Source organism: Pongo abelii, chromosome X (assembly GCF_028885655.2).
Source record: "Pongo abelii isolate AG06213 chromosome X, NHGRI_mPonAbe1-v2.0_pri, whole genome shotgun sequence".
Taxonomy (NCBI): Eukaryota; Metazoa; Chordata; class Mammalia; order Primates; family Hominidae; genus Pongo; species Pongo abelii.
In genome coordinates, this window is record NC_072008.2 from 74,325,933 (window position 1) to 74,397,522 (window position 71,590).

At 47.9% G+C, this 71,590-nt stretch overlaps 1 protein-coding gene and 1 pseudogene across 1 annotated transcript; one reads left to right on the forward strand and one right to left on the reverse strand.

Moving 5' to 3' along the window:
* LOC112130729 (cytochrome c-like) overlaps positions 1-9,306 on the reverse strand; it is a 15,436-nt pseudogene extending 6,130 nt beyond the window's left edge.
* A 4,075-nt stretch (positions 9,307-13,381) lies between these two features.
* Positions 13,382-42,611, forward strand: NALF2 (NALCN channel auxiliary factor 2). Its single transcript, XM_063721176.1, has 3 exons — positions 13,382-15,213; positions 38,061-38,232; positions 38,637-42,611. Exons 1-3 carry the CDS (start codon positions 14,353-14,355, stop codon positions 39,020-39,022), a joined length of 1,419 nt encoding a protein of 472 aa, XP_063577246.1. The 5' UTR covers positions 13,382-14,352; the 3' UTR covers positions 39,023-42,611.
* The last annotated feature ends 28,979 nt before the right edge of the window (positions 42,612-71,590 follow it).

Here is a 71,590-nt window from a genome sequence, read left to right on the forward strand (position 1 = left end):
ATCAAAAAGTCAGATATTAACAAGTGTTGGTGAGGATGTGGAGAAATCAGAACCTCATATGCTTCAGTTGGGAATCAAAATCCTGCTGCCACTTGGAAAAGAGTTTGGCAGTGTCTCAAGAAGTTAAACACAGAGTTACCACGTGACCCAACATTTCCACTCCTAGGTATATTTGCAAGAGAAATGAAAATATACGTCCATGCAAAGACTTGTACATGATTATTTATAGCAGCGTTATGCATATTAGTCAAAAGTGGAAACAAAATGTGGTATATCCATACAATGGCATAGTATTCACCATAAAAAGGAATGAAGTATTGATACATGCTACAACATGGATGAACCTTCAAAACATTATGCTAAGTGAAAGAAATCAACCACAAAATACCACATGTTATATGATTCCATTTATATGAAATGTCCATAATAGGCAAATCTACAGAGACAAAAAGTAGATTGATGGGTGGTTGCTTAGGGTTGGAGACGGGGGTTGTGGCTGGAGGGTGATGACTAAGGGGTATAGAGTTTCATTTTGGGATAATAAAAACTTTCTAAAATCAATTGTTGTGATGGTTATACAATTCTGTGAATATACTGTACTAGAAATCATTGAATTGTACACTTATATGGGTGAATTGTGTGGTATGTGAATTACATCTCAATGTAGCTGTTAGCAAAAAAGAGAATGAAGTATCTGATAAACAAACATGTAGAATATAAAAAATATTATAAAACCAGAAGAAGTAGGCCCCAAAGAGTATATACTGTGGTGTTTCATTTATATGAGATTCTAGAACAGGAAAACTAATACATAGCAACAGAAACCATATCCATCATTGCCTGTGTGGGCCAAGGACTAACCGAAAGTGAAAATGAGAAGACTTTCAAGTGTGATGGAAGTATTTTACATCTTGATTTTGAGTGGTAGAAATAGACAGCACACATTCATTAAAACTCATTGAGTTGTATGTACACTTAGGATATGTGCACTTCACTGTATGTAAATTTTACCTCAGTTAAGAGAGGATACAGGAGACAAGTGACTCGAGAAAGGAAGAGAGGAGAAATAGAAGAGAGGAAGAGGGGAGGGGAAGAGAGGGAGAAAGGAGGGAGCAGACTTAGGAGATATTTATGAAATAGAATCTATAGATTTGGCATCTGGTTGGATATAAAGGATCAGGGAGAGAAGGGACTGCAATAAAAAAGGTGGCAGAGTAATAGTCTGTAAGAATCCTGACTTTAAAGCCAGATAAATGTGTAAGAGACTCCTCCAAGAACTAGCTGTGGGATCCTGGGCAATCATCTCACCTCTCAGAGCCTTCCTTGGTTTATTCATCTGTAAAAATGATAACAATCCATCTTTCATGAATTTTTATAAAGATTAATGAAATAATACATGTAAAGACCTACAGGAATTCAATTATGACTCTCAGATTTCTGACTCAGCCCCTAGACAGGTCCTGCTCTGCCTCTGGGATGAGATAGTGGTCTCAGATACATGAAGGAGTTAAGAAGGGATATTCAGAGAAAACAGCCCAAAGTAAGGATGAGCAGCAGTTTCCCAGCATGCTGAGGGCTGGACTTGGGGCCCAGGACAGAAGTCACTAGATCTACTTTTAGGAGACATCTTCCCACCAGATTCTCAAGCTGGTAGGTGGGATGCTGGTAATAACCTCACTCTTCTAGTTCATAGTCTGAGAGGCATATACCCTCTAAACCTCTTTTCTTACCTCTACCTGGGCCATCAAGCTTGGCCTTGGACCCCATTTTTCTGGCTTGGTGGGTAGAGTGGTACTCTCTCTGAGAGCAATGGGACACTTCCCTGGACTCTGTGGGGGAAGCCTACATCTTTTGTATCTGATCAAAATCCTGCTTCCTTTTCCATCCATGCCTTAATGTCCAAAGGTGTGCAAGGCCCAGAGGGTGGAAAGTCTGGGCCACCTCTGACCAATCAGAGCTACCAGGCAAAGAGCAATAGAAGCTGAGTCATGGTTTCTGGATTAGCTTCGAGGAATAACTTGGGAAGGGTCGTGCTCCTCAGAATTTGACATGGTTGCTTGGGGATCTTAGGGGCTTCAGGCTGATGATTTTTGAGCCTGTAAGAGAAGTCATGCTATTTCCAGTGTTTTGAACCCCTTCCTTCTCCTATGACTTCCCACATCCCCAGATGAGCTGAAGTGAGCAGCGCCACCTCCCAGTCATGACCCTGAACCTCATCAGTCCCAGGATTTGACTGAGTTTCGTCCTGCCTGTCTCAAGAGAGAGCAACATTCCTGAAGCACTGAAGAGAGTGTGGGGGTGGCTATAAGGAGCTGGAGAAAGTGGCCAGAAATTTGGGATTCTGACAACCTTTCATCAGAAGTCACCTCAGGTGAGGAAAAATAACTTCAGTTACCATGTGGGGGCAGCAGAGGCCAGTTAAAAAACCTGGAGCCTGGACTAGGCGTTCCTGGGTTAAAAGGTTTGGATCTGTGCGGGGAGTCATGTCTGGAGTCTGCTGAGTCCCAGGCCAGCATTACCTCCCTGCAGGCCAGCGCAGACCTGGCCCAATGTGGGGAGGGGGTGTTCCAAAGTGCAGTCAGAGAAGTCCAAGAAGAGGAAAGGTTCCAGGACAGTAGGGCAGCCTTGAAGACCCAAAATGCCACAATAGACAAGTCCAAAGCATAGTAAGGGAAGAGAGCAGTTATTTACATATAATTTCGTTCAGTCCTTACTGTGAGTATGCACAGAAATCTCTCCCTCCCTAACTGATTCTCACATAGATACATTCTTCTCCACTTTTGATATTCTTGGCTAACCTCTCCTAGCCTAGAACTCCTGCTCAGAATAGCTACCTCAGCTTCAGCCCCAGATCACCCTAGCAATGACTTTTCCATGTCCATCATGCTGGCCTTTATTGCCTGGAAGAGCCACCCTTCTTACCTTTATAGTCCATGAATTTAGGGTATCCAGATATTGTAAGAATGCAACTCAGGGATTCAGGGAAGAGTGTCATCCTCCCCCTGGGTACACAAGAAGGGTGAGTCATCAGTGATTTCTTGGGGAAGAGGGTGAGGCTGGTAACCAGTGCTAGCTTGATTTGTTACAAAACTCAGAAAACAATGGCTATCTACATTCTACAAATGAGCCTGAAAGCCAGAAAAACTCCAGAAAGACAAGGCCTTACTGGGAGAGTCCAAAAGCAAGCTCAGACTTCAGAGAAGAAAGAGGAAGCCTGTTAACTGACGTGTTGGAGTCCGAGATGCCATCCACTCTGGAGACCACATACCTGATAGAATAAACAAACCCAGATATGAGTTTAGACCAACCAGTGAAGGTGCTGAGCATCCCTGAGGAATGTCCTGGAGAAGCCTCACTGTTTTTCCTCCCGCACTTCCATACCCATGTGTCAGGGTCAGACCAACTTCGAGTGGTTTCCTGGCTTCCTTCCTGCAGGCCTAGAGACTTCCATCCTGAAAGCTGCCATTAACACATTATCCCTTTGGGTGAGTCACATCTCTCCTTTGGACTGGGTCAAGAGTGAGAAAAAGTTGCCCTGGCCCTCCCCCAAAGATAATTCTAAAGATAACCCTCAGGTAAAGGGCTCTACTGGCCATCATGAAGGCAAAACAGGACAGAAGTAACAAAAGCAACATATTGCACATACTAGGTTTGGTGAATTGTTACAGTAGAATAAATGTAAAGTGACAAATGATCCGCCTTCCAAAGTTTCCAGATAATTGTAAGTTGGGCTCTATCTCCTGATCCCTTCTACGATGGCCACTGGAAGCTGCTGGCTTCTTTCCTCTGCACTCCTTGGAGGGAGATCATCTCCCTCTAATACCCCCACCCACATTTCACCCAACCCATCCCTGAAGCAAGGGCATGCAGGCCTCTTTTCTCTGCATGAAGAATCTGTATTTCAGAGGATGTTCACCCTGGGGAATGAGGAGGAGCACCCAACCCACAAGCCTTTGCTATACATAGAAATCTTCCCCTCTGTGAGTTTCCTCCCAGCAGATAACCAGACTTAATAACCTGCTGGTGAATGTGTCTCAGGCAGCAGAAAAGAATAGAAAGACACCATGAGAGAAGAAAAAGGGAGGGCTTATTCTCTCCAACAAAGTACAGTTCAGGGAGGACTGATATGTACTGAGGACCATATATAAGACACTTTAAGGTCATCATGACATTTTTTCTGCACAACAACCTTACGAAGTAACTGTTTCTCCCCGTTTTTTTAACTGATAGGAAAACTGGCTCTGATTCTTTGTGCTCAGAAGTGCTAGGCTGGGTTGTAAACCCAGGCCTGCCTGATTCCAAAGTTAATGCTGTTTTCAAATACCAAAGTGCTGCTTTATGAAGAGAGTGGGAGCTGATTGAGGCAACTGCGAGATCACTGGACCAGGACCCAAGCCACAGGAGGAGAACCGCAGACCCTCCAGGAGACAGGACAGCCACAAAGCTGAAGTGTTTTGGCTTTGTGGAGGGCATATGCCAGAGTATTGCCCTCCCTCCAACACAGAGGCAGTAGAGGAGCAGGTTGTTGGAGAAGCCCCCAAGTCAGGGAAATCCAGGTTTTCCTTGGGCCCAAAGTCCCAGGTCACACATGGATCAGTGTCCAAGGTGACTTGGACTCTAGTGCTCTGCCCAGATTTACTGCCTCAAGACCTCTACTCAGCTGCCTTCTGTACTTAGCTCTACTGATGACAGGAGATGAGTCTGACCGTGACTTCACACTGAGTTGTGGAGGATGGAGCTCCTTCCTTACGCCCTGGCCCTAACTTTTACCACTTTCAGGAGGCAGTTGCCTCCAATGTGATGAGGCAGAAAGCTACAGAGAGGGGCTTTCTGGCCTTGACAAGCAATCTGCCCCAGATCCAGGACCAGGAGCCTTTTGGCCAAGGCCTTGCCCTGCCTGGGAAGCAGACTCCAGAGAGGATCTGAAGAGCAGTGCTAGAGGGGTCCTATCTACCCATTACCAGATGGAAAATCTACTTCTATCTTGACAGGTAGGTCTCATGTTCACCCATTAAAAAGTACTCAGTGAAGAAAGAAGCTGCTTCCCTTGAAAGGAGAAACTCATAGCACTGAAGGGAGAATCTATGGAAGAAGCAGCTCTAGTTTTCCCCCAACTCTGGCCCTTTGAATTTCTCCTTTCCCCTTAGGGCCCTAGGTCTCCATCTGATCTCACCATCGTCACTTCCTTGGTAAAACAGAACCTGGGGGCTCCCAGGTTGAAGCAACAAATATCTTGGGGAGGAGGCATGCAGGAGAGAAGCCTCATTCCCAGTACCCCCACAGTGAACTCCATGGTAGGGCTTGGCCTCTTTCTTTTTGCCCCTGCTGTCACACACTACATGTCCCAGGGATGTGTCACTCTCTTTTTAAGACTCTGGCCTGAGAGAGGCACAAAGCCCATCTTTGGCTTTCCCTGGGCACAGTAGAGTGAGCAGGAAGCAACTGCACAAAGAACTTTCTGAAGCAGTCTGGGAGAAGGAGAGGGACATGTCAGAAACCCAAACAGTCCAGCTTTCACAGCACATGTCTCAGAGCCAACCACAGCCAAGTTTTCTGAGACTCACACATTCTGTCTGTACTATATTCAGGCTCCAAAGCAGCAGAAGGCTGGCTCTTTCCCTCTCCATTCCTGACCTGTGCTCACAGGGTAGGCACCTCTTACCTCCAACCTCAGGGAGCAAGTGTTTGAGGGCTGGGTTCCCTCCCTGGCCAGTACTACAGAAACCTGAGTCACAGTCTTCTTGGAGTCCTCCCCCTCAGCTCTGGTTCCCTCTCTGAAGAATGCATTTCTTTTGCAGGTGATCCTTAGGACTCAGTTGTTGATTGATAGCATTTATTAACTGACAGTTCAAGTGAGTGCCAACCCCCTACGTTGAGGGGTTTGGCTGTGACCTTTATAGGCCCCACAGTCTGACAACACTGTAGCCCTACGAGACCTTTAACATCCAAATATCAAGAGTTACCCACACATGTACAACAAGGGTCTGATTTCATCAGAGTTGGCATCTTAATTCTCTGTACTGTGAAGTGTGGGGACTTGCATTCAGCCCAAAACAATAACCTTTATTAAAAACTCTTTGGATATACCTGAACCACTGTACTTTCATCCTTGCAATGAGAGGCATAAGGAAATAGCTTTCAATTTAAGCAGGAAAAATGAAAATTGGAAACAAGATTTCCAGCGAATCTTGAAACTGAGAGAGCTTTGAAAATTAAAGACCCTCTACCTATGGCAATCTTTAACATAGGAAAAAATGGTCCCCCAAAGTATAAACTAGAAGAGAAGCTTCTGTGGGAAGGAAAGAAATGAATGAGGTAATCTCAATGTGACTAAAATCCTAAAGTGCTTTTCTCCATGGCTTTTCCATCCTAGAGGGTGTCTGAATTCCCTTTGCTCAAGCCACCCTCTCTATGCATCAAATCATAGAATCACAAAACCTTGGATGGCAAAAGCTTTAGAGATCATCTTGTGGCTATATCACCATAAGCAGTCATTCAACTTCTCCTTAGATATCTGCTTGAAGATACCTTCATTGAGAGGAATTCATTATCTCTGGAGGCAGACATGAGAGAATAACCTTCTGTTTCTACATGGTGTGGGTCATGTTTGGTATTAAAACACAGTCATGCTAGCAGATTCATTAAGGTAAAGCCATACTCCTCTAATGGAATTGGGATGGTCTCACTTTCTCACTTGAAATATTTATTAATTAATTAATTCTAAATACAGAGCATCTATGTGCTAGGCATTGTGTTTGCAGCTAGAGAAACAAGGAGGAACAAAAAGAGACATGGTTCCTGTTCTGATGGATTCTGGAGTGTAGTGGGAGAGACAGTGATTAACCAAGGAATCATGCAAATAAGGGTGTAAATGCATCTAAGATAAGTGCTATGAAGAAAGGAAGACAGTTCTACAAGGGATCTAACAAGGGAACCTGACCTAGCCTGCAGGAACTAGTCAAGGAAACCTTCCCTGAGGAAGTAATGCTGGAACTGGAATCTGAGTATTAAGTAGGATTAGCCAGGCAAAGTGGCTAGAGGTAGGGAGTAAAGAGAGTGTTTCAGGCAAAAGAAACAGCATGTGCAAAGCCCCTGTGGCCAAAAAGACATGGCATTTGGAACTCAAAGGTGGCCAGTGTGGGCCAGGCATGGTGGCTCACACCTGCAATTCCAGAACTTTGGGAGGCCTAGGCAGGAGGATCACATGAGGCCACTCTCAGGTATTCTGTTAGAGCAACACAAAACGGACTAAGACATAAGATTATTGGCTAAGAGTGAGAGGGTGGACACAGGGGTTGGAGGTTTAAGAAAAGAATGGAGAAGATTTGAAATAGTCATCCTGGAGAATGAAAAGTACTAAAGAAATTTAGTACCTGCTTGGATTGTGAAGCAATGCTGAAGGCTTGATTGAGATTGGTGATTTATAGTGGAGCAGGTCCTGTTTGTGACAATGGGGGTGGGTGGCTGAGGTAGAGTGGAAGAGATGGGGCAGTTTAGGAACCGGGAAGCCCAGGTGATGGCTGAATTTTAATTTGTGTACTGAAGTCCCCTAGGATGATGGCGGGCCTTGCAGTCAGGAGTGGGGAAGTCAGTGAGACAGAAACCAAATCCTTCATTTGGTTTCAGTAGCTGCAGGGTCTGTACACTCCAAGCTCTGAAGTAATGGTGAGCCTAGAGGTAGCCATCTAGGTACCTTTGTGGCCGAGAGTGGGATGGATCCTAGGGTGAGGCCACTCTGTCAACTTAGGGATAAGGTCGGACTCCTCATATTAGAAAGTAAAAGTGAAAGGGCCCAAGGTGGGTTAAAATGTGAACATTTACTTCTCTTGGTTTTGACTGAGAAGATATTAAAATATCTAGGAGGAATCTCCTGGGTTTAAGTCCATGTCCCTGGGTTTAAGTCCATCTATGCCAGCTCACCCACAGCTGCCAAACAATCAAGAAGTTGAAAATGTTATTTGATATTTGAATCTTGGCAATTACCCAGAATTACTAAGTTTATTCTGAGAAGAGATCAAGTAGTCATGAACTCCGGAACCAGACTCCATGTACTCAAATTCTGCCTTCGCCACTTGCCAACTGCATGACCTTAGACAAGTGACTTAACCTGTCTGTACCTCAGTTTCTAGAAAATAGAGACAATGGTAGATCTACCCCACATAATTGTTGTCATAGAGGGTTAAGTGGCTTAAAATATGTAAATGCTTAGAATAGTACCTGGTGCATGTTAAGCACTATGTAACTGTTCATTTTTATTGTTATTGACTCTCTCCCAATTCACTCAATCTCTCTCTCATTCACTCAATCACTTGATACTAGCCTGCTTGCTGGAATCTCCCTGGCTCTGAACCCTAACCTGAATAACTACTTTTGATCCTTCCCCTATGCAGGTTCTTTCCTGGGTCTGTTTACCTCTAGACCAAATAAGCTCGGGGCCTTCAAATGTTCCTCGTATGATGTGACCACTAGTGAACTAGCCCAGCGACTCACCTTTGGACATCTTGCATCTTGTCATTGTATCCTAGCTTAAATGGGTTGTCTAGAATGGAGCACAGTGCTCCAGGTAGGACATGACAAGTGTAGGGAAGGGCAGAACCATCTCTTCTCTTGTTCTGGTTCTCTACTTATATTAATGCAGCCTAAAATCTAATTACCTCTGTTGGCAGCACCATCACTCTGTTGGCTCACATTGACTTTTACAATCAAATCAAGGTCTTTTTCACATGTGCTGTTGTTAAACCAGGTAGGGCTCTTCTATCCTGTGCTAGAGGAATAAACCCAGCGGTAGTTGCTAGGAGAAAGTCAAGTCTAGTAGCCAAAAGCCCAGTGTCTTAGGGGTTTAGTTCAGGCAAGCAATTGGTGGTTAGGGTTCATGGCAGATGCTACTCATTGCCTGCCTAATAATGATTTTTCTCTTCTTCCTTACTTATAGAATCCCAATTTTGTTCAGGGCAGCGGTGTACCCAGCTAAAAGTACTGGATTTCCCAGCTTGCTTTGTAGCTAGGAATGTCCATATGACATGGTTCTAGTCAGAGATGTAGGTGGATGTCACTGGAGAGGGCGTTCCATTTGGAATAAAAATGTAAAGCCCCTCTAGAAGATCCTTTGTCCTTAGCCTTCTTGCCCCCTAGCTCTTTCCCTTCTTCTTCTCTAGAATGCAGACATGAGGATTAGAGCTGCAGCAGCCATGTTGTGACCATGAGGCAAAAAGCAAGTGGATGAAAGCCTACCTTAAGATGGTGGAGATGAAAAACCAGGCTCTTGATGGCATCGTTGAACTGCCACATCAGTCCTATCTGGGCCATCCATCAAGGAAATTTTTGTTGAATAAGACAAATAAACCTCTGTCTGTTTAAGCCACTATTGTAGAGTTGTCTGGTATTTGCAGCCAAAAATATTCCTAATTAACATAGTAACCCTACATAACAGAAAAACTGGGGTTCCAAATGGAGGGCAAACATGACTATAGGAATCCAGAAGGAGAAGATATGTAGAAATACAAGCGGGCAGTCGGGATTAGAAGAGTCTGTCAGTGGGCCACCAGACCTCTCAGCCACTGGGTTAGGGCTCAGGGTCAGGACTTCCTTCCCGGATGGTGAACTGAAAGAGCATGACTGGGTCTAGTCCTTGACAGAGCACTGGTAGAGGCAGGCAGGGTTTCTGACTGAAGGACTCAGATACAGGACATGAGACAGAAGGTTAGGGATCAGAAGTGGGGAATGAGGTAGAGACTCAATGGAAACTTGAGATCGGACTCAGATCAGTGGTGAAGGGACAACTTGATGCTGAGTTTCAGTGTGCATACCCAGGTTACTTCAGTCCTTCCTGTCTTAGGACAAGGATAGCCTGCAAATAGGAGAGAAATTACTCCAACTGTGAAGGGAGGATCCAGGCAGATCCTGACAAGCGTCAGCTCAAGCTGCGCTTTAGCCATCCTGACACTCTTCTTATAGATTCACCCTTAATTACATGCCCTTCTTTCCATCTTTTTTCCCCATGACCTTTTAAGATCTGAGCTTAGCAGAAAGCTCCTGATGCAACCACACTGGTCACTTTAAACAGCTCCCACTTTGTCTTCTTCCTAATTGTCAGCATTTCACTGCAAGAAACCTTCCCCTTCTCCCTCTCCCACAAGTTGTCTTCCCCTCTGCCTGGTTTGAGGGCACTCTATTGCTCTTCTTGTGCAGTCTGGGACCCCTCAGGAGTCACCCGCCTCCATCCCCTGGCTTTAGCCTCCACTAACCCGGCAGCAGGTGGAAAGAAAGGACTGAGAAGAAGGACTGGCCAGGGCCCACCAGCTCTGGGGGAGCAGCGGGCCACTCCAGTCCCCCTCCCCACCTTGGCTATTCTGCTCCAGGGGCCGATTAAGGCCAATGCCTTGCCTTCCCCCATCCCAATTTCTTGGGTCATCTGGAGTTAGAGAATGAGAGCCTCTTCTGACTGTTGGTTGCTAGCACTTCTTCTTTGTGTGCAGCGGGAACTGCGTGGATAAGTTATTGTTATATTGTGCTCCTGTGATAAATGGACCTTTGTGAGACACTTTTCACCCTGTGTGTGCTTGCGGAGAGGGAGGGAGTCTTGCCTGAGTGACTTCTCACAGAAAGCTCCAGAGGTGCTCAGAGCTGATAGCCTAGACCTGGCAGGCTGCTTTTTCATTGGCATTCAAGGGTGTCAATCACTGTGGCCCTGCCAATCAGCTCCGAACTAGGTATCTGTAAGCGATTAGCTTTCTTTGTTAGAACACTGAACCCTCCAAGGACTAAACAAAGAATGGCTCAGGAAAGACAGTTACTAGGTGGGCAGGGGCAGTCGTGCCAGTGTCACTAACTGGAACTCTTTGGTTTCATCCTCTTTCTGGCCCTGCCTCCTAGCTCCTTTCAATTCTACTTCTTGCATTTCCCTCCCAGGTGCATTTCTTTTCTCTGTCTCCACTGCTGCTGCCTTTGTTCAGCCCTCCACACCTCTCACCTGACTACTAACCAGTCTCCCAACTAGTCTCCCCGCCTGCCGTCTCACTCCCTCCAATCCAGTCTCCATGCTGCAGTCAAATCAATCTTCTAAAAATACAAGTCTGATCGTGTCACCTCCTGCTGAAACCCTTTCAGCCTCTTCCATGGCTCCTAGTGCCCTTGGGATAAAGTCCAAACTACTTAGCATGGCACCCAGGGCCCTTCATGATTTGGCTCCTGCCAAATCCTCAGCCTCATTTTGGCAGTGCTCCCACTTCACACCTAGTAATGATGAACTACTTTGCAGGTTTCTGAACCTACCATTCCTGGCGTTACTTCCGGTCCTTTACACATAACATTCCCACTGCCTGGGACATCCTTCACACACCACCTTCTTTGCTACCTGTCCAGCCGGTCCTTACTCATCCCTTAAGGTTTCAGCTAAACTCCTTCAGTTCAAGACACATATTTTACTCATGTCTGTATTGCTGATGCCTAATACAGCATCCAGAATGTAATAGATCCTCAATAGATGTTTGACAAAGGAACGAATCAATGAATGAATGACTCAACTCCAGCGGCTGTGTGCAGAATCATCTCTGAGGGAATCTGGCAAAGTTGACTGGTCCCTCCCTCTATGGGAGAGACACCTACCATCCTTATTGCACTAGGTTGCAATTTCTTCTTTAACATGTCTGCCTCTCTAATTCAACTGTGAGCACCTCAAGGGCAGGGCCGTCTGATTCGCCGCAGTATCCTACTTAGCCCCCAGCACAGTGCTTGAAACATAATTAATAAATAGGCCTCCCAAATGCCTGACAGTTTTGTCCCTTGTCTCATTTCCTGCTACTCCCTTCCTCACAAATTCTCACCATCAATATAGCCAAACTGCCACACTCGTGGCTTCACAAACATACAAAGCTGCTCCCTACCCCTGAAAATTTTCATCTGCATTCCTTTTATTTGGAATGCCCTTCTTAACCACCCACCCAAATCCTGCTACTTTAGAAACTAGCTCCAATTGTCCCTCTTCCAGAAACCTTTTATGTACCCACCCCAGCCCACCTCTGGGTAGTGCTAACGATGCCCACCCATTTCATTTGACCCTTGGCATCCCTTCGTGTTACTCAGGGGAAAACCAAGACTCAGAAAAGGAAAAGACTCTCAAGGGTACACAGCATTTCAGCAATTGAGTTATTTATCCAAGGCTCTGGTTCATGAATCCTCCCACTAGCCAATATACATGTCTTGTTTCCTTATATAGACTATAATTTCCTTTAAGGAAGGAATGCCTTGGCTCTTTCATCTTTCCAGGGCCTTACTGGAGTGTTAAGAGGATTCTAGAGTCAGACTGAGTTTCTTTTTTAGCTGCTCTGGTTACTTTAGGCAACAACCACACTAAAACTCAGCTTCTTTGTATGTAAATGAAGATAACAGTAGTACCTATCTCATAACACTGTTGTGAAGATTGGATGACGAATGCGTGCAAAATGTATAGAGCAGTACCTAGCACATAGTACGCGCTCAATTAAGGCTATTTTCTTTATTGTTATTTTTAACATTAACAAATGCTTGCCGGCAACGGTTGACAAAAAATTACAATGTGAGAGTTACTGGGAGTGAGGAAGGCAAGCAGACCACAGGGCCAGTGCAGTCCAAACAAGGTTAGTGGCGCGTCAGGATGTTTGTACGTCCGAGTTCCTAGTGCCATGTGACTCTGTGAGGGCCCAAGCACATGGTTCCATCCCGGCGGCGCAGCTTCCCTAACTCTCAGTCAGCTATTCTCAGCAGCCTGTAGGGGGAGCCAAAAAGCTAGGACGGGGGCTGGTGCTTGGGTGGGGGGCGGGCGGGTAGGGGGTGGAGGCTGCTGGAAATATTCCTAAGGGCAAACACCGACACCCCACCACTACTATCTTAGCCCACCGCCTTGCCCCCTCCAGAACGCTCTCCCAACTCAGTCTTCCTCAGCAGCTAAGCTGGGAGCTGTCCTTCAGCACCAAGGGCCGCCTTGTCCTCGGGCAGGACGGTGAGGGCGAAGGTGGAGTTAGGGACACTGGACTGGTCCGATCCGCAGCCGGCTCGAGCGTCTTCCAGTCACGGGGACGGCGGAGGCGATCCAGAGAGGCAGCAAGCAGCTACGAGATGCCTCCTGCCCCTTGCCTCCAAGAATCACCCTCAGAAGTCCCCTAGCCCTCGGGGGAGTGAGGGACGGCCATGGAGAGGAAGGCGGGCGCCCGGGTTAGTGGGGGAGGGGGAGCGCCGAGGCCTGGGACTCAGCGTGTGGCATGTGCACGCGGGCAGCGGGCGGATGAACGGAGGCGCTGAAGTGAATGGAGTTGGGGGTGGACTGGAAACATCCCCAAACAGCACCGGCTGCGGCCGGCGGGGGCTGGGGCGGGGTGGGGTTGGGGGGAGTCCTGAGGCGCAGGCGCAGTCGGGGCACCAGTCCCGCTCCCTCCTCCTCTCCGTGCCTCTTTCTCCGCCCTGCTCCCCGCCAAACACACTTGCACAGGGGCTCTCAAGGTGTTCTCCGCACAGCGGAAGATGGCGACAGACTGAGGGGGCATGGCCAGCGGGAGCCACGGGGCCGTGCCGCTGGGCTGCCGCCACAGCGGTGCGAACGAGAGGCGGAAGCGAGAGGCGCACTAAGTAAAGCCCAGTGTCTGCGTCCGGCGCCTGTGGCGCTGCCGGGAGCCAGGTGGCCCGCCCGAGCCGGAACTCCAGGAGCAGCGGGTGCGGAGCCGGAGCGGAGCCCGCCCCGGACTGGCCCCGGCGAACACCCGGAGCGCGAACGAAGCCCGAAGGGCCCGGCAGCGGACCGGCCGGCCGGCCTAGGAGGGCGCGAGCGAGGCAGGGAGCGGCGTGGAGCGGGCAGCGGGCGGACGGGCGGGAGCGGAGCGGCGCGGGGCGAGGGGAGCGGAGCGGAGCGCGGCGGCGGGGCCCGCACGGCGGCGCTGAGGGGCGCAGAGCTGCGCCGAACCGAGACGGCCAGTTTGGAGTGCGAGCCGGGCGGCCGCCGGCGCGGAGTGAAGTGGCACGGAGCCGAGGACAGCTGAGGGGCCCGACACTATGAGGAGTGCGGCGCCGCCGCCGCCGCAGCCGCCACCGCCCCATTGCCCCGCACCGCCCCCAGCCAGGACGCCGGGCAGCGCCTAGCGGGCCGGGCGGCGGCGCCCGGGCTGAGAGCGACGGAGCGCGGGAGCGGCGCGGAGACGGCACCAGAGCGCCCCGCGACTCCCGCCTGAGCGGGGCACCGGGCCGGCCGGCCTGCCTCACCATGCAGCCCCCGAGGTAGAGACTGGACGGCGCCGAGGAGCGCAGAGCGGCGCGCAGCCCGCCCGCCCGAGACGGCCGTCCGGCCTCGCGCCTGCCTGTTCCCTCCAGCCCGGACCCCCCTGAAATATGTTCAGGGGTGCTTGGATGTGGCCCGGGAAAGACGCCGCCGCGCTGACTATCTGCTGCTGCTGCTGCTGCTGGGCTCCCAGGCCGAGCGACAAACCTTGCGCCGACTCCGAGCGGGCGCAGCGATGGCGACTGTCCCTGGCGTCCCTGCTCTTCTTCACCGTGCTGCTCGCTGACCATCTGTGGCTGTGCGCGGGGGCCCGGCCCCGGGCCAGGGAGCTGAGCAGCGCCATGCGGCCGCCCTGGGGGGCCGGCCGGGAGCGGCAGCCGGTGCCTCCTCGCGCGGTGCTGCCGCTGCCGCCGCCGCCGCCCGGCAAGCCCAGCGCGCCCCCAGGCACCTGCGGCCCCAGATACGGCAACCTGACCAAAGCCGCCCCCGCCGCCGGCTCTCGGCCGGTCTGCGGCGGCGTCCCAGAACCCACGGGGCTGGACGCAGCTTGCACCAAATTGCAATCTTTGCAGAGACTTTTCGAACCGACTACCCCGGCGCCCCCTCTGCGGCCCCCTGACTCCCCTTCCCGTGCCCCGGCCGAGTTCCCCTCCGCCAAAAAAAACTTGCTCAAAGGCCACTTTCGGAACTTCACTCTCTCCTTTTGCGACACCTACACGGTCTGGGACTTGCTGCTGGGCATGGATCGCCCCGACAGCCTGGACTGTAGCCTGGACACCCTGCTGGGGGACCTGCTGGCCGTGGTGGCCAGCCCGGGCTCCGGCGCCTGGGAAGCGTGTAGCAACTGTATCGAGGCATACCAGCGGCTGGACCGACACGCTCAGGAAAAATATGACGAGTTCGACCTCGTGCTGCATAAATACTTACAGGCGGAAGAGTACTCAATCCGGTCCTGCACGAAAGGCTGTAAGGTAAGGACTGGCTTCCGCAGCCACAGCAGCCTCCCCGGGCAGCGGCAGCGGCGGCAGTGGGACCGGGAGAAAAAAGGAAGTCTCCTTTTCTACCCACCCCACCACTCCCACCGTGCCCAGTGCAGCACTACCAGTGCCACCCTGGGACCCTTCCTAGTGAAGGGGCCTCAGGGATTCAGGTCAGGTAACTACCTGGCTAACTTCTATTAATTCCGGGTTTGGGCACCTTAGGCCTGGGGCTTCCTGGCGCTCTGCCCCCTCATGAGTGGGGAGGGGCCATGGGGCTCTTGGCTGACAATGAGATGACAGGAGGGATTGTGCTCCCAGTCAGCCTCCATCCTCAGCCAGCCATGCCCCTCTCCTTTCAGAGGCTGGAATTGAACGTCCTGGGACTGGCTGGTGCAGGGGGAAGGCCAAAGATGGGAGGAAGAATATGTGGCAACCAAACCCTCACCCTTTGGCTTCTGCCAGTGGGTGAGAGGAGGAGCACTCCTGGTGGTGGGACACACCACACACTTGACCTTATGTGACCTGAGGTGACTGGCCAGAGCCGAGGCAGGTCGAGCCCAGGGACTGCCTGTCTTCTCCCAAGGAAGTCACCTGCAGGCTCTTCTCCCCTGACAAAGGAAGGAGCTGGGAACAGGGAACAGCGACTAGTGGGAAGGCCACTGAAGGTTAGTGCATTCTCATACAAAACTCCCAGTGCCTTCCCAGTACCCCATGGTGACAGTGGGGGGAACACTGGCTTTCTAGCTGCTGGGGATAGGTATCCAGAGGAGATGTGAGACAGCTGCAGACGGGCCCACCTAGGGAAGAGCTGAGTGTTAAGGAACTTCTTGACCCTCGTCGGGGTTGCTCTGGACAGTTAGGTGGGTGAGGGCTGCAAACATTTGGGACTTGATGCTACTGCCCTGCCCGCCCAGCCTGGCCAGGTGACCTGCCTTTGGGAGGAAAAAGAACAGCAAGGTCAAAGGGTCAAATGACAAGGAGACCGGGAGGGATGGTGGCCTCACACGTCCTGGAGCTGGGGCCAAGAGCTGGAGAGTGAGACAGTTGCTTTCTAACCTAGCTCGTGTCCCTCCAAGACTTTGGGGAGGGGCAGAAAGTGCCATTTTCCGTCCGGCATGGCCCTTGTGGACTTCTGCAGGGCTTCCATGCTTTTAGCGGGTTCCCTAGGGATTGGGGCAGAGGGTTGGGAAGGAAAAGGGTAGTTCCTCGCTCCTGACTTCACTTTCTCCTTCTCGTTTTTCCTGCTCTCGTAACCTAGCAGTCTCCCTCCCGCCTCCCTCAGCCTCAGCTGACTCACTGCCTCACTCACACTACCAAATGAGATATTCCACTTCTTAAAGGTGTACAGACAGATAGACACACACACACACTGCCATACACCATCACCACCACCCCGGGCAAAGTCACATAGGCATGCAGAGAGGTCGTCACACCCACAAACATTGTCATTAGAAGCAGATGCCGTGTCACACACACACACATCTCCCCATGGTATCAGAGACACGCAGGCAGAAGTACTGTCACATGAAGAAGGACACATTTTGTCTTACAGAGACACATACCCTCGATGTCAGCCACGGACACATACACTCAGTGGGAGCAGAGAGACAGGGTCCACAAGCAGATGGAATCAAGGATGTCTGTTTTTTCTGGCCCTCCCTTCAACCCCATGGCCCTGTTTTGTTTGTTTGTTTGTTTCGTTTTTTTCCTTAATCACCAGTATGAATGAGAGGCATGCCACAACTTCCCCATGGGGTTTTCTCCGTGTTGTAGTTGACTCCGATTTCTGTCTGGACCTGAACTAAATACAAATCTCTCATGTTGATTGTTTTTACCAAGCAGTGTGACGTAGGAGAAATACATCTGATCTCTCCAATTCAGGAGGCCTTATCATCTCTACTTCTTGTTAGTGGTATGACCTTGGGCAAGTCACTTCACTTCTGTAAGCTTTCATTTCCTCATCTGTAAAGCAGGGATCATCATCCTTGCTCTGCCCACATCCTGGGTCTTTTGTGGGAAGAAGGTGCCCATGTATTTTGTAATAAGAATATAACATCTGACATTAATGTAGTGCTTAAGGTTTTTCCGCCCCTCTCGTGTATGTTGTGAGATCAAGGAGGCTGGTGATACTAGCACCACTACTCCCATTTTACACATGAGGAAACTCAGGTGCAAGGGGATCAAACGGTTTGCCCTAAGGTCACTCAGCTAATGAGCAGGAGGGCCAGGACTCTAGCCCACGTGTTTTGGTGCCAAGTTCGTGCTTTTGCCATGGCCTCACATCAAGTTCCTGATGGCCCTCCCTCCTCTCCTTTGTCTTCTTGTCTGTCTCTCTCCAGCAAACCAGCGAACTCCTCCTGCTCTCTCGCTGCCTGCCGTGCCGGCAGAAGGGCAGTGCCAGCTCCACAGCGCTCTTCCGGCCTTTCCCACCCTTGTCCAATGCTCTCTCCCTCAACTGAGGCCAGACCCACCTGGCTCTCGAATCCAGCTGTATGATGGGCACTAAGGGAAAAGACAGCCCTGCTACCCTACTTGGACTGTAGGCTCGTCTCTCCTCAGCCCCTCACCCCACCTCCCTGGCAGGCCTTACTTGCCATTCCCAAACCCCGTTCCTGGGCTCCAAGCCCTCCTGTCTGGTCCCCACCCCAAATGGGATCCCTGGGAGATGATGCCCCACCCTCAGAGCTTCTCCTGAGTGGAGAGACCACAGCCCCAGGCCAAGATGAAGAGGCTTTCTTACTTCTAGAAACCAAGCTGGGAACCTCTGTTCCAGAGCCAGGTGACCCCCTGTCCCCAGGACCCTGTCCTGAGTGCATCAGTTAGCTCTTCCCTGGGTGGCCTCAGAAACCCTCTTCTCTGCCTTTGCAATATCTGCCCCCGTTTCAGGCCACACAGGGCCCCACGAATCATACCTGTCCTCGCTGCTGCCTGTGACACCTCCCAATTTAGTACCAGCTGCAACATTTCCTTAATGTGCGACTGACTTCCTCTCACAACAGCAGGGCAATGTTAACTTAGGCAGGCCAATGCCCTTCCCCGCCCTGGCCTCTCCCAACTCCCAGGGTCATGCCTCACCTCTCTCTTAGCTTCCTGTGCATCCCCACAAGCCCTATTTCCTCCAACCCCCACCCCACTCTCTTGGCCATAGCTAGGGTTACTGGACAACCACCTCACTCCCCCATGGCTCTCCGTCCTCCCAGTTCTGCCACACGCCTGCCTTTCTGATTGCCTCTTCCCCCACCTCGGTCTCTTTCCTACTCTCTCTTCAGAACATTCAGACTAGGGGGAGTGATGGAGATGGGGGCAAAATCCTGGCTTCTTCTCTCATAGCTGTTTATCTGAGAGGAAATAGAGGCCCAAGGGAGGGGCAGTTCTTAGCTTTCTCACCAGCCATAGGGTTGCATTAGTAAAGATGAGTGCCAGGGAAGGATGTGATAGTTCTGCTCTACTCCAGACTGACCCAAACCCGCCTGGAAGACAGTGTGTTTGATTTTAGGTCTCACACTGACTGGGCTGAGAAGGAGGCAGGAACCCACGTTCTTCTGGAGAGAGTTGAAGGAGGTGTTTCACCTGGAGAAGAGGCGACTCGGGCAGATATGCTGTCTGACTTCACACCTCAGAATAGTTGACATGGTATAAATGAAGAAGCACGACCTGCGTGGCCCCAAAGGGCTTTTGTAGTTAGAAAGTTCTAGGTTAAAACCTAGTTCTTTTATTTATTACCTGTGTAACCTTGAGCTAAGGACATCAACTCTCCGAGCCTCACTTTTCTCACCTGTAAAATGGGGCTAATTCATCATAACAGTCCTGTGAGGTCATTATTAATGAGAAGAGTCTTTACAGTACCTAGACCTGCCATATCAGAGTTGCTCAGTTTTTTCCTTTCAAAAAAGGAACAGACTGCCTTAGGAGGAAGTGAGCTCCTGCTCCCAGGAAGTGTCTGGCCCGATACAGGTGGACCCTTGGGGAAAATGCCGTGGAGGCAACTCTAACACCAGATTATGAGCAGAGTTGGACCAGGTGACCTTTGAGGTATATTTCAGCCTGGATTTTAGGCCTGTGAGCAAAGCTTGCTGCTTGAACAGCAGCACTGGATGGGGAGGGCTGGGGAAGGAGGTTGGTCCTAACGCCCACACAAAGAGAGGGGGTGGGGGGCTGCCAGAGCCAGCGCCTTGCCTTCTGCCCGTACCCACTGGGGCCCTGCTCTTCCTCCACTCCGGCTGGCAGCTGTTTCTGCCTCACTGCCTTCCTCTCTCCTCCCACCTGCCACAGCTTTCCTGCCAAGCAGGACTCCTTGCTAACACTGGGTATGAGGGGTGCTGAGAGCAGGGAGCTCAGGGCACTGGGTAAAGGACAAGAGCCCCAAGTTGGCCAGTGGTGTCTGTTATCATCACACAGGCTTGCAGTCAGGAAGCAGTGCCCACAGGCAGCCTCCCTGACCCGGGGCTCTTAGAGCCAGAGAGGTACCCTGGTCCCTGTTTGGGGGTAGAGGAAGGGGCAGGCTGTCAATAAACAGCCTCCTGGGAGCCATGGCAAAGCCTGCCCTTGGGGAGGGGCCTCCAGATCCACAGAAGCTCATCTCATCACCAAGGAGTGTGAGCATGGGGTTCTGGGAAGGAACCAGGAGCAGGCACAGAGAGGAGGCAATGTTTATAGCGAGGACAAGTGAGGACCCACCAACATCCTTTGTTCAGTGTCCCAGTCTCTTGTCCTTGGACCCAGTGACAATCACTGTTACCTTCCTGGAATAACACACAGTGAATTAAGACTGGAAGTGGGAAAGTGGTCACTCCCACCCTGACCTGCCCCCACTCCAACCCCCATGTTCTTCCCACATGTTAGCTCACACCCAACATGCCTATCCACTTTCCAATGACCCTACAACCTTCCCAATCTTCTACTTATCACCCTACACTCTTCCCAAGCCACACCCACACCTTACTCCCTCTACCTACAGTCCTTCAACCCCTGCCCCTCCTGACAGTTATCTCCACCCCCTTCCACCTCAACTCTGGACCTCACTCCCCACCTCTTTCCTCTCAACAGTCAGCCCCTCACATTCCACATTACTCCCCCTATTCCCATCTCACACCTGACACCCCTCCCAAATCTTTACTCCAAGATCCCACACCCTCTTCTGGCCTGCATGCCCCTTGGGCCTTGCATCACTCACACCCCACTCAAACTTTACCTCCCTTCTCCCCATCTTTTTTCTTGCTCTCTTTCATCTTCTGGTCCTCTTTTCCACCCTCTTTCCTCCTGCCTCCCCCTCTCGCTCTCTGCTCTCTTTCTCCCACTTCCCGTCTCTCCTTACCATTCAGAGTAGACATGTACATGTGTGCATGCACACAGAGACACACATTCATACAGACACACATCCCCTAGTCTTCTTCATGGCTACTTCCCATCCTTCCTGCAGGCTGGTGCCTGACTACTACAGTCACCATAGCAACGGGAACCTCCAGGAAGGATACACTGGTATCTCCTGAAGGTGGGGGTTGGGGAAGTTAGGTGGAGAAAGGGAGCCTAACAGCCTCCCACCCAATACCATGGTCTGGCAGGAAGAGTCTGCTGAACATGGTGAAGGTGGGAGTGAGGAAAGGGAAGACAGTGGGTGGAACCAAGATCAAAGGAGGATCAAGAATCTCCCAACACATCGTAAGCATGAGAGGGTGCTTCTAAGCCATGCGGATGCATGCTGGTCCCCTCTGGATATGTCAGTACCCTAAGGAAAGGGTATACCCACATTTTTACATGTGGGTAGGGACATAGGCTGAACCTCAGACTCAGGGGCGGGAGTGTGCCTTAGAAAAACTTCTCCTTTGGGGCAGTTTTTCTGTGCCCCCATCCTCTGAGGCTGTTTACCTTCTGTGTGCCCATACAGACTGGGCATCAAACCTGCCCTCCCCAGCTCATTTCTCAGCCACATGTGGATTCCAGCTACCAGTGTTAGCTGAAAGCCAGGGGTGGCCCCTGCTTCTGCGGGTCTGGACAAATCTGGACCCCCACAAGCACCATTCTCCAATGCTGGCCTGGTAGGTCTCTGGGGAATGGGTACGTTTGCATTTTGTGTGATTACAGGCACACAGACCAGAGTGTGTACAAGAGTCCAGGGATGCTGGACCAGCCTTTTCTTCCTGGGCATAAAAGTGGGCTCAGTAAAGCCTGAATTTTTGATACTGTTAGCCAGATAGGTGCTTAGAGGGGAGGGCAAGGGCACCAGGCGAGCTGCAGCTGGCTCTGGAGAGGGAAGGAGTTACTACGGAGTGACAGGGACTGCCAGGGCCAAAGCTCCTGCTCGTGGAGAAAGGAGCTGGAACCTGAGCCACAAGTCTATGCACCAGAAGATGAGGCCAACTGGCTGCAAAGACGAAAGGGCTAAGAAAGGGGAAGGAAAGAAGAAAATTGCGAGCCTTTGAGTGCCTAGGAGATGCCAGGGGCTTTATATATGTTCATGAACTCATTTAATCCTGGCAGTCATCCTAGCAGGCAGGCACTATCATGATTCCCATTTTACACATGAGACAACTGACGCTTAGTGAGGTGAAATGACCTACCCAGGCCACATAGCAAAAGGACTGGCATACAAACCTAGGTCTGTCTGTTCTTTCTCCAGTGCACAGATGCATGAAGAAAATGCTAATAATCTCCTCCAACTGTGAGAGGTAGTGCCCAGCTGGCTACTGAGAGGCTGGGCTGAGAAGCTGGGCCAACTGGAAGGGAGGCCCAACAGAGCCTATTGGTAGCTTAGAGGTCCTCTGGAGTGGTCCAGATCCAAAATGAGGGTCCACCAACATCCTCTTTGTTCAGTGTCCCAGTCTCTTGTCCTTGGACCCAGTGACAATCACTGTTACCTTCCTGGAATAGCAACAAGAGAATGGGTGCAAGGAAGGAACTGCAAAGGAGACGGGAGGACCTGGGCTCCTCTCGCCTGGAGGGAAGGTATCTCTGTTATATTCTCAGCCCCAATCTGCTGGAGGGTTCAAGCAGAGCAAGAGGGGAGAAGGTGCAGAACATTAACCTAAGTTAGTCCCTAAGCAGGCCTAATGCAGACCTGAGACCCTGGCCTCCACATCCACTACACCTCAACATGTACAGTTTCTCCATATCCTTGCACATGCTGGTAGAGCTGGAAGGGAAAACGACTGCAGTAAGACCTTGTTGCCCCAGAGTCCGCTGAGGCCTGGCCTGGGCTTTGGATGCCCAGTTCCCATGCAAGGGTTTCGGTGAGCCCCTAAACTTGAACACCTAGGCTTTCCTTGGGGATTGAAGGAAGTGCCAACCCACCAAGTTCTGCCAGAAGAGGGGCATTTGGTGGTGATGGGTGTTACCAATGTTCCCTGTCTTATTTGGTTTTAAGAAGATAGCATGGCTACCTGGCTGATTTGTGAAAGGTGAGCTTGTCTGTTTAGTGTTGAACTCATTAAAACTTCCAACCAAGTTAATCTCTTAGAATTATTATAGTCTCAGAATCTTATAATAATATCTTTTTTTCCAGTTAACCAAAAAGGTCTTTGAGAAATTTTGGAAAGTAGAAGTATAAAAGGAAAAAAGTCCCAGAGCACTTAGTCTTTTTTTTTTTCCCCGTGGTAAAATATAAATAACATAAAATAGAACATTTCAACCATTTTTAAGTGTACAATTCAGTGGAATTAAGCACATTTGCAGTATTGTACAATTATCACCACTATCCATTTCTAAAATGTTTTCATCCTCCCAAACAGAAACTCTGTGCCCATTAAACAAGAACTCCTAGCCGGGCACGGTGGCTCACACCTGTAATCCCAGCACTTTTGGAGGTCGAGCTGAGCAGATCACCTGAGGTCAGGAGTTCGAGACCAGCCTGGCCAACATGGCGAAACCCCAGCTCTATTAAAAATACAAAACTTAGCTGGGCATGGCGGTGCACACCTGTAATCCCAGCTACTCAGTGGGGTGAGACAGGAGAATCACTTGAACCCGGAAGGTGGAGGTTGCCGTGAGCTGAGATTGCATCACTGCACTCCAGCCTGGGTGACAGAGTGAGACTCTGTCTCAAAAAATAAAAAAATAAAAAATAATAATAACTCCCCATTCTTCCCTCCTTCCAGCCCCTGGTAAGCATTATTCTACTTTCTGTCTCTAGGAATTTGAGTAGGTACTTCATATAAGTGGAGTCATACACTATTTGTCCTTTTGTGTCCAGCTTATTTCATTTAGCATGAACATTTAGTGTTCAGGGTTCATCCGTGTTGCAGTATACATCAGTACTTTATTCCTTTTTATGGCTGAGTAATAGTCCATTGTATATCTATGCCACATTTTGTTTATCCATTCATTTGTTGGTGGGCGTTTGGATTATCTCCACTTTTTGGCTATTATAAATAATGCTGCTATGAACATTGGTGTACAGGTATCCTTTGAGTCCCTGCTTTCATTTCTTTTGGATTTATATTAATACCTAGGAGTAGAATTGCCAGATCATATGGCAATTCTATGTTTAACTTTTTGAGGAACTGCCATCCTGTTTTCCACAATGGCTGTACCATTTTACATTATATTACATTTTATGTTACACATTCTGCACCATTTTACATACATAACAGCAATACGCAAGAATTCCAGTTTCTCCACATCCTTGTCAACACTTGTTATTTTCTGAAGTGTTTTCGATAATAGCCATCTTGATATGTGTGACTATATGTTTTTACATAGTTGAAATCATACTGTTTTTTACCCTGCTCTTTTAAACTTGTTACACTATCTCTTCATGTAATTAAATATTCACAAACATCATTCTTGATGAGTGTACAATATTCCATCACGTGAATGTAATGTAATTTATTTAACTAGTCCCCTATTGACATTTATGTTACTTCCAACATTTTGCTATTATAAATAATACTGTGATGATATTCTTTGTTCATAAATCTGTTTCAGAACGGTTCTTTTTTACTAATAAATGCTTTCTCAGTCATTTTTTCTTATTTCTCTACTTTGCTGAGTTTTTAAAAATCACAAAATAATCCATGCTGTTTGTACCAAATCTAACAATACAGCGCTTTATAAAGAAAACATTAATGATCCTCCTATTAGCTCCCCTCCCAATCCCACTGCCTGAGGTCCCTGATGTTAACAATATGTAGTGTGTTCTCCTGCCCCTCTGTGCAGGCTTACATAAACGTCTACACACAAAATGACTTTTTCTTTCCTTTTGCATACAAATGGGAGCATAAACATTAATTCTGCAAGATGAAGTTTCAGAGCTAGATGTACAGAATCAAAGAGTATTAACCTTTTTGAGGCTCTTGACATACATTACCAACTTTCTTTCAAATTACTGGGTTATTCTAGTTTTACCCTCACCGAAAGTGTGAGACTAATGCAGCACACTTTTCCAGTATTGGCTATCACATCTTTAAAGCTTTACTAATTTGGTAGTTGAAAAATGATACAGCATTGGCTTTTCATTTTCATTCCTTAGGTCAGACATTTGTTTTTCTTGTTCATAGGCCATTTGTCTTGCCTGCTTTGTGAATTATCTTTTCATGTTTTGTGTTTTCCTTACTGACTTGTATGTGCTTTTTCGTATGTATTAATGATATTAACCTTTTTCTAATCACATTTGTGGCAGATTTTTTTTCATTTGTTATTTGCACCATAGAGCTGAAAGGAGGGAATGGAAAGGAAGAGAACTGTTCCACACAGTTCGTGTCCTTTATCTTACTTAATTCTTGCATCTGCCTTATGAAGTACATGATATTATTCCCATTTTACAGAGGAGAAGACTGGCTCAGAGAGGTTAAATGGCTAGCTTAAGGTCATCCAGCTAGTAAGAGTTGGAGCTGGGATTTGAACCCAGGTCAAATCCAGGTATTTGAATGGCAGCAGACAATGGTACCACCCAGTCTTTGCTGGTGTAATTATACTATCGGTAAAGCTTTGTGTGGTAAAGCTTTGTGCTAGTTGCTTAACAGGCATAATTTACAGAAAAGTAAGGGTAGGTACTTTTATTATCTCCATTTTACAGACGAGGAAAGCGTGGATCAGGAAAGTCCAGTAACTTGCCTGAGGTCTTATAACCAGTATGAGCAAACCTAGGGTTTGGACTGCATGACCGTTTGAGTTTAAAGATGTTTGACCCTGTCTTCCCACTGTATTTGATTACTCCCTAGGCATCAACTTCTTGGATCCAAATTGAGGTCCAGGAAGGAAAAGTGCCTTTCTCACAGTCACCAGAAAGTTAGTGGCTGAGTCCCTGTCTCCCTACAGGTGGTGACTTGTCCAGATTCACACAGTTGGTGGCAAAGCCAGAATCTGAAGCCAGCTCTAACTCTCTATCTAACTGGAGCAGGGGCTTCTCGATGAAGAGAATTTGTGGAATATGCTGGGGAGAAGGAGTTGGGGAGAAAGTGGAGTGCATAGATACCCTGAGACTTTTCTGAAGGAATGGACTCTGGCATTGGAGTCTTCCAGAGCAAGGCTACTCTAGAAGCCCCCAGATGGTAGGACCTGGGACAGGAGAACTCATGTTCTGAGGCAAGAAAGTCTTTCTTCTGGAGACATTTGCCTTCCCTTCACCAATTGCTAAAGATTAAAACAGGAATAGTGAGCCTTTGGCTCTGGGTAGGAAGCTGATGGGTGCAGAAGAAGCAAAGCAGTGTTTGCCTCTTTTTAACACCTCCATCTCTCAGGGTGTGTGTGTGTGCATTTGTGTGTGTGTTGAGGAGAGAGAGAAAGGAATACTTTGATTGTGGAATGGAAATGATCATTTGTAGCACCTAATATCCAAATGCTATTCCCCCACATCTACTTACAAAGAAAACTTTACTCATATGGAGAATGGACTACATAGACTGATTTTACAGAGTCACCCCTCCCATCCAGACATACAAATCTCTCCCTAATTTGATGTGAAATTATGTCAAAATGAGATTTGAGTCCACTGGCTTCAGTGGTTGTAGTGAATTGAAGGGACCATCCCAAGGGCAATATGAGTATAAGAGTTTGGACACCGAAGTCCAGATTAACCTCACTTCAAATTCCAGTTCGAAATCTGTCTTCTCTGTAGAATAGCTGTTGAGAACTTGAACATATTCTTTAATCTCTATTGGAATCTCATTTTCCTCACCTTTGGAACTATAAAATAGGGTCATTATGAGGCTTAAATAACATGAAGCATGCTAATCTCTTAAGAGCACAGTGCCTGCGAGATGGAAAGTGCTCAAGACATGCTAGCCCCCATTGTTATTATTATTATTGGCTGTGGACCTTGGACAAGTTATTTAAACTCTTTGGTCCTCCCTGTCCTCATCTGTAAAGATCTGTCTCTACCTCAAGGGATGGTTGTGAGGTCTCAGTGAGTTAATAAATGTCTGGGTCAGGTGATCAGAATAGAGCCTGGCATATAGTAAGCACTTAATAAATGGTAGCTACTATTATTCTCTCCTTAATTAGGTGTGTTTAATCCAAATGACTGCTTAATATCTAATTGAGGTTGACAACACTGGGGTGGGATACTTAGGAGTAGGGAAAGGTAATTTGTGAGCAGGAGGTGAAGTATCTAGGGTAGGGGATGAGGAGCCAGAAGGCAAGTGGAGGGATTCTAGTGAGGGAAGGCACAAGGATATACTTAGATGGGGGAGGAAAGAGGCAGAGAGGGAGATGGAAAGACTCCAAAGCCCTTGATTTACCTCATCGCTAAAGACCAAGCACAGCTGACAGTCATCTTTGATCACATCTCTGTTCTCTCCAGCCTCTCGTCTTTCTGGCAAGGCACAGCATTTGGAGGAGGAGGTAAGGATCTGTCTTTGGTGATCCCTGGAGAAAGCTGGAGATTACTTTCTGGGCCTGGTCCCAGGTATAGCTGTATGTGGCAAACAAGTGTGCCTGGGAAGGGGAAGTGTGTGCAGCTCAAGGGAACCTGTGGCTGTCACTGTCACACTGGCACCATTCCTGTGGTAATCTGCACAACCATTGTGCACAGAAGCTCCCAAAGCTCCCCTCGTCTCATCTTAGTCCTCTGTGTGGCTATGGGACCCCTCATTAGCTCTGTTGTCCTGATAAATTTACCGTGGTCCAGACAGTGATGATGGAGTAGATGATCCAGGGCAGGGCAGGGCAGTGCAGGGCCTCGGGCTCTGCAGCAGGGCAGTGTGGGCTGAGTCTGGCGAGGTTGGTCAGGTCAGGTCTTGGAGATTTTGTTTTGTTGTTTTTGAGGTTCGTGGCTGCAAAGCAGTTTGTTTTTATTTAAAATTCACTTTATCAAAGTACTGTATTTTCATAATTTTAAAAGGCATGTACAAGCTACATATATATACACATACATATGTATGTGTATACACACACACGCCCCAAGCCTCACTCTTCAGAGTCAAACACTTGAGACACTCTTGACTGTTCCTTCTGATATTTACGTCAGTATTTCTAAGTGGTATGCCAATATTGCTATTTCTTGTTTTTTCTGTTTTAAATATTTGTGTATACACACATGTATAGATAGATATTCACACATATACATATATACACCTGTGTGTATATAGCTCATTTATATGTATCCTTGTAGCTTATAAAGCTTTTAAATTCTATATATAAAATATCTGTTAAGTGACATATAGATCTCAATGCTTATTATCATTAAAACAGTAGCCCTCTACTCAACCCCTGAGCCTCACTCTTCAGAATTAAATACTTCCAACTCTCTTAGCTGTTTTCTTCTGATATTTACCTCCACATTTCTAAATGCCATGTCAATATTCTGTTTCCCAATTTTTCTCTTTTAAATATCTGTTGACTTTTAAAATGTGATTAGAGGAAGATTTAGCTCTTTTACTCCCAGCAGCACTTAACATACACACATGCTTCCCCTCCCCTCATACATTCAATATTGGCAAATCAAAATTCCTGGTTTTAACAATATTCCATGTTTATATTACTAGAATTATAAATATTGTTCACAGCTGAGTTATGTAGAATACTGTGATTATATTTCCTTCCTTGGTCATCTTGTTTGCATGGAGTTAATAATTGCCTCTTGTTTTCTGTTTGCTTAGTTTTCTCATTTTTTGCTGATACATTCCCAATTTCTTTATCAGAACTATAAAATCTCACACAAACACTTTCATAACCCATTATTTTCACTTTTTTTCTTGGAGCTCTCCACCTTGCTCTAGTTGCTAGAGGTTTGGTTTTCCAGTACTTGTCAAGTACCTCCATGTGTATACCTCCTCCACTTGTATACCCAGCTCCATGTGAGGCCCTGAGGACAGTGGACAGATGAGTAAGATACAATCTATCCTTGGTGAATCTACAGTCTCATGAGTGTATAATTTATAGAAATGTCTTACCAGAAGGCTCTGTGTTAAGACTTTGATCTAGGCTGTCCCTTTGGTCCCACACTCAGGCAGGCCTCTTCTTTGTTTCCCATGAGTTACCAGAATGTGATACAGTCCCCCAAGGAGCAAATGTGATCTTAGGCTGCATTAACAAAAAGTTTCTAGGACAGGAGGGCTGATGCCTCTACTTCACTTTGTGTTGATAAATCCTATCTGGGGATTGTGTGTAGTTGCAAAGGACATGGAAATACAGGGACTCATCTGGATGTGAACAACCAGGCTAAGAGAGGACTGGAAACCACATCTTTTGAAATAGTTGAAAAAAAAATTGGGGATGTTTGGCTTCTTGAAAGAGTAGTCTACACATAGCTATCTTCAATTTTATTCCCTCACATTTCCTTTTCAACTTTCTACAGGCTGGTTTCTGCCCCCACTGCTCCACTGAAACTGCTCTCACCATAATGAGACTGCCTCTTAATTCCCCAAACCAGTGTGGTCCCATCTAAATCCTTATCTGCTGGCCACTCCCTATTCTTTGAAATTCTCTCCTCCCTTAATTGGCAGAATGCCTCTCTTCTGTTTCTCCTCCAATCTCTTGAGCCACTCCTCCATCTTCATCTGATTCTTTTCCTCCATTTGCCCCTTAAATGTTAGTTTTTCTAGGAATCTACTGTTGATCCCTAGGCAATGCCATCCACTTTCTAGGCTTCCACGATTGCTGAAGCAGCCAGGGTGACCTGGGTTATGCTCTGGTAACAAACAACCCCCAAATATCTGAGGTTTAGCACAACAAATGGTTACTTCTTTCTCATGATACGTGTCTGAAACAGTTCATCAGGGAACATCTGCTCATGATAGTCACCAAAGACCCAGGATGGTAGAGGATCCAACATAACACTGCTTCCACAATCAGCATCAGAGGGAGGAGAATGTGTCAGATCATACATTTGCTCTTAAAGCTTCTCCCCAGAAGTGACTCATGTCACCTCAACTCACACTTCATTGACCAAAGCAAGTCATATGGCCGTGCCTAACTTCAGAGGGTGTGGGAAAGTGTAGTCCTACTATGTTCCTGATGACTAAGTCCCTAACCCCTGGTGGCTTCCAAGCCTTTATGCAGACCCTCCTTCTGAGCTGACTACTGTGTCCAACTGCCTCCTCAGCATTTCCACCTGGCTGACTCACATATACCTCAAAGTCAACATGACCCCAAACTGAATTTATCGTCTTCACCCCTAACTCTATGCCTCCTGTTTTCCCTGCCTTAATAAATGAATCTATTCATCCAGCTACCCAACCCAGAAGCTTGGTCATCATCCTGGATCTCTCCCTCTCTCTCATTCCTCACGTCCTTAAGTAATCCTGGTGATTGTACCTCTTTAACGTCTCTTCTCACATCCACCCCCTCCTCCCTATTTCTCAATTCTGCCACTGTTGCCTTAGTCGGGGCCCTCATAACCTCTCACTCAGACTGTTGGAATTGTCTCGTAACTGATCTCTGTGCCTCCAGTCTTGATGCCTATACTCCATCATCCATACTTTCAGACAGAAGTCCGAAAAGTTAGTCATGGGAGTGGCAAGCGATCTTTAAGTAGGCAATTATTTGAAACCTATTAAAGGCTCTCCATTGCCTATAGGGTGAAGCCCAGCTCCTTGTCAGCTTCCAGAGCATATCATAACCATGGCCATGGCCTTCCTCTGCAACCTCATCTCCCATTGTGTCCCACTTTGCGCCCTCTGACTGTGCTGAACTACCTACAGTCTCTAAACTCAGCACTCTTTCACACTTCCAGGTCTTTATGCCTGCTCATTTCTTTGCTTGAAGTGCACTTATTCTTTCCATATTCCACCTAGTTACCTTCTACTCATTTGTTTTTTCAATCCCTAACTCAACCCTCTCCCACATGGAGATGTTTTCCTGTCCTTCAGCCCTCAAAACACAGTTGATCACTCCTCTCTTAATGCTACTACTGTACCAAGGAGATACAGTGCTTCTTGACTTACAATGGGGTTACACCTTGATAAACCCATTGTAAGTTGAGGATATCTTAAGTTGAAAATGCATTTAATACACCTAACCTACCAAACATCATAGCTTAGCCTAGCCTACCTCAAACGTGCTCAGAACACTTACATTAGCCTACAATTAGGCAAAATCATCCAACACAAAGTGTATTTTATAATAAAGTGTTGAATATGTCATGTAATTCATTGAATACTGTACTGAAAGTGAAAAACAATGGTTGTATGGGTACTTGAAGTATCATTTCCACTGAATATATATTGCTTTCTCACTTTGGTGAAATTGAAAAAGTGTAAGTTGAGCCATCATAAGTTGGGGACTGTCTGTGCTACCTATCACAGTGACTTAAAATGATTGATTCATATAGTTGTCTCCCCTGCTCCCTGAAGACAGGAATCTTGTCTTACTCATCTCTATTATCTGTAGTTCCCAGTACAGTGCCAGGCACTCAGAAGATGTTCAAGAAGTGTTTGCATGGACAAATAATGAGAAAAACAGACTCAGAGAAGTCTAAAAATACCTGCAGGGTTGGCACAGGGGACAGGAAGGTAGCTGTTCCATATGGCACCAGAAGAGCTAGTAAGAGCTGCGAGTGAAGCCACAAGGAGGAATTAGTTCAAAAGAAGGAAGAACTTCTGTAACTGCTAGAGTTATCCAAAGATATGGGCTGCCCTAGGACAGCATGAACCCCTGTGACAAGGCTTACAATCAGAAACTGGATAAGCACTTGGCAGTGATGTTGGAGTGGAAATTCCAGCAGCAGATAGGGCAGTGTTGTGATGGTTCTCATGGTCCCTTCTATTCCGGAACAGTCATGAACCTGACTCCTCTGCTCACCTGATTGACATGGATTATCTAGGCCCCTTCAGAGCTTCTCCTACATTAGGGACACTGTTTCTCCACTGGAGCAACCCTGTCCAGGCTGGGCCCATCCAGCCACTGGCCTTTGAGCAGATGGCCCAAGAGGCTTGGTGGTGGGAGAGCTTTCTGGAACTGTGCTGGCTCTAGGTTCTCACCCTCCTTTCCGGCCATCTCCCCTGCCTTTCCTTCAGGCCATGCCACTTTGACTTATGACCGCTCAGTTTGAGAAGCAGGACAGCTGTTGCTTATTTTTACAACCACTTAAGTAGAGCCCTATCATCCACCTGGATTTGCCCTTTAATGCGTCTAATCCCAGTCTGATTCTACCAGTCCCAGTGAACTACTGTCCCCAGAGTTATGTCCATGATCTCCTTCCTCTGGTTGAGGAGACTGATTTTGACCTAACCCTGTTCTGATCCAACTTTTGAAAGCCCAGAGTCAGGACTAGGAGCACTTGGCTCTTTTCAGACCCTGCCCGAGGGGGTCCCTCACACACTTCTCTGTGTGCTGATGGATGCAGTACAAAGAGGCATCAGGTTAGCAGTCAGGTTGCCTCCCTTCTAATCATGGCTTATAGTTGATTTCTTGCATGCTTCTGACTTGGCTAAGCCAACCCTCTTCTTTGGGTCTCAGTTTCCCTATGGGTAAAATCTGGGAGCGGAGTGTACCGTGGTGTCTGTGGACAGTGGATTTCATCCCCATGTGTAGCTCACATTGCTGCTTTGCCTCCACAGGCTCTGCAGCTGCAGCTCCAGCTGCTGGCCAAGGGCCCCAGGGGTACATTAGGAAGACAAGCAGCCCTGGAGAGAAGGCCTATAGGGAGGATTTGGATGGGGAAACAGGCCCCAGGGATGGAAGCAAGTTAGAATCCAGGAAGGAAACCGCTTACTTCCTGGTTGGCAAGAACTAAAGCTCTCCTCCCTGGAGGGCTTTTCAGCCCCAGAACCAAGGAGCTCGGGATGGCCTCCGCTTTCTAAACTTTTTGGCCCTGAGTCCTGGTTTTGGGATGTAAAAGTCGTCTTTCTAGAGGAGAGTAGGGATGATGATGCCCTGGCCAGGGCTGCAAGCCCCAAGAGCCAGAGGGTAAGGCTCTCTGGGTCCTCCCTAGATTGGCAACTGCAGAGCCCAAGAGGGGTGGTGACACCTCTCATCTTGCCCCTCCCATTTCAGGAGTGCTCTGCAGCCCAGCTGGGAGGAGGGATGGGACAGCCTTCGCAGCTTCCTTTTTGGGTTAATTGGTGTTCCCTCTAGTTATTTCCTGCTTCCTTCCCCTCCCAGTTCCCATAGCAACTGGGCTGTAGCAGCCAGAACTTGATTGAGCCCAGCAGTGGCCCGACTGAGGTGGGGAAAGGAGAGCACTGCCAGGTCAATGCTTCCCACCCCACCCATCTCCCGCTGCCATCTCAAGGGTTCAGGATGGTTAAGCTCAGAGGACAGGACATAATTGGAAAGCCTTTTATGCCAGGGCTAGAGTTTGAAGAGCCTAACATGCCAGAGCAGGCCTGGTTCTCCTCAGCTCTCCTCCCCTCCCCACGCCCCGTGTCCTGCCTCTCAAATTTTGAATTCACTGTTGCTGGTAGGATTGTTCAGTAGGAAGAATCCTGGAGTTGGAGGTGGGAAACCAGGTTTCCAGTTCCTCCCAAACTGATGGTTCTCAACCGTGGCTGCATACTAAAATTGCCTGAGGTATTTTGAAAAACTACAGATCTGTAGGCTCCACCCACAAGGATTCTGACTTAGTTGGTCCGGATGTGATGTGAACCAGACAGGAGTATTTTTTTTCTTTTTTTTTTAGACAGGGTCTCACTCTGTTGCCCAGGTTGGAGTGCGATGGTGTGATCTCAGCTCACTGCAACCTCCTCCTCCTGGGCAAAGGTGACCCTCCCACCTCAGCGTCCTAAATAGGTGGGATCCAAGGTGTGCACCACCACACCCAGCTATGTTCTTATGTAGAGACAGGGTTTCACCATGTTGTCCAGGCTGGTCTAGAACTCCTGGACTCAAGCAATCCACCAGCTTCAGCCTCCCAAAGTGCTGGGATTACCAGCATGAGCCACCGCATCCAGCCCAAGACAGGAGTATTTTTTGGAAGCTCTTTGAGTGATTGTGATATGCAGCCAGAGTTGAGATCCTGGAGAACAAAAGAGCTCTGTAGTTCACCCAGAACTGACTGTTATCTTGTTCTGAGACATTTCTTCCCTTTCCCTGCATCCCTTGCCTCCAGCAAGCCCCAAAACTCTCCTAAGCCGGGCCCTCCTGGCTTTCCTCCATCCTTGTAGACAAGTGCCCAGTAACCTGTGAATACCCAAACAACCTGCCCCTGTCAACCCCTGGCTCAGTCCTAACACTAATGAGACAGGGCAAGCTACCTAGGTCCATCTAAGAAACAGGGCTGCAGAGTCTAAGGCAGGCTTGTTGCCCAAGCTGTAACAAACACTGAGAGCCAGATCTTTCACCTGAGAAGGACCCCAGGCTACCTCTGAGGCATGAGGGATAGCAATGGCCTCTGCTGGATGGCTGTGGGGCTGAGGAATTGGATTACCTCTGAGCCCCGCATCACTCTTCTTCCTCCATTCCCCTCATTAGCTCCTTGCCTGTTCCTGCCTCACCACCCACAGGCCTGGTGTCCTCCCCAAGCAATCTGCTCACCCACTTGTTGTCATGGTGACTCTGGCTGGGGTTGTGGGGACTGAGTGGGGAGGTCGTCTAATTAAGGAGAAAGGCCACACTCCCAATGTCAGGCCACCCCTCCCCCTTCCCCAACCTACCCTGGCTGGCTCCCTCCATTCCTCCCTCCAGGAGCAGATGAGGGGAGCGCCCAGCCACCATAGCTTGTTACTGGGCTAATTGCAGTTGCCTGGGAGGAGGGCAGGAACTCCACTGGGGCCTCCTCACCTAGGAGCTGGAACATTGAACTAGAAGAGCCCAGAAAGAATTCCACAGGGACCTCTGAGTCACACTGATGGATGCAGGGTTGGGAGGGGGCCGATTGCACACATTTTGGGGTGAGGGTGAGGTAGGCTCTGGGTCCAGACTACAGACATTGGGGCAAAGCCTGTGGACAGAGACTTATCTTGGCACTCTGGGGCTCAAAAGATGGAGGGAAGTCTCTAAGGTACTGGGACCCTTAGTTCTTGTAATTTCATGTTCTTTCCTGCCTTACTTCTGTTTTTTTCTCCGCCCCTTCTTGCGCTCTCTTATTCCTCTTTCTTACCTTTGCTTTCTTACACCCCATCTCTCTTAGCCACTCTTATTCCATCTTATTCACCCCCTGCTTGTTCTTACCCATCTTTCTTACTCCATGTTTCTTACTGCTTCCTCTTAACAGCCCCGCTTACCCCTATCTCACCCTCTCTTATGTCCCTACCTTTCAACTTCTTTCACCCTCACTCCACTCTTAACCCTTCACCTCCCTTACACCCTCCACCTCTAATTCCCTGGCTCTTTCTCCCCAACTCCTACCCCCACTATTACTACCATTCCTTACCCTCTCTTTCCTATACACCTCCTGTCTTCCACCCCTTACCCCAACTGCCACTCTCTCATACCCCTCAAACCCCTCTCTTCCTGCCCTCTTTTAGCCCTCCAGCTTTCTTACCCTGCCTCCTATTTTCACCTGTTTTTTTACCCTCCTTTCACTCTTTTCCCGTTCCTTTTCACATACTCTTTTAGCCCAGTAATTTCATATTTAGGAATTTATATAAATAAAATTTAACACAAGTGTGTGAGAAATGTGTGTATAAAGATGGTCACTGGAGCGTTGTTCATAATAGTGAAAACGTGGAAATAAATGTCCATGAACAAGAGATCACCAATGCCGTTTTCGTTCCATTCATACAAAACCATTCTCTGTTCTCTTAACACACCATTGATTTGTTTGCCGACATACCTTTGCTTAAGCTATTGTCTCAGCCTGGAATGCCCATTTACCTCATCTCTACCCACCCCGTCTAACATCCTGATTTGAGTCCAAGCTCAACTGTTCTCCCACCACTGAAATCTTTCCCTGATGCTCTACTTGCTTCCCTCCAGTGGTCCATGGTTTGAACTCTCCTTTCTATAGATCATATGCCATAGATTCAAGTTAGATGTGTCTACCCATGAAACTGGAATTTTCATGAGCGTAGGGACATGTTCTCATTTACTTGTCCTGTTCATTCATTCAACAGATTTTTTAAAGTGTATATTGTGCCGAGTACACAACGGTTAATAAAGCAAACCCATGTCTGCCTACATGCAGCTCACATTTTAGTGGGGCTGACAGGAACAAAACAAGAGTGCAGAGAAAGTAATACTTGGGGTGAAGAAACAAGGAAAAGAGAATAATGAGGGCAGCATCCTTTGGTGAGAGGGGTAAGGGAGATACTCTCTGAGGAGAGGACATTTAAACTGAGACCTGAAAAATGAGAATGACCCAGACATGTCAAGAGTAGGGGGAAGAGCATTCCAGGCCAAAAGAACAGCATGTGCCAAGGCCCTGAGGTGGGAACAAGTAGGGCATGTTCAAGGAAAAGAAAGAAAATGAAGTTGGAGAGAAAGACAGGAGCAAAGTTATATGAGGGCTAGAAGTCTGTGGTCAGAAGCTTAATTCTAAATGCATCAAAGGGTTTGGAGCAAAGGAGTAACATGAGTCAATTGCGTTTTGAGACCACTCTTCCTCCTGTGTGGACGGTGGATTGGAAAGAGCAAGGGTGCAGGTGGAGAGGCCTGATGGGAGACTGTCATCCAGGTGAGAGATGATGATGGCCTGCCCAAAGGCATAGATGTGGAGCTACAGTTGGCATGCCTTGCTGATGGACTAGATGTGGGGATACAGAGAAACAGAAATGAAGGCTGACATCTAGGTTTCATGGCACTCACTGAAATGGTCAAGACTTGAGGAGGACAGTGGATTGGGGATTAAAAAAATAAGACCTACATTTTAAAATTTATAACATGTTAAATTTGTGATGCCTGTGAGATACCAAAGTCCCAAGCAATGCTTTGCTCTTTGGGGGACTGGTTGGCAACACAGCCTACCCCATCACCCACTAGTACCTCCCTGCTTTGGAAAAGGCCAGTGTGGGATTGCATTGCCAAAGTCCGTGTTCACAGCAGTTATTTGTAGTTTAGTGAAAATGTTTGAAGTAAGTATAAGAAACTGACAGTGCTTCTGAAACCATGTTGCTCAGAATATGGTAGAAGAGCCTCCTGTGGCACAGTGACCTGGACCTGGCTCAGAAATGCAGATTCTGAGCCCACCTCCGTCCTCTTGAAGCTGAAACAGAGGGAGACATCTGCATATTTAACAAATGCTTCAGGGGGTTCTGAGGCACACTGAAGTCTGCAAACCATTGCTGTGAGGAACAACAATGAACCTAGAAAGCGCCCCTAAAGATACAAGACTGGATGTGGGTGGCAAGACAGGAACAGGCAAGGTGCATGAGAGCCATCTGGGCATCTGTTAAAATGCAGATGCTGACTTGGCAGATCGGGGGTGTAGCCTGAGATTCTGCATCTCTCAGAAGCTCCTAGGTGATGGTGATGCTGCTCATCCAGGTCCACACTTTGAGGAGCAAGGACCTAGATCAGTGGTTCACAACTGGAGACAATACCCCTACCCCAGGGGAACATTTGACAATGGCTGGAGACAATTTTTTTTTTTTTTTTTTTTTTTGGTTTTCACAAGAGGTGAGGGGAGAGAATGCTACTACTGTGTAATGGGTAGAGGCCAGAGATGCTGTGCAATATCCTGCAGTGTACAGGACAGCCCCCACAACAAAGAATTATCTGACCCATAATGTCAGTAGTATCACTGTTAAGAAACCCTGGGCTTGATGATAACCAAAGAGTATGGAGCAGGGAATCTTTCTTAGCTAGGACCCAGTGCCTGGTAGGAGTGGACTAGATGAGGGACAGGAAGCATACCCATGAAGTGAAACTGCAAAGCAGAGGTTCCAAATGAAACGTAGCAGTGTGTGTGATGTCTGCTCCATGCCAGAGCAGAAGCCAATAGGGCAGAGCACGGATCAAGTAGAGCTCAAAGGCACATGTGGTGCCTGGTAAGGCAGATTTCTGGGGTTTTTTTATTATTATTAAAAATAACCCCTCACATTTACATTACACTTCAGAGTTTACAAAACATTTTCACATGTGCCATATTATTTCATCCATACAACACCCTAATGAGGTAGAGCAAGGATTATTCTTTCTCTTTCTTCAATTTAGAAACTCAATACCATCAGCCAAAGAAATGTTTGCTGAATTGAACAGAACTGACATTTGCCTCATTACATATAGGTAGTCTCAGACAAGTCAGAGACTTCCTTGGACCAAGTGTGAAATGACAGGGTTGCATGGAATGATTGGCAAGGCTCCTTCCAGTTCTGACCTTCCAGTAATTTTGTGATCTTTGCCAACATACAAATGTTGAGTCTTGGATGACTGCAGACTGGGGTGCTTGGGAGTACTGGCTATGAGATGGGAGATCTTAGGTAAGATGCAGTGGCCTTGATCCAAGCCCTTCTTCCTCTCTACCCGCTGGATCTTGGGGTTAGGTTGGTGAGGCCCCCTTGAGAGACCACAAGTAAGTCCCCCCATCCCTCTCCTCTGAGGTGGGAAGGGGCTAGCACATGGGCTGATGCTCTTTCCTCTCCCCACAGGCTGTCTACAAGGCCTGGCTGTGCTCAGAATACTTCAGCGTGACCCAGCAGGAATGCCAGCGCTGGGTGCCCTGCAAGCAATACTGCCTGGAGGTGCAGACCCGGTGCCCCTTTATACTCCCCGACAATGAGGAAATGGTGTACGGAGGGCTCCCTGGCTTTATCTGTACAGGTAAAGGCAGGGCACTGGGGAAGAGGGAGGAGGCCGGGGGCCCAGGGCAGGCATCAGGTCAGAGGAGTTGGGAGCAGGGAGAACAACAGGGGAGTCAGGTGAGAAGAACGCCAGTGGCTGGACGAATGGGCAGTGACGTCCCCAAGTTGGGATAGGGCCAAGTGGAATAGGGAAAAACACCAGTGTCTTTCTCTGCCCAGAACATGCCCAGGGAGTCATCCCGAAGAAACTGGCTGGGGTCCCCAGGAAAGAAGGGCTCAGAAAGGGCAAGTGTCGAGGGCTGTGGGGAGGGAGCCTTAGATGAGGCTACTTGAGCAGCCCCAGCTCTGGAAACTTGCTCCCTAGGTAAGGCATAGCTATCAGCTCCCCGAGCACCCCACCACACCTTCCTTATCCATTGGCAGGGTTGCTGGATACTTCACCAAAGCGTCTGGAAACCAAGTGCTGTGATGTGCAGTGGGTCTCCTGTGAGGCGAAGAAGAAGAAGTTCAAGGAGTCTGAGGCCCCCAAAACCCACCACCAGCAATTCCACCACTCCTATTTCCACCACTACCACCAACAGTACCATCACTACCACCCCCGTCATGATCCCCCAGGCCGCGTCAGCAACAAGCCCGCCCTGCTGCCGGTCTCTGGGGGCTCCCGCATCAGCCCTAGCAGGATCCGGCTCTGCGTCCTTGTTCTCATGCTCCTCCATACCGTGGTGTCCTTCTCCAGCAACCAGGGTGGTGGCGGACTGGGACTGGAGACACTGCCTGCCCTTGAGGAGGGCCTGACACGGGAAGAGTGACAGTAGGGAGGGAGGACAGACCTCCACCACACTGACATCAGCTCCAGCTCCCCCAGGTCGGGGGGGGAGGGGGCTCCTCCCATGGGAGGTGTAGGATAAGGTGGGGGCGGGGGAAATGGGGGAAGGACACATCCCCCCAACCTACCCCCACCCCAAAAGCAGCTCCAACAGAATGGCCAGAGGGCCTCAGGGAGCTGCAAAACTCATCCGCAAGAAAAAGGCAGGAGCAGCAGGTGACCCCTCCCAAGCCCGCATCTATGGGGCTTAGCAAAAAAAGGGAGGAAATGGGGGCTGGATATGCCCACCCCTGCCAAAAGCCCTGACCCCAGGGAAGGAGGCTGCTCACCCAGCCTTGGCCCTGCAGGGAATGTTGGGGGGCATAGAGGGGAGAAGCTCTTTCCCCCACTCCACATTCCTTTTGTTGCCAAGATCCTTAATTCCCTCCTGCCCATATCCCTACAGGCGACGGCAGACAGTGCAGTGGCCCTCCTGCCACTTCAGCACACCTTGCACCACCTGGGACCATCACACGTGAAGCACCAGGCTGGGAGATGAGGTGCACACAGTTGCAGCTAGGTCGGGGCCCCAGTTAAGCTGTGCCCCACCACCCTAGGCAATGAGGGGCAGGAAAGGGGTACAGAATGAATGGTGAAAGAGAGTGGAGATAGGGAAGGGGGAGAGGAGAGGAGAAATGTGGGCAGAGGGCTTGAAGACATGGCCGAATAGGCTACTGCCACCCGGCTTTGGGGAGATGGGTGATAAGTGTTGAGGTAGGCTCGAGAACTGCTCCCCAAATCAGTGAGAATTGCATTAGGAGCCCTCTGGGGAAAGAGCACAGGAACTGAGTTGCTGGGCCTCAAAACAAAAGGCTGCAGGCACATGGTTAGACTGCCGCTGTCTGAAGGACCATATCTTACAGAAGGTGCACATACTCCCAAGGGCCACTCTTGCCCTGGAGATCTTGGCCTTGGGGCCAAAGACATTTCCATTTCCGATCTCTATGGGGAGGAGGGACTTAAGCCCAAGTGGGTCAGGCCTGGCCCAGGTCCTCATACTCCCCTATCTTGTCCTAGCCCAGGCCTCCATGAAGGAGACCCTGGTGGCATTGCCCCAGAGCTCTCCAGAGATGAGCCTCCCCTATCCCCACCCTGTCCCCGTCCCCAGCCTACCAAAGAGTATTCACACCTTTCCATCCCTGACTCCATGGGTTACTGTCCCAATTGTGAAACACCCAGACTCCTCTTCACCGTGTAGCAGGGTCTTCTGCTCCAGTCACCCCGGCCTCGTGCAAGAGAAAGTCCAGGGACTGGCAAGAAGACCCTTTGACTAAAGATAATGTGCTGTCATATCTTGGCTGAGAAACTGTTGAGTCAGGCTAGAGGACTGGACAAGAGAAGAGGCATTGAGAGCCCCCTTGGGGGCCATTAGCCTTGCTCTGGTCTGCTGTGTGGGGGTGGGGAGTAGGGGGGATCCCACATTGCCTGGGACATCTGAATGCTGATACGAATGGACAGGAAAAGGAGCCAGAGCTGTATACCTGGGACAGGCCAGGGAACCTTTAGTGCCAGCAGGGCCTGTGTCCTGGGATGCGATGCTAGTGAGTGAATGGGAGGGAGGGCCTGGGGCTGCATGAGAGTGAAACCAAGAAGCGGATGGGGAAGGGAGAGCTCGCCTTGGTCAGCTTAGGGATGAATGGAGAAGGAATCATTCATGGGCCTCAGCTGGGTCCCAGACTGATTACATGAGACTGGGGAGTCCTTCCCTGCCAGTTTTCTCGTTTATTACAGCCTATCCCCCAACCCTACCCCTGTGACCTGCCTACACACTCCCCTGTTTGGCCCTCAGCACTTTGGGCCTGGTCACATACCCCATCCCTAGAGTGCTCTTTTCAGCTGGGGAGGGGAAGAGGTGCTGGCTCCTTTCCAGACATGCTTATGTATAAGTAAAGGGGCAGGTGCTTGGGCTCCAGAGAGACCCTAGGTACTGCCTTCTAACTCCTGCATCCTCAGGAGGGGAAAAGGGACTGGGAAGTAAAGGGAAACCATATGGCCCCAGGGAATGGACCCTTGGAGACTCCCATCCTCTCTTCCCCCTCACCAAGTGCCCAGGAGACCCCTGGCTCAGACCAGCCCAAGGCCTTGCCCAGTGGCAGGGGAAAGGGGCACCTCACTCCACCTCAAAGTCATTTGACTGCCCCCATCCACCCCACCACCCTAATCTTCCACCACCTCTCCGGCTGCCCCTGCCCTCCATCACGGGCAGCAGAGTCGGGCAGCTTTCTTATGCCATTTTCTACACTGTGCTTCATGAGTAGGACTTTCTTGCACTAGTTCCTATGACGGAGTCTCCAAACTGGTTTCCTAGTAGTCCCCCATCCCTTCCTCCCTTACCCAGCTATGATTCAGTTGTCTCTGCCCTCCCTCTTACCCTGCCTCTGTGTTTCGGTGAGAGTCTCTGTATGTGTACTGCTTTCTGTTTTGTTGCATTGTGGGGCAGAGGCCTCTCTGCTCTTGTTTAACCCCATAAAGAAATAAATGGTAAGACTTGATGATAACCCTCCCTTCATGGCTTTGTGGAGTTGAGCTTGCTGCATTAGGAAGGTCTGTGGCTTGGGGAGGGGGTGGGACCAGAGACGTTGACCCTGTGCCCAGCTCTCTGTCAGCTCAAATCTCAGGAAGAAAGGGTAAACTGTAGTAGACCATTCAAGACAAGGACTCACAAAGCCAGCCACCTGCAGGGATCAGGCAGATCAGTGTACACAGTGAAGTAGGCCAGGTTGGGGAAAAGTGCAGACTCCAATTTGAGTGCTGAGAACTGCAGGACATGTGCAAAGGAGGCAGCTGAAGCCCAGGGTTGTCTTGGGGAGTGTAGGTCCAGTGTTGCCAATCTTCTCATTCTTCAAGGGAAGTTAGGACTGGGGATTCTAACACGAAGCCCCCTAATTCATAAATGTTGGCTCAAGTATAAAAACCAACAAACCTACCTCCATGAGGGCTAAACAAGTCTGTAGGCTCTACGTGGCCTGGGGATTGCCAGTTCTTGCTTTTGTTGCAGCCTTCGGTTCTAGTCTGCGAGCCTCACCTCTCCTACACCTCTTCACCAGACCCATTGTCCCACCATAGGAGGAAGGTCACTTGGGGACAACTGCTGGAGGGGTGGCAGACAGGGCTCTCCATCACTAACACTGCTTTCACATAAATGGGGAAAGGAGAGCATGGTCAGGAGAGAGGCTGGTGTCCTGACTGAGCTGCCAAATTACTTTGCCAAGAAAACATGAGCCCACTCCACTTCCCCAAAAGCAGCATAACATGGAGGTCACAGCATGGTCTCCGGAGCCAGACCATATGAGTTCCAAGTCTAGCCAGCGCCATTGTTACAGGATCTTTGGGGTGTCACTTTTCTGGCCGGAAACCTCTGTGGTCAGTGACACTTTTGCCCAAGTTCTTGTCCTGCATCCAGGAAGAATGAAGTATGCAGACAAGTGGAGGGTGAGCAAGACAAAGAGGAGCTTTACTGAGTGTTAGAACAGCTCAGAGGGGACCTACAGTGGGTAGCTCCTCTGCAGGCAGGTCATCCTGTCATCTCTGCAGCTCTCAGCAGAGAGGAGGCCCTGGAGAGGGTAGCTCCTCTCTGCAGCTGGTAGTCCTGACATCTCTGCAGGTCTCTGAAGCTCTCAGCAGAGAGGGTAGCTCCTCACTGCAGCTGGTCATCCTGTCATCTGCTCAACTCTGGCTGAACCCAGGGCTTTTATGGGCCTCAGAGGGGAGGAAGTGTGCACCGATTGGCCCATGGGCAGCCACGGGCAGGCCCAGAAAAGGCACCACAAGTTCCCACTCCAGTCTGTGGGACTGGCAGCCTGGCCCCAAGCCTTCAGACCCTTGCTGGCCTGAAGGTAGGGCCTCACTGGGGACCCGCCCCCTTTCACCAAGGAACCTATCTGCCTTCTGCTGCTGTTCATGGTGCCCAGGCTTGGCCCAACCTTGCTCCAAGATCAGAGGAGGCGCCAGCAGCAGGGAGAAGCCAGGCAGCGGGAGCAGGCACTTCTGAGCCTGTGAGGGTGGGGGGCCTTCCTGGGCCCCTAAAAGTGCTGGGATACCTGAGTCTGCAGCCAAGGTTTGGGCAGCTACGCTGTGCCTGGGGGAGCAGGAGGCCCAGGTCTGCAACCGTGGTTTGGGCAGCTGCAGCTGTGCCCAGGAGGGCAGGGCTCCTGCCTGCTGTCAGCCCCTCAAGAGCACAGGGATGCTCAGATCTGCAGTCACAACTTGGGCAGCTGCAGCTCCACCTGGGAGGGTGGGTCTCCTGCCTCCTTTGTAAAGTAGGACGCCCAGGCCTGGGGAATAGGGCTCCTGCCTGCTCTGTGGAGCAGGAGGCCTGGACCACACCTTCCTGCTGCAGCCAACATCTTGGCAGCAGCCACTGTAGATGGGCCACTGCTGCCATCACCATCTCCTACTTGTATGAGTTTGAGCAAGAGTTCCCTTACTTCCTTGAACCTTGGTGTCCTCATCTATCACAAGGGTTATTGTGAGAATTAGACAGTGTAGTACATGAAGCACTTGGCAAAACAGCTGGCACAAAGGAGCCACTCACATGCTGATTGTTATCATTACTCACTCAGTCTTTCTTCTCTTTCCTTCACCCCCACCTAAAACAGTCACCAAGTTCCATCATTCTTTTGTAAGATGTTCAGATCCTTCCCCTACTTTCCACCCTGACTCCCACTAAGCTGTTTCAGGCCTTCAGTAGCTTTTGCCTGGACTACTGCAATAGCCTATCAACCAGTCTCTTGTCCAGTCACTCCAGCTCTGATCCATCCTCTACCCAGCACAGTCCCACACGCTTCAGAGGCACTTGACAGAGATTTTGTGAAATAATTGCTACCATAGTTGAGTTACCTACAGGACACAGCTAATCTTCCTTAAGCAAACATCACACCCCTGGAAAACATCAAAAACATCAATGGCTCCACATTGTCTGTAGAATCAAGTGTAAACTTCTGAGCATCCCATTCAAGGCTCTTTGTTTTCTGATCATATCCTACCAGTCTGATCTTCCCCCATAGGTGCTCATATACCCACATCCACGCCCCACTGCCCTACTGGTTAGTCTCTGAATGAGCTCTGCACTGTCTCATCTCCTACCCTTGGCTCACATTGTCTCTTCTGCCTGGAATGCCCTCTTTCCATCTCTGCCTATCACTGACTTTCCTAGTTTTCAAAGTCCAGCTCAAATGCCACCTCTGCTATGAAGACTTCCACATTCCCCCCTCTCTCAAGCTGGAAAAAAATCTCTTCCTCCTCTGTACTTCAATAACACTTTGTCCCTTAATCGTGGTACTGATTATATCCTGCCTGTGTTCAACTTATTCATTCAAAATACACCTACTGAGCAAGTACTATATATCAAACCCTGCGCTGGGTGCTGGCAAACAGCAGGAAACAGACACATTATAAATCCACACAATAACATGACTTTATGCATTGGACAACCATGATATCACCCACTACAACATTAGAGTTTTTGTCTCACTGCATGCCCAAGAGGAGGGAGCCAGGTTCTCTTGGCCTTGGGCATAGGAAAGAGAGGTGAGGGATTGCAGGTCCCACACTAACCTGCTACATACAAAAGCAGAGGAGGCAATACACCCACAGTGCTAAGGGAGTAAAAGGCACAATAGCTGTGCCAAGGAAGTAGCTCTACAAGCCATATGTCACCATTTCACTCCTGGACTAAGCTACCATCACCCTGCAGCTGCCTCTCTGAGCTCTCCCTCCTTCAGCCAGGCCCAGGCCCAGGCCCTGGCACTCTCTCTTCAGGTCAGTCCAACTGCAGACAGCCTGTCTCTTGCAGCCTCAGCATGGGCGAGGAAGAAGCATGGCAGTGGCTCACAGCCCTGGCAGCATATCAGAATCACCTGGAGAGTTTTAGTTCTGGCCTTACCAGCAGAGAGTCTGATTTAATTAGTCCGGGATGGGAGTCCCAGCTTCAGCATTGTTTAGAAAACTCCACAAGTGATTCTAGTGTGCAGCCAGGCTTTACAACCACCGGGTGAAGAGAAGGCTTTGGCTACATGAAGTCCTTGTTATTTGAGGATAAGTGGTGCTAGAAAAAGGCCACTTACAATGAATCCACTTGAAATGGGGACCAACATTTCACAGTAGAGCAGAAGAAAAGGGGAAAAGGATTTGGTTAGGACTTCATCTTGTGAAATAAAATTGGAAACATGGAAAATATTTTAGTTTCCATTTAAAATGTACAAAATGTATAAATGTATACATAATTGCAAATATGCACTAATTCTTACAATGAACAAAGAATGAGTCAAGCACTGGGGGATAATGTAATTTTCCTGACCAAAGTACATGAGAGGATAATATTGACTTTTGCAGCACAGTCACAAGCAGAGATTTTGTTTTGTTTTTCCAAAATTAGAGCGCTTCTTCAGTTATCCCAAGGACCTCTTGTAATCCTTTGAGAGTTGAATCATTCTCTTTGAAGCCTTGATCCTGTCATTACCCAGGTCAATTTTCTCTTCTGCCAGGGGTAACTGGCCTATCTTTGCCAAATCCCCATTTATCAAAGACTTTACATGACATTAGAGAGGGTCTCCAACATCACTTTCATTGACTTCATGAAACCTTGAATCCTTTTCAAGACCTGCAGTTTCACCCAGAGATTTATTGGGATTATGCAGTGCTAACAATTAACAAGAGACTGAAAAAGACCTTAGCAAAATGGTTGTAGACAAACAGTATTTGGGTGTTAAATGGGAAGAGGGGTCTATGAGGGACTCAAAATAGTGACTACTTTATGCTATGACAACTTCGCCTTTCTACCCAACTTCATAAAGTCCCTTTTCCTTTTAGGGTTCTTAATCTGCTTATCTCTAAAATGAAGGGATAGGATTAGATGTTTTTATAAATATGAAATAAGTTAACCCAAATGAAGTAATCTACGTGAAGCCATGGAGCCCAGTTGCTAGCGCAGAGGAGCAACTCCATAACTCCTGCGTTTTCTTCCCTCCAAAACATACTTAGATTCTTTTAGGTGACACTAAGGGGTGAAGAAGGAAAAAGGGAGATGGAGAAGCCCATTAGAGCAACTAGAAGGAAGTCTCAGAACTTCTGCGCCATGCCTAAGTTTCTATCCAACTGCCATTACCTCCTGTTACATTCACTGTGGCAGGTCGCAGAGAAACTAACTGCTTAGGGGTGTAGGATGGGAATCCAAAACTCACTCAGACATGAAGAAGCTCAAGAGGCTCCTGGGTTGGTTGGGGAGAAAACACATGAACAGAAATTGGTCAAAATACCTCTAGAATCTGACCATTTCTCTCACCTCCATTGTCACCACCTAGTCCAGGCCACCACCACCTCTCTCATAGACCACTGCAATGGCCTCCTAACTGGTCTCCCTGCTTCCAGTCTTGCACCCCATGCACAGTTCACTCAGAGTATCTCTTAAAAATGCAAACCAGATCATGTCTCTCCCCTGCTAACGCCCTCTCCTAGTTTCCCATCTAAATCAAAATAAATTCCAGACTCCTTACCATGGCCCACAGTGCCCTACACGACCTGCCAATTGTCTATGTCTCCAACCTCACCTAGCATATTCCCTTCACTCTCCTACAGCCACCCTGCCTTATTTATTTTCCTCTGATATGCTAAGCTTGTTCCTGTCTCAGGACCTTTGTACATGCCATTTCTCAGCCTGAAATGTTATTCCCCCAGATTTTTGCAATGCTCCTATGATCAGGTCCGAGCTCAGATACCGCTTTCTCAGAAAGGTTTTTCCTGGCTACTCTAGGTATAGTAGTACCCTTCTCACCGCAGACACTCTATCATACCACCCTACTTTTTATATGATCTAGCACTTGTAACTATTTGGAACGATCTTGTTTATACTTTGGCTTTCTTGTTTATTGCCTGTTTCTCCATTTGAATGTAAGCTCTGAGCAGACAAGGACCTTGTCTGTCTTATTTATTACCTTCCCAGTGCCTTAGTCAATGCTCACTGAGTGAATGGATGTAGATGCAGAAGTGGCGGGTGGGTCATCTGAGCAGGAATGAGTGGTACAGGATGTGTGGAGTGGGTGGCAAGAGATGAGCTTGAAAGATAGCCTGAGGTAAAAACACAGAAGGCCGTGAAGGTCAGGCCCAGGGAATGTGTGGGCTTCATATGGTGACCCATTGGGAGCCATGGAAGATGTTGAGCTTGAGAGCTGACCTGGAGTAAGATTCAACTGGTGCCATATGCCGGATGGACTGGTAGGTGAAGTAAACGGAGGGCCTATCAACCACTCTGTGCCCGCGCTGGTACCCGCTTTCCTCTAGGCTCCCCACTGTCCTGTTCCACCCAGCTCCCCGACTCTTCTGGGGCCACGGAAGAGCCCGGACTGCTGTTCCCCGACACCGGCCGCTGGGTGGCGCTGTGGCTCCTCCTACCCAGGCTGGAGGCACCAGGGAGGCGGAGGCGCAGCCGCGGAACCGGGCCTGGCGCTAGGGTCCGTGGGCGCCTGCAGAGCGGGTTCTTCCTCGTTGGTTCCTTTCTCCCACTTGGCGCGCTTCTCCCGCGTTCAGGCCCGTTCCCATCCCTAACCCTGCCCGCAGTAGCCCGCTCTCCTTCGCTTCTGACCTTCCTTCGCTTTCCGACCAGCCGGGCCAGAGGCAGGGGCCTGGGCGGGACACGGGAGGGATTGGGGCCGAGTGTCGCCCTTCTTTTTCAGCCCGTTCAGGCTTTTAGTCTCCCTGGACCCCAGCGACAAGACAGAGCTCGCGACCGCAGCCCTGAGCCGGCCCGTCCCGTCCAGCCATGCTCTGGACTAAAGGGAGCTCAGGGCTGCAAGAACAGCATTTTCCTGAGGAGGGACCAGAGCCATTAAGGGGCCAAGTCACCGTTTACGTTAATAGTCCTGCCTTTCCTCCTGGCCCCTGGAACAAGAAGCCAATCATCTTCTGGGACTCCTCCAGTGGCCCTTTCCACCCTCCTGCCATGTGTCCCAGATTACATCTGCCACCACCCCATATATATATTCTATATCCTAAACTGATCCCTCCTTCGTCACTGCTGTTGTCTGCCCAGATCTTCATTACCTCCCAGCTGGCATCCCTGCCTCTAGCCTCCTGCCCTTGCAGCCCAGACACCTTCGCACAGAGCCAGGAGCCTCCTGGAGCACTGGCCTGGCATCCTGCCCCTCTAATGTTTCCCATTGTTTGGGAAAAAATCGAAAGCTGGTATTCAAGGCCTTCCACATTCTGACCATTTTGGCCAACTCGCTTCAACTCACATCCAGACTCAAAGGCATACACCCCTGGTGGGCTGCCCTGAGTAGAAGAGGAATTAGAACAGGAACTGAACAGAGTGGGAGGCTCTGTAAGACTCTATACAGGGCTCCATAGCATCTATTTGAACAGCCTTAACTCATGATCACATTGTCACAAGACTGGAGAGATGCAGAGAACACAATTCCTGCCTGCCCTGGAACACTAGAGCACATCCGTATTTATTCCTTTGGCCCCTCTCTTTTTCCCCCGTTCCCAGGATCTGTCCTCTCTTGCCATCTCCTTGTTCCCTCTTCTCCTCTGTCTTGTCCCCTCATGACCCTCCTGCTGGTACAGGAAGCAGGAGGCTTTATTCTCAACGAGCACACAGCATCCTGCCACAAAGTGCTTGATGACATGCATGACCAGGCTTCTCTGTAATATCGAGTTTCACTTTCAGCACTTGGGTTGGTTTTTTGTTTTTGTTTTTCTTGAGGAACCTGCTATTCACAGATACTAAGACTGTAGGTAGCCGTTCTTGAGGAAAGGTCAGAGACTCCTGTATTGATCTTAGCCTTGTTGAACCCAGAACACAAACCTGAAAATTAACATGGAAAAGCATACAGGTGAAGAGGAAAATTGCAAAGGTAGATTTATTGGCAAACAAACACTGATGGTTAATTTCAAGATGCCCTGGGCCCTTGGACTCCTGGAATCAATGCCCAGGGTCAGATATGGCTCATTTGTGGCCTAGTGGACAAAAGAGCTTGGAATGAAAGACATAGCCCTGAGAAGGCTGGGATGAGAGGAAGAGACAGTTCCTCTTCCCTGGCTCCATCTTGGGGTAACTTTCTCTGGGAAATGACAGCTTCCTGTCCCCCAAATTAGCTCTACTGCTTAGAATATCCTTTTCCACTTGTACTGCGTGTATACATACACACAGTGTCCTGCTAATCCTCACAATAACCATGTGCAGTAGAAATTAGTTTAGGTTTGCAGATGAAAAAACTGAGGCTTGAAGAGGCCAAAAGATCCACTCACCCAAAATAAGCAAGCAAAATGCAGAGCAGAAGGCCAGGACTAGAAGCCAAGAATTCCAACTCTAAGACCAGTGCCAGCAGCTTTCCATCCCTGGTTTCATGACCTGTTGAGGACCCAAAGCTAGGTCAACTGGCCCCAGCCCTGTACCCTCATCCTGTTCTCGAGAGTGATTGAAAAAGCAGGCAGTGTGACTGAAGCCAGGTGAAGGGCTTTCACCTGGCTCCTAGGCCATGCTGACACCTGGCCTGGGTCTGAATGATGGCAGGGGAACTCAGTCAATGTTGAGGTTTGCAGGACCATCAGAGCAACAGCCAGCCTCATGCCAAACCCTTTCTAATGTAGAAGTCTCCACCTGGAGCTTCCAGAGCTATTTTATTTAACTTGGCAGTGTTGATCTATTCAGTATTTAAATTTGAGTTGGGTTTCCTCTATAAGAGGTTGTGCAGTGTAGTCATTAACAACATAGCTTAGGTTTGCATCCTGCCTCTGCCACTTGTTCTCTGTGACTCTGGGAAGGTTACTTAAACTCTCTGTGCTTCATCTTGCTCATCTGTAAAATGGAGATTTAAAAAATAGTACTCTACCTCATAGGGTTACTATGAGTATTGGGTTATATCTAAAGCTCTTAGAATAGTATCTGACACATAGTAAATGCTATGTGTTTGTTATTACTATTATTATTGTATACAAATTGGGGAGAATTCACATAAAACCCAAATTTCTCACTTCCCCTTAAATAGTCAGAAGATCTAACAGCACTGGATCTCCACTGCCGCCTAGAACGGAATCTGCCCTCTTCAGGTGGGATGTGCTCTTTCCTAGTCAGCCTCAGTCCTGTAAATTCCCATTTGGTCCCTGACACTGAAGCCAGGTGTCACTTGCCATTTGTCATCTTACATGCAGCTAGCTACATGGGTTTTCATTATTTTCCTGGCCTCTAAAACCAGTCTGTCATCTCTCACCACTGCTTAAATGGTTCAAGGGGCAAGGAACATCATGAAGCAGAAATTGTCAGCCAATGGGGACATCTCAAGAGATCCCTACCAGGCCACTCAGAAGCCTTTGCCTGCCTTCTCTTTAATGTCCCAGAATGGCACTTAGTCACACCAACTTGAAGGTCAAGAGAAGCAGCAAAGATGGCAAAGGGAGGCAAAATGAGGCCATGGCATTCCAGAGCATCCTCTCCTGCAGCCCCAAAGTTGAGTTTAAATTTTGGCTCAAGGACTCAATAGTAATAATGATTCTAGTAAGATACACTCACATCTCTGCCAAGTGATGTATGTACAGCATCATGAATAATAGAAACTATTAGAAAGAACTGAAATGTCATCAATTTGACACATACCTACAGTAGAATACTATGTGATCATTAAAAAGAACACGAAGAGTGGTGTGTACGATATGCTTCCATTTCTGTGGGAAGGGGAAAAGGGAAATATAAACACCCACACAAGTACTTGCTTATATTTGCATTTGTATAGAATATCTCTGGAAGGATGTCTGAATATAGTGTAGACGTAAAATATCTATGGAAGGATAAGTCAAGAAATTGGTAACCGGTGCTGCCTCTGGGGAAAAGAATTGTGTAGCTGGGAGAGAAAGAAGACATGCTTTTTTTTCAGTATATACCTTTGTGTTTCTTTTGAATTTTGCACCACGAATCTAAGTGAAAAAAAAAATCTTGTTTTAATAAATGCTGCAGTGGATACAAAAGGAACAAAAAAACTAATTCCAATATCCCTCCTAAGACAACCTGAAGTCACAGACAAGGTGAATCACAATCAAGGCTGCACAGGAAACAACCTGGAGTCTGCAGTACCCCAGCCTTTCATTTGCAGTCATTTACACAGTCGTCATTCTATGTCCAAGTGTACATAAATCACGTTTACTCTGCTTCTTCTTGCCTGGGCCATCTCCTCTATTCTGCTCAGGTTGGCTACATTCAAGCTCTAAAAATTCCTCGTTTGGGCTGCCTTCTTGGCACTCAGAAGTTCAGCCTTCTGGGGATTGTGGCTAAAGTGAAAAGAAGTTTGGCAACAGCAGTGCACCCAAAGACCAGGTCTTAAACCCTCCTTCTCCGAAAGTGCTTCTCCCAGTTATCTGGGGAGGGATCTCTGAAGTGGGCAGAGCCCTTGCATCTGTGTATGGCACCCTGCCAACCAAGGCCCACCTCCATTACCTGACCAAAGACCCCTTATTCAATTCAACAGCTTTAAAAATAAACCCTACTCTGTGCAAAGCTCCAGGCCAGGTGTAAAGATCCTGGGGTGCTGGGGACACCAGAAAAAGGAGACAGAGTGCCTGTCCTCTAGAGAGACATAGTTTAGATTTGGAAAAGTCTGAGTTGGGAGAAATGTGGGGGGATAACTGAGGTGATGGTTTTCACCCAGAATTCTGTGGTGCCCTCGGGCTTTACAGAAGAGCTTCGGGAGTTCTGCAAAGGTCAGATGTGTTGGCAGATTCAGACAGCAACCGAGAGCTGCAACCTTTAATTTCAAACCATTGATTTGATCAAAATAGCTCCATAATTCTGATTGATTCACTTTATAATAAGGTAAATGGCATAAATTTGATCCCAATGAACACATTTCTATTAATAAAGCACTGCTTTTATCTGTTTTACATGGTAGGATACTATGTAAGTTTTCATTAAAAGGGGAAGGGTTCAGCTAGTTTAAAAGGCCCCCCTTGGTTGTTGTTGTTTTTTTTAAAACCATCCCATACTTCATTTCAAACTCCCATTGTTCAATAGAGGAGAAAACAGACCCAGAGAAAAGAAAGGACTTGCCCAAGGTCACACAGCCTGGCAGTAGAACCTGGTCCAGAAGCAGGGCTTCTTCTCAACTAATACACCTCTAGATTTAAGATAGAGTCTGAGTTAAGAATTGAATTGGGTTAGGGACTTCTTTTTCTGTGGGATCTCTGCAGGGCTGGAATGGCTATTTCAGGATACTTTGGAGCTCAACCAGCACAGCAAACCACCATTTTCTTCATCTCATGGCCTTCTTATGGGGCCTGTGCTTTCCACGGGCCCCAGGTCTAGGCTTCTTTCTGTCAGAGACACAACCCTGCTGCTTGCTTTGCTCTCTGGAGCTTCCTGGGATTCCCTCAAGCCAGGGCCTGGGCCGGGAAAGCCAAAATTTACTACTTGCTCAACATGGCTTGACTCCCAGAGGCTGGGTCTGAGCTCTAAGCCTCTTGCCCGCTCTACCTGGGGGCTCATATCCCTTGCCTTGTTCCCGCTCGTTCTGCCCCCTCCCTCACAGGTGTCTGCCCCCTTTAACTCTCCCTCGCTGGCAGACATCCCTGCCGGCCCTCCCCCTTAGTCACCACTCCCCCTGAAACCACTACTGCTGCCTCAGACCTCCTGCCTTTTATCTTGCCCCAGAAGCCGAGCCCTCTGGTCCCTTAATTGTTCAGGTTGCTCCTTTCTGAACTCACTCCAATTGAGCTCCATAAATTGTAGATAATTGGACTGTCTCACTCAGATTACGAGCCCCTGGGGCAGTGTCTTCTTGGTCTGGTACAGCCCTGCCCAGAAAGGGAGGGGGGCAAGAGGTGGGGCAGAGAGGAGGCCAACCCTGGGGTCTGGCTCAGACCCCTGGGGAGAAAACACAGAGTCACAGCACAGACATTTCTCCACTGCTAAGCTTTGCAGCCTTGATCCCTGTTGCCTGCCCTAGTCCTCATAGGTCGGCAACTGTGTGAGGCATCAACGCTTCTCCGCCAACAATGCTGGCAGAAATTGTCTGGTATACAAAGCGATTTTAAAAATATTGTCAAAGAAGTTCTAGGATTCTGGGTAAAAGACTTTCCTTTGGGGGGCACCTGAGTGAGTCACCAGTAAAGAGCTAAGGGCTTATGGGTAAAAACTCAGGCTGAAGACAGTGCTGGGCAACTTGCCCCTCAGCGGGCATGCTCAATTCCACATAATAACATCTTCCCAGGGAAGTTTATGCTGCCAGCCATCTTGGGCACTGCCAGGAAGGTTGACTTGGCCACATCCTAGGTATCCAGGGAGTGGGATAATTATTGCTTCAAGGGGTAGTTAGAGCAAAAAGTGAGGGGCTAAGGCAATAATGTTTTGCTCCAGACCCAGAACTCCCTCTCTGCCCACTATCCCATGACTTCCCATTGCCCTGGCACTGCAGGGACCCAGGATACACCCTGGAGCAGTTCTTTGGCTATTTTTTGGCTATTGGTTTTTTTTAAACCATCCCAGACTTTATTTAAAACTCCCATTGTTCAATAGAAGAGAAAACAGACCCAGAGAAAAGAAAGGACTTGCCCAAGGACCCACAGCCTGGCAGAAGTAGATCCTGGTCCAGAGGATATGGGAGATGCTCTCTTCCCCCTGGCCACCACACCACCAAGGTCATGCTGCACAGATTCATCCCCTTCTGTTTCCCATTGTATCAAAAGTTCCCATCACTGTCCATCAAATCTCCTGAAGGTAGTGGAGCCCACCATCATACTCAGGGCCTGCCATGGAACTTGGCACAAAGTAAATGTCTGTTGAGTAAACGAATGAATTAGTGAGTGCAGTAATTATGGTCTGAATTTTTCCATGCTTTCGACCTCTAGAGAATCTATCTCCTTCCTTCTCTGGTGGGTCTAACAACATAGGATTCAGTAGTGGGAAGTGAAGGGGGAAGTCATATTGTCTATCCTCTTGCCTCCAGTTGGGACTGTATGCAAATACTCCCAAGCAGAAGATTTTTAAGACTTCCATAAAAGGAGGCTGAAATGGAAGCAGCTGGGCTGTAGTCAAAAGAACACTCAAACTTGGAATCAGAAGTCCTGTTATGAGATCTACTCTTGCACTCATTAGCTAGAATCCAAATTGCAATGGAGGAAATGAGGCCAGAACTAGGAACAGGATATATATGTTCCTCCACAGAGCATTTGGACATCCATTCAGCCAACAAAACTCCACTGAATACCTGCTACATGCCAGGTACTATTCTAGGGGCTTTTTATCACTGTGGCTGCTGGGTGGAAGCATCATCGAAGAGCAAAACTGCAGACAGGGAGATGTTAGAAGGTAGTATCACTAGACATTCTAACTAAACCCAGGTTTCTATTGTGATACGCTGAATAGATAATGGCATCACAAATAAAGATAAGAAACACAGGGATCTGGTTTTATATTTGATAGAAGAAGATTCTAGAAGGTTATGAGCTTGGTTTGGGACATGTAAAATTTGAGGAAATGGAGGAGGAGGAGAGATCCAATAGACAGTGAATGTATAGGGCTAGAACTTAGACAAAAGGCTTGGACTTGACTGAGAGTACTGGGAGTCCTCAATATAAGGCTATCTAGGGAGAAGGTATATACAGAGAAAAGATGAGGGCTAGGGAAAGTACTTTTGAATATGCCAACTTTAAAAATGCACATAAAAGATAATGTATAATGCAGCAACGAAGATTTAAAAGAAGCATTCAGTCAGAAAGGGAGAAGGTGATCCATAGTAGGGAAACATCAGGAGAGCCAAGGTAGGTTTCAAAAAGGCAGAAGTGGTTAGCACAGATGGTGTAGAGAAGAATTTCAATAAAAGAAAAATCTGGAATGTCTGTGTTAATTCTGCCCTAACTATTTGCCATGCGGTTAGTGGAATGATGGGATCCTAGTAGCTGTGGGTTGAGGAGTAATTGGGAGGCAAGGAAGGGGAGACAATAAATTAGACCACTCTTTCAAGAACCTTGGCTGAGGTCAAACAGATGATGGTAGTGGAAGGAAAACACAAGCTCAAGAGAGAATTTTTAGAAGATGGGAGAGACTTTGTGTGTGTGTGTGTGTGTGTGTGTGTGTGTGTGTGTGTGTGTGTGTGTGAGTGTGTGTATCCTCGGGAAGAAGCTGGCAGAGGTTGAAGATTCAGTAAAGGAGACATGATGATAGGATTCAGAACACAGAAAGAATAATGTGCCTTGTATAGGAAAAGGAACACTCTTCTCAGAGAAAAAGGAAAAGAGAAAAGGACAATAGGAGGCGCAAACAAACTTATGGTTGTGGAAGAGGGGCTCATAAACTATGGCCTCTTTCTAAGTGGTGGAAAAGTTTTAGAATTGTGGCTAAGGGAAATGGGAGGGAGAGCTGAATAGAAGTAAAAAAAAACAATAGTATTGGAAATTAACTAAAATTAGAAATCATACATTTGTAGTGGTGATGGCTGCCATACATTTCAGCAGCAGCCCATCTGGAGTGGTTGCTGCCATGACACCAACTGCCATAGAGGAGGCACGGTCAGGGCTGCATGCTCCATGAAGCTGGCAGGAGCTGGGAACAGGCAGAAGCCCTGCCCACTTCCAAGTTGGAGGGATGGGAGCCCCGCCCTCCCTGGAGCAGCTGCAGCCACTGTGGACCTGGGCATGTCTTCACTCTCGAGGGCCCAGGAAATCTTCCCCTGCCCCGACAGGCTAGGAAGTGCCTGCTCCCACTGCCTGGCCTTTCCTCACTCCCAACATCTGCTCCGATTTCAGAGCAAAGTTGTGGCCAAGCCCAGGCACTGTTGCAACCTGGCCAGGTGTCCACACACCTGAAAGTGCTGACATGCCAACCCCCTGCCACCTTGGCCCCCCCTGAACTTTGGGCATCAACGAGCACAGGAGGGAGGCTGAGGGGGGACTAAGGGTGGCTTAGTTCAGGCCTGCAGGCACCCCTCAGCAAAAACAGCCCGGGTACCATGGGTACTGTGGATGGCAGGTTAATGGTGGCAGGAGGCAGACAGGCTCCTGGGTGAAAAGGGGTGGGTCCCTGGTGAAACCCCACCTTCAGGCCAGAGACAGCCTGAAGCCCAGGAACTGGGATGCCAGTTGCATGGACCAGAGTGAGAACTTATGGTGCTTTATCCAGGCCCGCCCATGGCCATCCATGGACCAATCAGCATGCACTTCCTCCCGTCTGGAGACCATAAAACCCCCAGACTCAGCCAGACTCAAGCAGGCAACAGGACGACCTGCCTGCGGAGAGGAGCTATCCACTTCGGGTCTCCCGAGAGCTGTACTGTTACTCAATAAAGCACCTCTTCACCTTACTCACTCTCCAGTTGTCAGCATACCTCATTCTTCCTGGATGCAGGAGAAGAACTTGGGACCCACCTAATGGTGGGACTGAAAGAGCTGTAACACAAATGGCTGAAACATGTCCCTGACTGGCTACATTGCAGGCAACAAGAAGGAGAGAAGAGAGGAGAGAGCTGTGGCCCTTCAGAGAGCCCAGATCTAGGAGCTCCCCAAGCCAGGGCTATGACACCCTCTTTGGGACTCTGAGGTTCCTGGCGTCTCCAAGCCTCTGGCACCACCATGTTTCTCATTGCCAGAGTGGAAGCTGCTTGCAGTATGCCTGGTCCAGCCTCAGCCTCACAGGGAGCCGGCACCCATGCCAGCGCCTGGAGCTGCCCACCCCACCACAGCTGGCATGCCTGGTTATGCACAATGGCTGGACCCCATGCTCACTTACACACCACTTGCCACTCTGCACCTGGCTCATCCTTGGCAGGTGTGGGATCCAGGCCAGTAGCATGAGCCGAGAGTAGCCTGACAGGCCAAGTGGGCAGAACAAGCCCAGCAGGCCCAAGCAAAACTTGGGCAAAAGCACCACTGGCCACAGAGGTTTCTGGCCAGAAAAGCAACAACCCAAAGATCCTGTGACAGTGGCACCCATCTGAATGGCATATCCAATTTTTCTCCAGAAGTTCTGACAGAAGAGCAGGGGAGGTAGATTTCCCTGTTGGTTCAGGGTTTGGGATTTGTAAAGGTAAGTGCAACAGATAGGCAAGAGAGCTTGGCTGGTGAAGTTACTGGTGAGAATATCAATCATGGAAGCCAGGATGGGTGGGAAAACAAAATGATGGGCTACTGCTAATACATCTTAATAGTGATAGGGTTAAAAATATGGAGTTGTAATGAAATGGAAGAGGCACTAGAGTAGGGAAGTGTGAGAGCTGGAAGATTCTAGTTGTACTGTAGTGTTCAGGCCACATCCCCAGAGATTCAGATTCAATTCATTTGAGTTGGTCCCAAGCATCAGTACTTTTAAAAACTTTTTCAAGTGATTGCAGGTCAAAAACCACTGGGCTAGAGATATAAGTGGAATCATCCATATGAATGTTGAAATCAGCCAATGTGGCAAGAGAAATTAGAATGGAGAAGGAATATATAAACTAAGCAAGGGGTGGCAAAAATCCTCTGACAATGAAGAGAAAATGGACAGTGACGGTGGACAGAAGCGGATAGAAGGGAATGATACCAGATGGACTGAGTATTGAAGGAGGAAGGGATTTTACATAATGATGGAGAACAATGGCCTGGAAACAGCCACAGGGATTTAGGTGATGCCAATCCTACTTTGAGGCAATGTACTGGTGGGATATGAGAGAAGGAGCTGGTTTGTAGAAGAAGAGTGTCCACGAAGGGCCTGATTTTAGCAGCTAGTGCAGGAGGTGGAGGGTGCACTCTGAGAAGAGGTTGAAAGTGTATGGGAGCTTGCTGACCTTAGAGTGCCATTTCCATAGTGCACATTAGAATCAGGGCTGCCTTACTGCTCAGCCCCAGGGATGATATTCACACTGGAATTATAAAGAAGAATAAGAAAGTCCAGAGGAGCTGAGAGTTGAGATAATAACAGAATGTTTGTGACCAGATAAGGCTTCTGTGCTTCTCCTTACTCTGCTTGCTTTAGGCTTCATGAAGGACTTCTTTGGCTTCATGAAGGACCGATTAACAAGCAGGTTTGGGATCCCACTCATTTAAAATAGGCATCTGCTAATAGCCTTCCCATTATATCTCTCAATTCACCTTTTCTCTTGAATGTTTCTCAACGTCCTCAGCCACTTACTGCTTACAATCTCCTGTTGGGCCCCAGCTTGAAAGGGCATCACTGTGACTTGATTTCACCGTGCCACCTTCCATTCAAGAGTCATAGAATCAGCCACGTGGCTGGTCTGCTGAGACTTTTGGGATATTTGGCTACAAGGATCTGGGTGGGCCTTTTCTTCTACAAGCCTGATTCTTTCAGGCAGAAGACATGTTGTAGAAGTTTCAGAGATAAGTACAGAGGGACACGAGGGATTCAATGGCTAAAAGAAGTCACAGCTAAAGGAAGTCTCACTCTTGGGCCCCAAACATTGCTTCTTGGCTGAATGTCAGTGAAAGAACACTGACTTAGGTGAAGATTAGAAAACAGTTTGCAAGAGAATGGGCATTTCCTGCATTAATTGGGCCTATGACAATCTTCTGCTTTGAGTTCACTAATCCAAGCTCTATTTTAAAAGAAAAGGCTCATGTGGTAGTGTCCTCCCATCCCACTTGTGTTTCACATCACCATCAGAGCTACTCAGTCCAGAGTGAGAGTACCCAGCCCTAACCCTGGGAAGGAACAATCATGTTTTGCTTGGGCCATGGCATATACACATGTACCCATACCCACCCTCAGATCCCTGCAGGGCTTTCCAAATAAGCCAATCCCCAGTTGTTCAAGGCCCTAGAGCTGAGCAGGCTTTCCCACCCCAGGGGACGAAAAAGTGAGTGTGAATGGTCTGGGCACGGTGGCTCAAGCGTGTAATCCCAGCACTTTGGGAGGCTCAGGTGGGTGGATCACCTGAGGTCAAGAGTTCAAGACCAGCCTGGCCAACATGGTGAAACCCTGTCTCTACAATAATACAAAAAATTAGCTGGGCATGGTGGTGGATGCCTGTAATCCCAGCTACTCAGGTGGCTGAGACAGGAGAATCTCTTGAACCTGGGAGGCAGAAGTTGCAGTGAGCCGAGATTGTGCCACTGCACTCCAGCCTGGGCAACAACAGCGAAACTCCTAAAAAAAAAAAAAGTGAGTGTGAATGAGTCATGAGTCATGGCCTGTGATACACAGAATTCTAGAGATGACCCTCTCTCCCACAACGATCCACACTCTTGTATAATTGCTTCCACTTGAGTGTGGGTGGAACTGGTAAACATGAAGGGCTATCACCCGCATGATTATGCTACTATTTAACAAAGTGATGTTTCAGATATAATTAAGGTCCATAATCAGTTCTGTTTGAGTTAATCAAAATGGGGATTTTCCTGAGTCGGGCCTGACTGATTGAGGTGAGTCTTTAAAAGACACAAAAAGTCATTTCAACAAATGATGCTGCTGCATGTGGACATCCAACAACAAAAAGAGAAAACGACCTGAATTTCATGCCTTATACAAAGTGTAATTCCAAGTGGATTGTAGATTTAAATATAAAATATAAAACTTTAAAATTTTTAGGAGAAAACCTTTGTGACCTAGGAATTGGTGAAGACTTCTTAGACTTGACATGAAAAGTCTGATCTATAAAAGAAAAATAATAATAAATTTGACTTCATTAAAAGTAGAAACTTTTACTCTGAAAGATCCGTTAAGAGGAAGAAAAGACAAACTACAGACTTGGATAAAATATTTGCATGCCACATGTCTGACAAAGGGCATGTATCTAGAATGTATAAAGAACTCTGAAAACTCTACAGTAGAAAGCAAACAATCCAATAAGAAAATAAGTGAAAGGCATGAAGAGACATTTCACTGAAGAGAATATACAGATGGGAAGGAAGCACATGAAAAGATGTTCATCATCATTAGCTATTAGGGAATTGCTAATTAAAACCACCTCTCCAAAAGACTGAAAAAAATAGTGACAACACCAAATGCTGGTGAGGATGTGAGAAACTGGATGGCTCCTTCCTCGCTGGTGGGAATGTGAAATAGTACAGCCACTCTGGAGAAGAGTATGGCAGTTTCTTTAAAACTATATGTACATTTACCATATAACCCAGCTCTTGGACAAGTATCCCAGAAAAGTGAAAATCTATGTTGACACAAAAATCTGCGCACAATTGTTCCTATCAGCTTTTTTTGCACTGGCCAGGCCCAAAAACAACCCAAAGTTTGTCACTTGGTGAATGGTTAAACAAATTATGGTACATCCTTACCATGGAATACTACTCAGCAATAAAAGGGGAATGCACTATTATTGATACATAAAAAAGGGTTGGATGGATCTCAAGGGCATTATGCTGAGTGGAGACAAAAAGCCAATCTCAAAAGGTCACATGCTGAATGCTATGTAACATTCTCAAAATGACAAAATTATGGAGTCAGGGAACAGATAAGTAGTTGCAAGTTAGGGATGGTGGGAGGGAATGGGGTAGTCTGACTACAAAGGGTGGCACAAGGGAAACCTTTAACGTAAGAAACAGCTCTGAATCTTGACTGCACTTGTGGTTTCAGGAACCTACATATGTGATAAAATAGCATAGAAGTATACACATACATTGCACCAATGTCAGTTTCCTGGATTTGATATAGTACTATACTGATATAAGACATAACTGTCGGGGAACACTACATTGGATCTCTCTGTGTTATCTTTTCAGCTTCCTGTGACTCCATAATTATTTCGAAATAAATTAAAGAGAGAGAGAGGAAAAGGGAGGGAGAGTGAAAGGGAGAGAGCAAGAGAGCAGACACACTCTTTCTGACCTTGCAGAAGCAAACAGTCACGTTAGGAACTGCTTGTGGAAGGGGCCATGTGGCAATGACCTCAGAGCGGCGGCCTCTAGAACCTGAGACTAACCCCTGGCCAACAGCCAGCAATAAGACGGGGGCTTGAGGTCTGTAATTGCAAGGAACTGAATTCTGCCAACAACCAGTGAGCTTAGAAGAGGACCCCAAGTTTCAGATGAGGTTGCAGCCCTGCGAATACCTTGATTGCAACCTAGTAAGACCCTGGAGCAGAGGACCAGCTAAACTGTGCCCAGACTCCTGATGCATGGAAACCATGAGATAATAAATTTGTGTTGTTTTAAGCCATTAAATTTATGGTAATTTGTTACGCAGCAATAGATAACTAATGCACAGCCCCAAGGGTAAGCTGCCATTGAACAACTGGGAGCTTTGCTTCCAGGAACCACAGTTGGGACCTACACATTCTGACAAAAGAAACCAGCAACAACAGGAGGGAGGAGCCAGTCTCGGAGTTGAAACAGATGCTCGTGGTCTTTATCCCCCCCCAAAAAATATATGATTTTTCAGTTCAGAGTCTTGAACTGCCTCCAAACCAACCCAGCTCTGCTGGCTTCTTGACCCTGCAGTCGGCTGTCACATCCCAAATATGCTGTTCACAGTCACAAATGAATTGCAGATTGATGGTACTGTACACTTGCCCTGCTTCTCACTGCAGATTTTCAGCTATAGCTAATTCCCCTTGCAACCTTTCTTAACCCCACCTGGGGATGTGGCCTTGCACCCAGGGCCCCAGCTGCTCCAGCAGCCCTACCCAGTTCACAGGCAGCTGCATTAAGACAGCCTGAGCCTCAGAAACTGTCCATTTCTCCTTTTCTTCTAGGCGCCAGAAGTGGGGCCAGCAGGACACCCAGGCTGGCTCTCAGTAAATGCCAGAAAGGGGACATAGAGTAGGACTGCACAATTGGGCTGGGAGCTTTCTTTTGATCTTGGTTTCTGCTGCTGTGTATCGTGGTCACTGTATTAGTCTGCTTGGGCTGCCATAACAAAATACCAAAGACTGTGTGGCTTAAACAACGGAAATTTATTTTTTTTCATGGTTTTGGAGGTGGAGACATCCAAGATCAAGGTGCTAGACAATTTGGTTCCTGGTGAGGGCTCTCTTTCTGCCTTATAGACTGCCATCTTCTCATTACGTCCTCACATAGTGAAGGGAGAGAGAGCTCTGGTTTCTCTTCTTCTTCCACAAAGGCACCAGTTCTATCATATCAGGGCCCCATCCTTATGACCTCATTTAATCTTTATTACCTCCTCACAGCCCTTATCTCCAAATACAGTCACATTGGGAGTTAGAGCTTTAACTAATGAATTTGGCGGGGGCAGGGGGAATAAAACATTGAGTTCATAACAGTCACCCTATGCTGTGCCCAGCATTCACAAATTCTGTTCCGGTAAAGGTGGGCAGGGTTAGTGAGAGGTGGGAGCCAAAGCCACTGAGTCATGCCCTCATAAGCTTGACTAGTCTCACGTCCAGTCTTGAAAGGTGGCACTATATAGTGAAAAGAGCATGGACTGTGGTATCAGGCACATGTTTCCTCTTACTGGTTGTGAGACCTTGAGTAAGTTACTCAAAGTCTCTGAGCTTCAGTTTCCTCATATGTCAAATGGAAATGATAATCCATATTTCTCAGGAGTGTTGTCAGGATTTGATGAAATTATGCATGTAAAAGCACCTATTAGCACCCTGTGTATAGTGCTCGTGCAATAAAGACTAGTGCCTTTCTCCACTGGCCCTCTCAGTCCACTCCCCATACCAGTCACCCTCACCAGGCCTATTGCGTGCTCTGGCTACTATCCACGCTGCTCTTTTTTGCTCTGGGTGGAGGATAGCAATAGTCCACATCCTTGAATTGGAGACTGCAGTAGGCAGAATTTCTAAGAATGGCCCCAGGATTTCATGTTCTAATTCCCAAAACCTGTAAATGTGATAAGCTATCTCTCTCAGAGTTATAGTGCGTTATATGGCCCAGTTGACCTTACAGAAGGGAGATTTAATGGGATATCATTTAACCTTTAAAAGGAAGGAAATTCTGACACATGCTACAACATGGCTAAAACTTCAAAATATGATGCTAAGTTAACCAAGCAAGTCATAAAAAAATTTTATGATTCCACTTATATGAGATACCTAGAGTAGTCAAATTCACAGAGATAGAAAGTGGAATAGTGGTTGCTAGGGGCTGGGGGTATGAAGGAATGCAGAGATATTGTTTAATGGGTACAGAGTTTCAGTTTGGGAGGATGAAAAACTTCTGGAGATGGACGTTGGGGATGGCTGCACAGCAATATGAGTGTACTTAATCTCAACGGATTGTACACTTAATGGTTCAGTGGCCCATTTTCTGTATTTTACCACGATAAAAAAGGGAGAATATCTGGATGTACCTGATCTAATCACGAGTCCTTAAAGGCAGTGAACTTTCTCCAGCTGGTGGCAGAAGAGGAAGGCAGAAAAGAAAGGCAAAGTGATTTGAAGAAGTTGAGTCACTGTTGCTGCTTTGAAAATGGAGGAAGGGGCCTGTGAGAAGAAATGCAGGCAACCTCTCAGGACAGCGAGCAGCCCCCAGCTGACAGCCAGCGAGGAAACAGGACCTTAGACCTACAGCCACAAGGAAGTGAATTCTGCCAGCAACCTAAATGAACTTGGAAATGGATATTTACTCAGCCTCCGGATAAGAGCCCAGGCCAGCAGAAATCTTGATCTTGCTTTTATGAGACCTTGAGCAGGGAACCCAGTTGAGCCCACCTAGACTTCTGATCTACAGAACTGTGAGCTAACAAATAGGTGGTGTTTTAAAGCTGCTAAGTTTGTGCTAATGTGTTACAACAGTCATAGAAAGCTAATACAGAAGCCTTAGAGTTTTAGTCATGTGAGGAAGCACCATCGCCCTAGAAGTTTGTTGCTGTCAGCTTTATTCATTTAGATATCTCTGCATGCACATATTCAATATATTTGTTGCATGCCTCCTATGTGCCAGACGCTGTGCTAGGCCTTGAGGATACAGTAACAGAGCTTAAATAGACCTGTGGAACTTGCAGCCTGGCCCAGGGACAGTATTCTTTCCCTCTGGCCAAGGCTAGAGGCTGTGACCTGCATGGGCAACCTGACCTCCAGCAGAGCATTCTGGCCTGTTACCAGGTTCCCCTTGGGCCCTCTCAGCATCTGAATGCTTGGAACCATTCCCTAATGGTTATGATGGGAGTGATAGAAAGGAGCAACCACAGGAAGGAACGAACTGGGAAAATCTTGCTGAGGCCCAGAGCCTGGGCACCACAGTTCTGCTCCATAACATACAGATACTTCGCGGGGGTGCCTGTGGGTGTGGGCAAGGTTCTTAGCATTTTGGGACAAGCTGAGGCCCAGACAACTTAAATAGAAGGGTCTGCCTGGTCTTCTGAAAGAGTAAAAGTGAGGAGGGGTGTGAAGTGAGTGTTATCTGTGGCCATTTTCAAGGTTCCTAGTGAGCACTTGAGAGGGAGGCACACGGTGGAAAATGTGCTTGGGGATATAGAGAATGTGGCTGGGGATGGTGAAAACCTGGCAAGAGATGGCAGGGGTGAACAGAAGAGACGGGCAAGAGCGCAGCCTTCTGAAGCAAAAAGAGTTGGAGTGGGATTCTGGGTGGAGAGGCCAGGGAGAAAGGGGCAACAGTGAATGAAGAGGCCCCAGCCTGGCCAAGCTCAGCAACTGAGAGGCTGGGTGGGGCCTAGGCTTTGGAGACTCAATCCCTCTTCCTTGGGGGAAGTGCCAGGGGTGGGGCCATGGAAAGCTTAGCTCTCCAGCCCCTTAGCAGCCCTTCCTAACTCACTGGTAATCTGTTTATATGTTTATTTGCAAGATTGGTTTCTGCTTCAGTGAGGGGGGGCTTGGATCTCTGCCCTCAGGCCCCCAGTTCTGAGTTAAACTTCCCTAAGGAGCGGACTGCAGGCTCTCTGCCCCATTTGGCTGACTTTCCTCTGCCCTCTCTGTTCCTTGGGCCCCTGACTGGTGGACAAGGAAGTTCAGGGTGGGAAGGGGGTCTGGTCTTCCAGGACTGGCCGGAGAAGCGAAGGGCTCTGGTTCCCTACAGGCCCAGACATCTGGGGCGGGGGTGGGGTGGGTCTGGGCAGGAACTCTGGCTTCATAGGAACCCTGAGAAAATCAAACTGAAATCCTGCCCAGGGAAATCTGCAGTTGTCCAACAAGAGCTTCGCTTTAATACATGTGGTAATTTTTTTGTTGTGCTTATTCAGACTGCAGCAGCTGCAGAGGGAGAGGCCCGTGAAGGGGGCAATGAGACTGGAGTGGGGTGGCAGGGTGGGGAAAAGGTAAAGGCCGCGTTGCCACGGAAGACCAGAGCCTAATGAGGGGAAAGGGGTGAGGTGCAGGCACTTGGGCCTTAGGAGAGGAAATCCCGGGGAATGCAGGACTGAGTCTGAAGGCAGACAGGAAAGAGAGGGCCAGTGAGAGCCTGACTGGGGAGGCGCATGGTTTGGATGATGGTGGTGGGGGCCGAGGAGGGAAGGCGTGAGAAAGCAACCCTTTTACTGCTGATGGATATTGTCTCTTACCATAAGTCAGCATGTGAAGTATTTGTCTATTGCAAAACTGGAGAGATAAAATTCTGGAAGGTCATTCCCAAGGATAGGAGAGGGGCACCTGAATGAATCATCACAGAAACCCAGGGGAAGTGGGTGGAGTTCGTAACCTGAACTAGGAAAGACCTGATGATTCATTGGGCTCCAGGCCTGTCAATCCACTGTACTCTGCCAATGGTCTGAGAACTGAAGGTGTCCCTCAAACATGACACTGGAATTCAGTGAGTGCTGTAAAGGGGGAGGGAAAGGAGTTTTGAAACAGGAAGAGACAGGGAGTCTGCTACTGCCCTTTGAAGGGGGCTGACCTGAGTCCGAGCTAGAAAGGACCTCGAGATCATCTGACCCAACCTCTTTGTTTTATACTCAAGGAACCGTTATTCAGAGAAGGGAAGAAATTTGTCCAAGGTCACAGAGTTAGTGAACTACGTAGACAAACAGGCTTCAGAAAGAGGCCACATAGGTTACTAGAGAGAATAGTCTCAGGTATTAGCCCAGATAGGGTCTGCAAATACTTGGCAAACATAATGCCACTTCTCACTCCTCTGCCCCTGGTGGACATTGCACCCCAATTTCAGCACTGACGCTACTTTGAAGTCCTTCTTAACTGAGTCCACTAGGCATTGACATGGAAAATGAAAGCAGTTTGTAATTTCAGGCCTACAATAACAGCTGTGTGTGTCACAGAAGGGCAGAACTAGTCCTAATGTCTAATTTGTTAGATACCGTTATCTAAGGCTTTTTGGGTTGCAAGCAACTGAAGGAAGAGTTACCCTCAGGAAAGGCAGGAACCAGGACTGCTTTGTAGACCTAAACAGTGGCAGTTGGTGACCCCTCCTCATTAAAGCACTGCTACTCATGAGACCCAGCTTCAATGACTGGCTGCCGCACTTTGTGTCTCTCACTGCCGGTTGAAAATTCCCTGGAGAGTGAAGTTGTTTGGACCGAGTTGTAAGAGATTTTTAAAACCTGGAATAATAAGTGATGGAGCGGGGACAGGTCTACTGGATAGAAAATCAGCAGTGACTGCCATAGGGGTGCTGTTTTGAGCCATACCACCACCGCAGGAAGTGTCTACCAGATATGCTTCAGGAAAACCTAAAGGGACCAAGAGAAACAGGCTGGAGTGAAGGTGGGCTTTTCAGAGACCAGAGCCTAGAGGCATCTAAGAGGAGTTACAGAAACATCTGCTAGGCTACTTGCAGTGCAAGAAAGGCCACTTTTGGGCTAGGTAAGGGAGTATATTCCTTACTCTGGGACCAGGAACCAGGGTAGTTCTCTCAGGGGACAGAAAAGCTACTCAGGACAAGTAGAGAGTTTCCCAGGGCAAGGAGGTAATCTGGCAATGTTCCCCATCTCCCTTCACCCCTCCCCACTGCAAAGCCAAATTAATAAAGCAGATTCTGGAAAGGAGAGAGAATCCCACCAGCCCTAATGGTGGCACAAACCCAAACTTTCCAGGCAATGAGTCTGAATAGCATGGTCAAGCATCCAATTCAGACAGGGCTGAGGCCAAGAATAGGAATGGGGATTGAATGCCCTATAATCTGCCGGCCAAATCCATCAGTGGAAAGATCTGAGATCCATTAAGAAAATAAATGTCTTCTGTAAACTCATTTATTTCTAGGGTTTTGTAATTTTTTAAAAATTGTTGTGTTCCCCTCAACTTCTGAGAAAAGTTCTTTTCAAAAACTCCCAGCTTGTCATAGATCAATTCAAGTGAAAGGCTTGGGCCATAGAAGGGTCAAGACAGCTGGGAAGGTTTCAAGCTCCCAACAGGGAGGAATGGAGATGGCTGCGATGGGCCCAGTTGAAGTCTTAGGTGGAGAAGATGGACGCAAGTTACATAGAAAGGTGGCATTTCTGAGACATAAAGTTTCTTCCTTAGAATCTTTTCTTTTCTTTCTTAGAGGGAGGATGTAGATGACTATGGTCTGTAGATAAGACACTATTTGGAGGCTTTGGGTCTGAAGACAAGATGGAGTTGGTGAAAATTCAGGTTGGGGCCTTTTTAAGGAAACACTACTCCTAGAGGAGTTCAATTCTTTTTCTCTCTCTCACCTTTGCCTCTGTCTTTGACTGTATATGTGACATTGTACAAGTTACCTAACCTCATAGAGCCCGAGTTTTCTCATTTTTAAAGTAGAAATACCAAGTAGAGGGTTAAATAAGGATTAAATGAGATAATATGCAAACTGTTTAACATTCTTGGCCCAGAGCAGCAGATGATCAAAGAGTCTATAAAGCTTATAAAGCTTACTTTGTTTCCTTGCTTCTGTGTGTGTGTGTGTGTGTGTGTGTGTGTGTATCTTTATACCACATATTGTAGTAGAGGCTGGATGTTCAGAGGTGAAATGATAAAATCTCTGCCCTCAAGTGTCTTGCAAGCTGGAAAAGAAGATAGTTAAATAAACATAAATTATAATAATGTCTCTAGTGAAGTATATGTATAAACTTGGTGGAAATGTGGAGGAAGTAAGACAAGTCTACCCGACGAAGTCAGAGAAGGCTACACAGAGGAGGTAGCATTTGATCTGGACTTTACAGGATGAATAAAAACTTTCTCAGTGAACAAGCATGGGGAGAGTCCTTGAGGCTGAGGAAACAGCATGTGCAAGGCACAGAAGTATAAGAAAGCATACTGAATTCGATATTGCTGAAGCGTTATGTGTTACCATATCAGGCAAAGAAGGTAAATTTCATCCCATCGTCTGGTGCATGTTACTGAAGAATTTTGAGCAGGAAAGTGACTTATCACAATAGCAATAATATTTAGAAAGATTTGGAGGGATATTAAGATTAGAGGTTAGATGGAACACTATTATTTCAGGCAAAACGGGACCTTAATTGGAGCAGTGGCAAATGGGCATGAAGAGGAGTAGGTGGATTGGAGAATTATTTTTTATTTTTATTTTTTTGAAACGGAGTTTCGCTCTTGTTGCCCAGGCGGGAGTGCAATGGCACGATTTCGGCTCACTGCAACCTCTGCCTCCCGGGTTCAAGTGATTCTCCTGCCTCAGCCTCCAGAGTAGCTAGGATTACAGGCATGTGCCACCACGTTCGGCTAAATTTGTATTTTTAGTAGAGACGGGGTTTCTCTGTGTTGGTCAGGCTGGTCGCAAACTTCCGACCTCAGGTGATCTGCCCTCCTCGGTCTCCCGAAGTGCTGGGATTACAGGCGTGAGCCACCGCCCCTGGCCCTGGAGAATTATTAGGAAGACAGAACCTTTAGAATTTAGTAATGAATTGGATGTGGAGAATGAGGAAGGGGCAAGAATCTAGTGTCTGTCTGGCCTTTGGGCAACTGGCTAGACTACTGTAACATATGCTGGGACAGACAACACGGGAGGAGGAGGGAACAGAGTATGGGTCAGGGAGGAGATGATACTTTCCATTTTGCAATGTTAGGTTGAAGAGTCTGTGGGACGCCCAGGTGGAGATGTTCATAGGCAGCTCAGAGGGGAATCTGAGCTAGAAGTGGAAATTTGGAAAATATCAATGGTAGTTAAAAAGAAAAGAGAAACAGCAACATTTAAAAAGCTGGGCAGAGGCACTTTGAAAGACAGCCTGACAGTTCTTCTGAAGGTTAAACGTAGAGTTACCATTTGACCCAGCAATTCTGCTCTCTAATATATATATACTCAAGAGAAATGAAAACACACATGCCCACAAAAATTTGTACAAAAGTGCTCCTAGCAGCACTATTTACAATTGCCAAAAGGTGGAAACAACTCACATGTCCATCAATGGATGAATGGACAAACAAATGCTGGCATATCCATACAATGGAATATTATTGAACCTTAAAAAGAAATGAACTACTGGCACATGCTACAGTATGGATAAACTTTGAAACATCATGCTAAGCAAAAGAAGCCAGATGCAAAAGACATACACCGTATAACCTTATTTTTATGAAACGGTCAGAATAGGCAAATTCGGAGAGACAGAAAGTAGATTAGTGGGTTGTTTAGGACTGGTTTGGGGGTGATGGCTAAGGAGTATGGGGCTTCTTTTAAGGGTAATGAAAATGTTCTGGAATGAGCGGTAAAGGTTGCATAACTCTGAATATACACTAAAAAAAACCTAATTGTGCACTTTACAGATGTGAGTTGTGTGGTATGTGAATTGCATCTCAATAAAGCTGTTACTAAAATTCAGGAAAAAAAGATGGGCAGAAAAAGAAAGGCCTTTGGGGGAAATGTCCTAAAGATAGGATAGTCAACAGCAAGTACTGGGGCAGATACACAGGAATAATAGCAGGTCAAGAGAGTGTTCCAAAACAAGGGTCACATGCCAGGGACAAGCCATGTAAGATCAGGACTTCATTTCTTCTTTCCACCTCTTTTTTCTCCTGCCTAGATAAAAAGACGTCTCAGCTGTGGTCCTGAGAAGACAGGAGAGGCTAGACCCTCTCATACTGAGGCCCGAGGACCTGTACTTATGCAAAAACTTCAGAGTAGATGAACAAAACAGAAGCTAGAGGCAGAAGATAGAGGCAGAGACCAAATGAGAGGAAAGGACAAGATCCTTCCTACTGAGAAATCTTAGGATAATCATCTAGTCTTTTCCAAGTGACCAGTTTTATCCTGGAAGAAATATAAATTTTGCCAACTGCTGGTCCCACAAAACTAGACACCAGTGGGGCATCACATGATGAAGTAGAATGGCCCTCGAATGAATACCCGTTATTTTGGCAAAGTTGTCACCAAAGAGCACTGAGTATGTTGTTTTCTATGCAGGACCCTAAATAAAGTGTTTTAACCATGCCCCCCCAAAAAGGCAAAGGGGCTTACAATCTAAATTCATACAGCACATGTGGATATTAGACCATGAGTTCCATCTGTGTAAAGACTTCATTTCATTTACATCTGTATGTCCAGCATTCAGCAGAGAACCTGCATAATACAGCTGCACAGTGAGGGTTCCTTACCTTACCAGTCACTGAATTAATAAATGAATGAAGCAAATGGACATGTAATAAAAAACCAGAAGCACACATAAAGGTTGGAATATAGGAGAAATTAAGTTCCTATGTAGAGAGGTAAGGAAGTGAGGGAAAATATTGAAAGTTCCCGGGTTAGTTGAGTGAAGCCTAGTTTGAGTTGCCAGTTCAGACCAGCCAGGAAAAATACCTGAGTAGAGCTGACCTCGTCTGAGATGGTAGGCTGTGATGGACCTGGGGGAAACAGAGAGGCAGGCCTAGTCCACAAGCTTCCAGTTCCAACATTTGAAAACACTGTGCCCAACCAATGAACCTGTAGGCCCAATTTGGCCTAAAGGCCATACTTTGCAACCTGTGGGAAGGCTTATTAAGAGGAGGTAACAGTCAGAGATATTTGAATTAAGGAAGAAAGAAAGCTTATGAGTTGTGGGGGCTGTGCATTCCAGGGTCAAGTTCGGACAGATTGCTCAGAAGAAGGGGACTTTGAGGGAGGGAGACCGAGAGGCCAGCCAAGGGAGAAAGAAGAGACTGGAGAAATGAAGTTAACTAGAGCTGTCAGGCAAGAGACAAAGTCCTGGCAAGAGAACAATAAGAAGCTACCCTAGGGGAAAGAGACAGAATGCATTTCTCCCTCCACTGGACTCCCATAGCACTTAGAGCATAATATCATAATCATTCACTGAGGTGCTTGTTTTACCACTAGACTGAACACAGGGCCCATGTCTGATTCTTCTGTGCATGTGCCCCAATGTCCTGACAATGTTTTTAGACTGAATGAATAGTTGGATGAATGGATGACTGAATGAGAAGAGTATATTTAATGCAATCAATGGCTTAGGAGGCCATCCAAAAGAAGAAAAACGTTCTATGTGTGAGGATGCTTATTGCAGCATTATCTATAATCGTGAAAAATTGGAAATACTTAAGTCAATGATGGTGCTTCCACTCAATGGAATATTGTGTGGCCATTAAAATGGTAATTATGAGGACGCTGTAGCAATACAGCAAATGATTACGATATAATGCTAAGCGACACAAGCAGAATATGAAATTGCAGCTATGCAATGATTACAAGTATGTAAAAATGATCTATGCATATGGCCAAGCTTTGAAGAGGGGAGCATAAAAAATGAAAATGACTCATCGTGGTGGCAGGATTGTCAGTGAATTATTTTTTCCTTTTCTTTGTATTTATGTTGATG

Excerpts from the sequence above, each read along its gene's own strand:
- NALF2 (XM_063721176.1), top strand. The coding sequence starts at position 14,353 with ATGTTCAGGGGTGCTTGGATGTGGCCCGGGAAAGACGCCGCCGCGCTG. Across the intron at positions 15,214-38,060 it reads CCTGCACGAAAGGCTGTAAG|GCTGTCTACAAGGCCTGGCT; the intron begins GTAAGGACTGGC and ends CTCTCCCCACAG. Across the intron at positions 38,233-38,636 it reads CCCTGGCTTTATCTGTACAG|GGTTGCTGGATACTTCACCA; the intron begins GTAAAGGCAGGG and ends ATCCATTGGCAG.